The sequence below is a fragment of the Cibotium barometz genome, chromosome 13, assembly GCF_041138505.1.
Source record: "Cibotium barometz isolate CiBa-2024 chromosome 13, ASM4113850v1, whole genome shotgun sequence".
In the NCBI taxonomy this organism is placed as follows: domain Eukaryota; kingdom Viridiplantae; phylum Streptophyta; class Polypodiopsida; order Cyatheales; family Cibotiaceae; genus Cibotium; species Cibotium barometz.
In genome coordinates, this window is record NC_141058.1 from 55,702,917 (window position 1) to 55,775,005 (window position 72,089).

Here is a 72,089-nt window from a genome sequence, read left to right on the forward strand (position 1 = left end):
ATCTGTAACCCTTGCTCTCAGCACTGTAACCAACAAAAATGCATTTGACAGCCTTATCATTCAATTTTTTACGTTGTTGCACAGGCACTAAAGCATAGGCCAAGAAACCAAAGACACGTAAGTGACCAATAGAAGGCTTCCTGCCATGCCAAGCTTCGTATGGAGTAATAGACTGCAAGGCCTTAGTGGGACACCTGTTGAGTACATATGCAGCACACATGACAGCCTCAAGCCAAAACGCATGTGGCAAAGCTTGGCTCTTGACCATACATCGTGCCATCTCCATAAGTGACCTGTTTTTCCTCTCAGCAACACCATTTTGCTGAGGGGTATACGGCACTGTACATTGGTGTTTTATCCCACGACTAGCTAGAAATGCATCAAACTCTTTAGACAAGTACTCCCCCCCTCGATCAGAACGGAGGGTGCCCAAAGTACAATTGGATACATTTTCAACCATAAGAAAAAACTGTTTAAAGCACAAAAACACTTCCGACTTTGCCTTCAGTGGATATACCCATGCATGCCTCGAGTAATCATCAATGAAAGTCACGAAGTACAAGTGTTTACCAAATGACGGAGTTTGCATAGGCCCACATACATCACTATGTACAAGTTGCAATTTGCGAGTGGCCCGCACAGAACCATCCTTTGGAAATGCAGAATGCTGCATTTTGCCCAAAATACAGCCCTCACAAACATGTTTCAATGGTGCCTCAAGAGGGGGCAATGAAGCAACCATATCAAATTTCTGCAAACGCAGCAAACTAGCAAAGTTCAGATGACCAAAACGAGCATGCCATAGTTTTGCATCTGAAATTGCCTTTTCATCAGAAACTGCATTTGCCGAATCTTCCACACACTTGTCATAAGAATTGAGCCTATATAGCCCACGAAACAAGGTGCCAGATGCAATAATCGTATCACCAGAAGTCAAATCATGAACAGTACATCTGTCATCCACAAATTTGACTACAAATCCAAGTCTAGTAAGCGCAGAGACAGACAATAGATTCTTCTTTATCCCTGGCACATACAAAGCATCTGAAAGTGTGAAAGCGCTGCCATTTGCAGCAGTAAGCATAATTTTACCAACGCCCTTCACTGGGTAAGAAGTATTATTGGCACATGTGACAGTATTCCCATTAGAGACAGCCTCAAGACAAGTGAACATATCACGATGCGAGGTAATGTGCTTTGAAGCACCACTGTCAAAATACTATACATTAGAGTCAACAGAAACTGCCAAACATGCATCATGTACAGATGGGTCATACTGGCAATACACGCTAAATGCCCATTCTGTATCCTGCACAACATTTGTAGAATCTGCATTTGTAGAAGCATCCGCTATTGTGGCTGTATTTGACTCTTTCTTCTTTGCCTCTTTAGCCTTTAGCTTAGGGCAATTCTTAATGACATGATCATTTGCCTTACAATAGTTGCACCTGGTCTTTTTCTTGCCTTTATCAAGAGCCTTCTCAGACTTATTGTTGCTACCTGTGGAAGGAGAAGAAGTTGCAGACCTACTAATAGAAGAAGAAACAGTGGAAGGGACTGCCTTACCACTTCTTCTCTGCTGTGCTGGGCAGCAATAAATGCTTGATCAATTGCACGTTGCCTGGCCCTGTTTTGCCTGGACTGCGCTTCTTGCAAGAGCTTGTTGACTAAAGTATCATACTTGACAGCATCAGGTCTGTCCTCATTAAGAAGTCTCCACGTGGAAGCAAAAGTCTGATATGTCTCAGGTAAAGCATCAAGAACAGTCTACACAAGAGAATGATCGGGAATAATCTCACCTGCAGAAATCAACTGTTCTTTGAGATCTTTAATCTCAGCAAGAAAAACATTCATGTCATCATCTTCTTGCATAATCTTCAATTCTAGCTCTTTACGCAGGTAAGCGATTTTTGCCTCGTTACGACCTGCATATAAACCAGCCAGAATATCCCAAGCCTGTTTTGCTGTTTTAGCTGAACGAATATGTGGGGTGATGTTACGTTTGATAGAAAGTGCAATCAAGGCATAAGCCTGCGCATCTTTACCATCCCAACGAGCTTGTTCAGCAGTGGGTAAAACAGCAGCAACAGTAGAGCTGCTAGAACCTGCAACATCCTCAACAGATCCTACATCCACAGAACCTGGACGTGCTGTCTCCATCCAATTTGTCATCAGCAGATAACATGCGAAATACATCATTGCTGTTATCAGCCATGGCTACTGACTGAAACTGATGCAAAAGCTACCTGTAATGAAGCAAACACTGAACAGAAAACAACTTGTGCTATGTAGCACGGTCCACAATAGAGTACGTATGCCTGTTTTGCAGAAAACTGCACTGTCGAAATTTCTGCAGAAAATGACGAAAACACCTGTGCAGAACTTGAAATGCAAAAACGGAGCCCGAAACGACCTCAGATGCAATTTTTGAGAACGCTTAGCCCTACGGGCTAGTTTGCAGAGGTATAGGGATCTGGAAGCACTCGTGAAAGCTCACCTCAATCGGAGAACGTGAGTCGGAGGATGCTGGCAGCGTAGCCCTGGGAGCCGATGCCTGCTCTGATACCAATTGTTGGAATTAGGGTTACAGGAAAGCACACAAAGTTTGGAGAAGAAGAAGCAAGAATGCACACAACACAAAGTGTATTAGATTGTGTCAATGTACAAAAGATAAGTTAGCCCTAGTAGGATGGGCGTATATACAAGCCGGGGAAAAAAACCTCCTAAAGAGGGAAAAAGTACCCCGGCGGTCCTAAGTGTGTTCACACACATCACTGCCTATACATATATGGCAACAGGATGGGCGTGATGGTGTGTTGCCACCTACTCTTTTTTGCATAGTGTCTAAGGGGTCCCCTATGCAAAAAAAAGAGCAGGTTTGGGTGGGACATCATCCCCGTCCAGTGTCTGATGGGGGTACTTTGTGACTGGGTATAGGGTGATACTCCCCCCACTGCTGGCAAAGTTTTACTCCCATTAGCCTGATGGGTGTGATGGTGTGTTGCCACTCGCTCTTTTTTGTATAGTGCCCAAGGGATTCCATGTGCAAAAAATAGCAGGTTTAGGTGGCATATCACGTTTGTACATTGTCCGATAGGACTGAAACTTTTCAAGTGGGTCCATGGGGCTCCTACCCCTCCACTTACAAAGTTTCACCCTCATCGGATGCCATGTAAGCGTGACGGTGTGTTGTCACCTGCTGTTTTTTGTATAGTTCCCAAGGGGTCCCCTATGCAAAAAATAGCGGGTTTGGGTGGTACATCACACCCGTATGTTGTGTGATGCGGGTGAAACATTGTAAGTGGGTCCATGAGACTTATACTCCTGCACTTGCAAAGTTTCACCCCCATCATATGCCATGTAGGTGTGAGAGTATGTTGCCACCTGCTCTTTTTTGCATAGTGCCCAAGGGGTCCCCTAGGCAAAAAAGAGCGGGTTTGGGTAGGACATCATGCCCGTACGTTGTCCGATGGGGGTGAAACTTTACAAGTAGGTCCATGGGCTTGATACCCCTCCACTTGTAAAGTTTTATTCCCATCTCATGCCATGTAGGTGTGATGGTGTATTCCCACCCGCTCTTTTTTGCATAGTGCCCTAAGGGTCCCCTATGCAAAAAAGGGTGGGGCATCACTCTCATACATTGTTTGATAGGGGTGAAACAATGTGAGTGGTTCCATGGGGTTACTACCCCTAAACTTGCAAAGTTTCACCTACATCATCGGATGCCATGTAGGCATGACAGTGTGTTGCCACTTGCTCTTTTTGCATAGTGTCCAAAGGGGGCCCCTATGTAAATAAGAGCGGGTTTGGGTGGGATATCACGCTTGTACAGTGTCCAATGGGGGTGAGACTTTCCAACTGGGTCCATCTAGCTCTATCCCTCCATTCGCAAAGTTCCACCCCCATCGGCGGATGGGCATGATGGTGCGTTGCCACCCGCTCTTTTTTGCATAGTGCCTAGGGGTCCCCTATGCAAAAAAGTACGAGTTTGGGTGGATATCACACCCATACGATGTTTGATGGGGGTGAAACTTTGTGAGTGGGTCCATGGGGCTACTACCTCTCCACTCACAAAGTTTCACCCCCATCAAACACCGGATGGTCGTGACGGTATGTTGCCACCTACTCTTTTTTGCATAGTGCCCAAGGGGTCCCCGATGCAAAGAAGAGCGAGTTTAGGTAGGACATCACACCCATACATTGTTCGATGGGGGTGAAACTTTGCAAGTGGTTCCATGGGGCTACTACCCCTCCACTCACAAAGTTTCACCCCCATCAGATGCCAAATGTGCGTGATAGTGTATTGCCACCCGCTCTTTTTTGTAGTGCCTAAGGGGTCCCCTATTAAAAAAAAAGGAGGTTTGGGGGAAAATCACGCACATATGGTGTGTGATGGGGTAAAGCTTTGCGAGTGGGTCCATGGGCCTACTACCCCTCTACTTTTGCAAAGAATCACCCCCATCGAACGCCATGCAAGCATTGCCACCCGCTCTTTTTTGCATAGTGCCCAAGGGGTCTCCTATGCAAAAAAGAGCAAGTTTGGGTGAGACATCACGCCCGTACGATGTCTGATGGGGGTGAAAATTTGTGAGTGGATCCATGGGAGACTACTACCCCTCCAGTTGGCAAGTTTCACTCCCATCGGACGCGGGATGGGCGTGACAGTGTGTTGCCACCTGCTGCTCTTTTTTGCATAGTGCCCAAGGGCTCCCCTATGCAAAAAAGAGCAGGTTTGGGTAGGATATCACGCCCATACATTGTTAGATTGGGGTAAAACTTTACAAGTGGGTCCATGGGGCTGCTATCCCCCACTCGCAAAGTTTCACCCCCATCGGACGCCGAATGGGTGTGACAATGTGTTGCCACCCGCTCTTTTGTGCATAGTGCCGAAGGGGTCCCCTATACTCGGGGGGTGCACTACTAAGAAACCCTATGTATCACGTGTCTTCAAGGGGTATTTAAAAAACCCCTTACCTGCAAATTTTTCATGAATCAAATGACCCCTTTTTTTTATGGATTTATAGGTTTTTTTGCAAAATTGATTACAAAAAACCCCTTCTGTAAATGTATTTCTATAAATTTACCTTAAAATTTTGAATTAAAAAACCCCTTCATTTGAACTCGCGTGGTATACTTACAAATTTTTAAGTGAACCCCCCCTACTCCTATGCTGCAGAAAAGAGCATGACACCTTACATATACAAACTTTATGAAAATACAAAGTGGCAAAATAACATAGTCCAATATGTAAAACAAAATGTGATACAACTAGTGGATGTCATATATAGAAACATGATGTCACAGATACAACTATATGTAAAACTGGTTGATATAAAAACATGATGGGATATACATCTACATGATGGCTAATCCTTATTTGAGAGGACCTGGTAATCTCTAGGATGATGTGCCCGTTGCCTCCTCCTTGGCTCCTGTACAACCCATTGTGCAATGGTCCTCTAAGTGAGATGCTCCTCTGCGCCATGGCTCTCAGGAATCACCACATGTAGCAGCATCTACAACCTCGAGTCCCAACACAAACTCGGCATATAACTACTATGCAAAGTAGATCAGAATCTCATGATGATTGGGTAGAGCACCATAATACGCCACATATTGTGGTAGAATGTGGGCTACCATAGCTGCATGGGTGCACCAAGCTGCCTTAAGCGGGCCATGTAGTCACGACTTGCCCATCCTCATAATTGAACATTTGTAATGTCGTCTCTCTGATAGAGGGCAGTCGGGATACCTCTCGATGAGACAAGCCGCGATGTACCCATCCACCCTTCTTTGTCTAGCTATGTTGTCAAAGACTCTATGTTGTCGAGGGAATGTAGAGTCTCTAGCATGCTATCCAACATTGCCAACAAGATGCATGGTGGAGGGATGTGGATCTCTTTATCTGTTGAGGTGACTGCATGAAACCTCTAAGAGTGTGATGATCTCAGGGATGGTCTCTGAACATGCTCACGAGCCATGATAATAACTTTGGGGTGCCACGTAACCGAAAGGTCATCTCTCTCTCTCTCTCTCTCTCTCTCTCTCTCTCTCTCTCTCTCTCCCTCGCTAATTCTCAATAGTTTTTTTTCACCCAAGTGAGATGACTTTGTTAAATTGTTTCTATTTGATTTTGCGTTTGATGATTGATATGCTAGCCCATTCGGTCTTCGTACACGCTTAATTATATTCTCTCTCTCTCTCTCTCTCTCTCTCTCTCTCTCTCTCTCTCAAAAACCTCTCCCATTCTCTATCTTTCTCTCACCCCTCACTCCTCTCATGTTCCATGTTTCTTGGTATTCCATGGATAGTTTTGTATCACCCAAGTGAGATGACTTTGTTTTGTTTCTATTTTATCTTCTCTATCTTACTAAGATATGTCCATTGGGTATTTGGTACACGCTTAATATTCTCTCTCTCTCTCTCTCTCTCTCTCTCTCTCTCTCTCTCTCTCTCTCTCAACAACCTCTCCCATTTTCTTTCTCTCTCTCACCCCTCAGTCCTCTCATGTCCCATGTTTCTTGGTATCCCTCGCTCCTCTCATGTTCCATGTTTCTTGGTATTCCACAACGGGATTCCATGAATAGGTTCATATTACCCAAGTGAGATGACTTTATTTTGTTTCTATTTTATTTTTTTCTTTGATGATGAGATATGCCATTTCTTTCCCTCTCTCAATCTTTTTCTTTATTTTAATAGGGGCATACAACGAGTGAAAAAAGAAAATGGATTAATTAGTGAGAAGGAGATGCTTTTTTTTTTTCATGTTCTTTGTAAGGTTTTTAACATTGGTTTTGAAAGATTATCAAACATCGCTTGTAGTTTCAAATAGGGGCCAAAATAGTTTCCAATGCACAATATAGCACATACAGCTTGGCTTGGGAAATTGCTTTCTCTCTCTCTTCCCTCCTCGTCTGTGTCCATCGGTTTCACAGGCAGTCGTGTCTCTCTCTCGCAGCATTTATTTAGCCTGTGTCTAGTTGAGGTGGGTGCAGTAGGTAGGCAAGAAGGTTGAGCGATGGCAAGTAGAGTTGTAGGTAGAGGGTCTTGCAAGTGGGAAGGCCCAAGGAGTGCATCCAGTGAGGGCGAGGTGGGGAGGGAGGGGCTGGCATGTCTGTAGGGATGCATCCTTACCTTAAACAAGGTTTAAGGGTGGGTACAACTGGCACCAAAATGTTATATTAAGGTTTAAATTCCTATGGAGTTGTAATGGCATTGGTTTTTCTAATTCAATGGTATCTATGGGTTAGTGTGATCATTACTCAATGCATGGCAATGCACGCATGCTTGAGATGATATGCCCATTTGCCACATCCCCATCTAGAATCACAATGCCATTTGCAAGCAAGTAATCTGTAGCGTGTTGGCGTGTTGAGGAAAAGCTTGTCTTTATACTATGCATAATGACTCTACTTTTTGAAAAAATCTTCTCTCTCAATTAACTTAGAAAGAGAAAGACAAAAATAAAACAAGAGATGTTTTTCATTTATGATGACAAAAAATCCCATGGATTCAAAATTGAGAAAAAAATATAAGAAGTGTCATGGTCGGAAGTAAGAAGCCTAGGCTGCAGGCGAGGGAACGCACACGATCGTAGGTGGCCTTTGCTTTTCTATAGTTTGCAGATAGTTCATCGCATTAATTACCATATTCATCTCAAGCCCAGTTGTTGAAACCCTATTCATTGCGTGGAGTATAGCCGATAACCCTATTCCTACGGGGCTACCTCTTTGTAGTAGTAATTTCTGCCGTTTGGCCCAGCAGACCTACAAGTGCACAGCTTGGCGCAGAGATGCTATGAGGCTAAGCAAGGCCTGCATTAGGGGTGCGCCCAAAAGCTATTTTGATTACAGGCCTACGAGTGCACTTGCAGAGATGCTACGAGGCTGAGCGAGCGCCTTCTCAATGATGTTGTTGGCCCTCAAAAGGAGGTTCCCCAAGATAACCAGGAATTGATATGCTAGACAAAATTTTATTTGGTTTTCTCTATATTCAAATATTATCTCGCCCCAGATAAAATTTGAACATAAATCTTCTGAGGAGACATGTTCCGTTTGATTATTTGTCACATGAGTTTTTTTTTTTCATTTCTAGTTTCTTGGTCTCGAGATACATAAATTGATATTCTTTCAAGCATTTTTCATTTTTAATATCTCGCTCGAGATACATAATATTTGAATTTCGAGAAACATTTTTTATTTTTCATTTCAGTATCTCGCTTGAGATACAATATTTTGTTTTCGTATCTCACCCGAAATACAATATTTTATATTAGTATCTCGCGAGAATACATATGATTGGATGTGGATTAAGCAATGTGAATTGATGTAAAAGAATGTGGAATAACAAGAAATGATGTGGAACAATGTGGAAAGATGAGAGTTCGTTAGAAACTGTATTTATGACCTGTTTTTAAATGACTGGTTTATGTCAAGAATGCTGGGGAAGCATTTTGACCATCTTGTGAATAAGGTCATAGAGACCTAAGTGATAAAGTTGCAATAGCTGACAGAGAGTCAACGAAGGACGTCTCGCGTAGCAAGGTTGACCGAGGTCTTGACCAGCCTCGGTTTGATTTAAATGGTGAGCTTTTGGTATGTTGGATGAGGGACCAAGGAAGCCGCCTATGAGTGAAGCGCTAGGTGACCTGCGAAGAAGGTGCCTAGAGGGTGCTGACCATACGGTGCTCGGGCTCGGGGTGGCCAAAGATACCCACACGGCATCGAGGAAGAAAATGGAACAAGGAGTTAGAGTTGCTTTGTGAACTCGGCATAGATCTAGTTGATTGTCCTTGCTAGTCCTCAACGGATAAGTCCATGTGGCTCTTTTATATGGATCTGTTGGTTGATCTTGCTGATCTTCAACGGAGAGTCCATCTGGATTTTTATAAGTGAATATATTTTCGGGTACTATGAGCTAGGAACTATTGAAAAGGCCCCTGAGTGAACAGGTGGTGAGCGTTCTGGTTGCCAATGATGCCATAGGTACACCGATGAAAGAATGATTGAAAATTAGAATTCAACCGGATATTTTTGAGGATTATGATCAGTGATACTATGGTTTCATTAAAAGATTGTTTTAAAGACAGGTGAATTTGTAAAATAGCTGAATTTGTGAAACAGGCAATTTTATATTGGGTGTGTAAGTGGTGTGACTATCTTGAAGTTCGCTTGAAGCGCCAGCTAGGGGGCTTGGGAACTCTTTTCCCTGCTGGTACCCGGGACAAAACTTAACCAAATTCCTAAATGGATCCTATCACTACAATGGTTGGGTGGTTGGCTAACCCATGGGACTTAGGCTAGATTGATGGATCCCTAAAATAAGACTCAATTCTGTTATGGTACGATAGATGAAGTAAATCCCGGATAGTCCTTGTTCTATGGAAAAGAATCAACGGCTGTGTCTCTTGATGAGAAAAAAAGCGTTGGTCTCTATGATCCAAGTACAAGTCTTTTCCTTGATCTGATCATGTGACTTACGAGTTCGGTTGGATCAATTTGGTTAGTGAAGACCTTGACTACGCTAGAATAAAAATATCCTGGAGGAATCGCCCATGCTTTTTGGGCAAGGGAAGTTTTTCCGTGTGGAAGAACCGAGGGATTAGTCTCTTGTCTGAATATCCGTGGGGCAAGGCCCCGAGTGAGAGACTCTGTCCCCTGCGGCAAGAAGTGCTACTTCCGTCGCTAGCACCCCTGAATTTATTGTGCGGTGGGGGCAGGGATCTTTTAACATAAAGATAAGAGTACACACTATATGGGTTAATACTCAACTACTACAACATATAAGGGTCGGTCCATAATGTGAACTCGCTGACTAAATGAGATGGCGCTATAACTATGCCTGTCTCTAGTAATCCAAAATGGCTGACACATAGCCTATCATCCCACTGGCCGCATATCACCCATAATCTCACCAACCACGCCAGTAGTGTAGATGCGGAAGCTATCACCCAGGTGGGTCATCAATATCTGTTGTAGCGCTAGTTGAGCTCGATATCTCAACACTCCCCCTTGAGCTCAACTCCATAAAGAGAATGTGGGGGAGAGGGAGAGCTTCAAACCCTAGCAAGTAAACACACACACACACACACACACACACACACATACACACACAAGAGAGAGAGTAAGACACAAGAGAGAGATGGATAGCTGAATTTTTTTCTATCTTCTTCTTCTCTACTTAACCAACATAACATAAAGATAAGAGTACACACTATATGGGTTAGTACTCAAATACTACAACATACAAGGGTCGGTCCATAATGTGAACCCAACTAAATGAGCTGGTGCTATAACTATGCCAATCTCTAGTAATCCAAAATAGCTGTCACACAGCCTGTCATCCCACTGGCCACATATCACCCATAATTGTCATGAGAATATATTTTAAGTCCTCTTTAAGAATATTATTTTCCTCTCTTGAGTAATTTGGGGACGCCTAGGTTACCTTTGCGTCATGCCGGCTAGGTTAATATCGTGGGTGATACCACTATAAATATTAATACGTGCGGTATATGACGTATGCTTCTAAATGCATCTTATGCTTGAGTGTCCTACAAGACACTCAAGCATCAGATGGATGCATTCAGATGGATCCAATGCTATCTTGTTGGACATGAGACTGTGATGCCACATCAAGGTCAACAAAGTACTTGTTGAAGATAGCATTGGATCCATCTAAATGCATCTTATGCTTGAGTGTGACTCAAGCATAAGATGCATTTAGATGGATCCAATGCTATCTTCAACAAGTACTTTGTTGACCTTGATGTGACATCACAGTCTCGTGTCCAACAAAGAAGCGCCAAACTTAGAGGGCGTACCAAAAGGTGGAGAGGCACCAAAGATAGGAGTGTCCACCTCATTGGTGGCGCCCAAGGGTTGAGTGACAACCGCATGGGCAAGGTGTAAGGGAGGAGTGGCAAAGGGCTCAAAATAGTGTGAAAAAAGAATTGTGGGAGAATGAGGAGGAGAAGGAGGTGGAGTAGGGTCATGGGGAAGAGATAAACAATGGGTGGAGGGAGGAGATGACGCCTCATCAAAATTGAACCTGCCATGCATTACAATGCTCGAGCCCTTAATTTGTGCTCACAATCTCTTATCCTCCGATCCTCCATGCGAACCCTTGGCCTTGCTCCTCACATGAATAAGGTGGATCGAGGGATTTCGTTTGCCTATTACTTTTTCTACTTCTACGACTTTGTGAATCCATGCTAAGAGGTAGGAAAAAATAGATTAAGCATAAAATTGAAGATCATTATGATTAAAGTAATACTAGAACAAGATTAACATATGCTTGGAATGGAGCCATCCAACTCCAAAATTGGTGAAGCTCTAAGAATGAGGGTGACTCAAAAAATTGGGATGTATATACCAAGCTAGTTAGCATTTCATTGATTAAATTAGATTATGGATAAAATCTGGATTTATGTCAATTTATCTAATCTTTTTAAAGATAATGATAAATTTTAATAAAATACTTAAAAATAAGTATAACTTTTAAAAATGATAAGTTAATTAATTATTTTAAATAATAAATATTTATTCTTATTCATTTACTAGATAAAATTTATATATTTAATAGAGAGAATTTATTTATTTAATAAGTAATATTATAATTTTTCTTGACCTATTTATAATACGTATTTCAAGTTTTCTACAAAAAATATTTTATAAAATATTTATTTTTTGTTTAATAGTAAGAATTTATTTAATTATATCATAATATTTACTTGAATAAAGATTTAAAAATTATTTATTTTTTAATAATATCTTTTATTTAGTGAATTTAATAAACGAATATTTATTTTTTTGAAACAAAAACACCAAGCAAAATGACAGTGAGATAGCGGGCGCTTTGCCATGTGGTAAATTTTGGTTAACATGGAACCTCCACGTGGACATTACTTATGCTCAAAGGTGAGGTGGCAATGCCATGCATGTATATGATGTGCCATGCCATGTAGGCAAAGAAAGTCAACCAAGTTGACTGTGCTGAGGTGGCAAGATGACATGGACATTCTTGATTATGTGGGAATGACATGTATGCATGTGATGTGGCATGTCATGTAGGCTTAAGGGAGTCAACCTTGTTGACTAAGTTGAGGTGGCATGATGACAAGGCATGATGATGAGATGGCAAGATGCTTATGTGGACTCTCCTCCATATGATGTGGCATGTACATGTAGGACTAAGACTATGTTACCATAGCTCAATTGCTTGACAAATAGCATACTCTCTAGGTTTGGTGAAACACCAAGCCTAATAGGCATTCTTTGTTTTAGAATTTGGGCGGACAAAGAGGGAAAATTTGATTAAGATGGCTAGAAAATGGGCTTCCCTTACTCAAATTCACTCCAAATTTTTTGTTAAATTCATCATGACAACAAATTTGATCCACAAGAAATTGGAGTATAATGAGGGTCGTATTAAATTTATGTAATCATGACAACAAATTTGATCCACAAGAAATTTGAGTATAATGAGGGTCATATTAAATTATTAAACTTATGTAGGCCCTCTATATACTGAGTGAATTTTCTACAGAAGATCGAAATAAATTCTTGAAACCGTTAAAATTGCACATGGATATGGTCACGTTCTAGACATATTTGTCCAACTTCGCACCGTTGAGCTTCACATTTACCAAGATCTTAAATAAAAAATCAGATGTTACTTTACAATATAAAGTGGAGAAAAGATAATTATAAAAAAATAGTTAAACACCTTAAAAAATTCCCAATAAGTCTAGTTAAGCTCTATGCAATGTGTTCTTTTCATGTACTAATTGGGACGATCATTAGAATTTGGATTCAGAAGTACAAAGCATTTTATGTGTGACATATACTATAGTAAAGAAAGTTGGACAATGCAAATACCAAAACTTCAGTGCAATGAAATAATCCTTAAAATAATTTGGATTTTTGATCAACAGCGGGTGCCACTATATGTATAATGTGTCCCAAACACTATGCCACTAAATTCCAAACATAACCACCAATAAGAGATTAGACCTTTAAGTTATGGAGATGCCTGTTTTCAAGCTACCTTCAAGAAGCCCAACTATAAAAAGTGGTGCCCCTTATCTTGCAACCACCATATAATCACTTTTTTTTGTGGTGGAGCAATAAAGTATATTTTTAAATTAAGTGTATAGTTATTGAATGTACTATTTATCTTTAAAATAGTGTCATATCATTCTCATTAATTTTACATCATCTCTAATATAATTTTATAATATAGGATGAATTGGTCCACAGACTCCCAAATCTACCCTAAAAAAAGTTTAAAATGTTCATTGCTATTTTTACTGTTACTTTCATCGTTATGTTCGTTGTTAGTTTCGTTTGCTAATTCGTGTGACCTGTAGCGCAAATAGTAAAGCAATAGAAAGCATTCTAACATTTTGGATTGTTTTATGCATTATTTTTTTGCTATTGTGCTAGTTGGCCTGCCTCTTATACTGACCAATTTACTCCCTATTCCAATTAAAAATGTGAAACTCTCACGTTTTCACCTTCATCACAAGTGAAAAACACATCATCCATGGGTAGTCTTATGTGTACATTGGATATGCGTTGTGCTCTTGCATTTTCTCGATGATTGTTATCTTATGTTTATTGGATCTCCTTTACCTTCATTGAATATAATATTTAATAGATAGATCTTGATATATAGAGAGAGAGACACTATGATTAAAACCCATAGAAAGATGCTAATATTGAAACCTAGTAGATATAAATGGAAAGAGATTACACAAAAATATTTTTCTAAGTACCAAATTTACATCATGGATATTACTACGAGATTGCTTCACCTCATGGAATACATTGTCGTAATCTATGCACATAATTGATTTTTTAAAAAAAACTAAAGATTTGTAAATTTTGAAAGCCTCTTCTATACTGGAGGACAAAGAAAGAATCATAGAGAACTGGTTTCTTATCTAGATAGGAAGAATGATGTAAAGCATAGAGAAGTGGTTTCTTATCTAGATAGGAAGAATGCAAAATAACAGAGATGAGTGGAACAAAGAGACATGGTTGCATATCTAGATAAAAAAATGCAAAATAAAAAGATATAAGTGGAACAAGTCATCACTCCCTAGAAATGGATACAATTAAAACATACAATAGAAACATCAACTTATAACAAGGATTGGAATCAATTAACATTGTTCAAGTAGTATATAGTATAACACTCATTTTCTACACACGTTTAATAAACATGCAAACTTGCAATTTGTCCTCTATAGTAGATGGTTATTGATATTGATGGGAATTTAAAGACGTAGAGATTGCACATATAGAAAGATATTACGACACATATCCTAACCCACTAAACCTAGATAGAAAGATGCCACTAAGAGGTTACTCAAATTAACTACAAACCTAGGTTGTTGTATAATGCATGATCAAAATTACCTTGTTTGAATCATCAACATGAGCCATACTAGCAGGGATTTCACTGACGTAAACGAGAACATATGAACATGTTAATATCTTGTGATCACATGTTATATTCACAAAGCTTTCACAAGGGCCTAAAAAAATTATCTTTGTCGAGCATAAAAAATCTTCTTAGGTGGCCCACTGACCTGCTATTATGTGAAGATGGTAACATGAGAACATGTGAATAGCTTATTCCCATGTGTAGCCAAGCTTTTAAGGGGTTCCCAAATAGCAAGTGACCTGTTATTTTGTGAACGGTAATATAAGAACATGTGAATAACTTGTTCACATGTGTTATTATCACAAAAAATCTTGTGATCACGTGAATATTAAATCCCTGCATACTAGCATCCAAAGATATGCAAATTGAATTTGAAGTTCAAGTATTCAAAGGCAAAGAAACTAAATGCATATCGTTCGTATTTACTAAAAAAGGAAGAGAGTAGATGTTAGAAGGGCAAAGGTTACAACACTCTCATTGAATGGGTGGATTGATTTGTGTTAAAGTGGAATAGTCAGAGAGTACACATTTTATGGAAAAACTCAATATAAACAAAACTAAAAAAGTAAACAACCAAAAGAAGCATATAACGCAATGCAGTTGTACATAAGGGATATAATAAGAAGAAAAAGAAAAGGGACAGTGGATATGGTATATGTCGACTATAAAATAGGAGGGAGTTTGTACGAAGAGTGGAAACAATGTCAAGCTGACAGTGTCATTATGTTGTGTATCCTGGTTACGTATTAATACTAAAACTCCTCTCAAAGGAAAAAAACAATGGCAAGGTGGGTGGTTTGTAGCTTTGTTATGTAAGAGATTGCCATACAGGTCTATCAGTTTATTATGAAGATAAGACTGTATGGGTGTGTGTAAGTGTGTTGGGAGGGGGGGGTGTGGCTCCTTTATCTCAGCAACAAGTGCCCCATGGATTTGGATGTGTCCCAAAAATCAATGAGATTCCAGGGGTTCTCCTCTTGAAGTAGCTCGTGGACAACCTTCTCAAGCTCGGTGGTGTGATGCAGGAGCCCACTCAATGCAAAGGCGAGGGTGCCGAGGGATAGGAAAAGAGTGTTTGAGAGGGTGTCAAGGCATGGGGGAGGGTTAGGGCCACTACATGGGTTGGCAATGCCTTGGCAAAAGGAGGGTGGTGGTGGTAAGGATGCCTCTAACGCTGCCAGCTCATATGCCATGTTGAAGGCGCCTCTCTCAAAGGCGTCCATGAAGCGTCTCTCCCTTTGAGGAGCGACGTCATCAAATTGGCAGTGCTTGAAAACCCTGCTATTTCTAGCGGTTGACTCAGCCATCATGAGGCTTTCGAGCTCTACGAATCTCTGCCCGGCCTCCAAGTCAGCATTGGCTGCTGCCAAATTAGCAGCAGATAATGCTTGTGGTGTTTCGATTGGGACAGCTTGTTGTGCTCTGACGGCCATCACTTTGGCGAGGAATGCTAAAGTTGGCACCACCTTTTGCTCCATGATGGTCATGGCTGCCTTTAGCTGAGTTTGTAGTAGCCTATCCATGGGGATCTTAGTTTCTTCAGCCACTTGTTTGACCTCTTCCATTGCTGAGATAGAGAAATGCAGCATTTCCATTATTTTCCCTTGCTCCTCCATCACCTTTGAGAAGATTCTAGCAGGAAATGGTGCAAACCAGAACTGTGGCTCTTCTGCTGCCTCCTTCACTAGGTCATTTTGGTGTGAAATCACACTTCTTAGCTTTTTCTCCTTGCTTTTCAACTCATCAATGGCAGCAGACCCATTGCAGACATCACAGTGCCGGCTCGAATATGCATCAAAGATGGCAGAAACAAACTCCTGCAGCTTGCCTAGCCCCACGATGATCTTGGGCTTGACCATCGATGCTGCCCTGCGTGGAAACACAAGCATTTCCACAATGAGGAAGCTTGCCATGCCCAAAAAGGCCTCCACTATCCGGATGACAGTGAACTCCTGATCAGTTGAGTCCTTATTGGTTCTAGCAAGGATAACAATGGCACCTGTAAAAGCAGAAACAGCTCCAGCATAACCAAATATTTTGCTCTGCCTAAGAAAGCTTGTGAAAACGACCCATGGAATGAGGGCAAAAAGCCTCATTACAGGAAAATTCACTGTGGCTAGAACCACCAAAAGCCCATATATGGAGCCAGAAACAGTGCCTAATGTCCTTAGCACTGCAATTTTGAAGGAACCCCCCTTGGCAGGGCCTGTGAATCCCAAGGCCAGGGTGATGTCTGCCCAGTAACCCTTTTTGTTGTTGAACCAAAAACCCAAGAAAGCTCCTATTGCCATAGCCAGAGACATTTTGAATGCTGTTCTGAGTTGTTGCGGATGGAGTTTGAAGGAGAAATCTGTAAGACAAGATCTGCATCGCTTTTTTTGAGCCATCTCTTTGGATTGCATCACCACCGAGGCAGAGCTGGTGGTGCATTTTTCACATAGCTTTCGAAGAGGCTGATTTTGTGAAACTGCTGCATTTTGAGTTGAAGGAAGGCTAAGAGATGGAGGTTTATCATGGCTGGTAGAAAACTGTGTGTGGGCGTGGCCAGTTTGAAGAGAGTGGTGCTGAACAAAATGTTGCATGTGGGAATGAGGTTGGATCTGATGATCATGGTTGTACACTTGCACTTTAGAATGAGGAGCTGATTGGAGGTGAAGATCTTGGGCAGAAGCAGCTTCAAGCATTTGCACCTGAAAAAACTTAGATTGCTCAAGAGCCTTCTGGTTTTCTGAGCTCCAAAGAATTCCTTTTGTCCCCTCCACGAACTTCTTCACATTGAAGAGGAAGAAGAATGCTGCAGCTTGAGCTTCAAAGCTAAGAGATTGTGCCCCCAATGTGTCAGGCATCAAAGAGGAGTCAAAGGTGCCATCACTAGATTCCTGCAAGTGATGTTTCATGATAACGCCCAAGCTGCCTTGGCTGGGGTTACCGCGACCCATTGAGACCTCGCCAAGATCTGCACTTCCATCCTCTCCAACCTCGCCAGCTGCAATCCTATAGGCAAGCTCTTGCGTAGCGGCATTGCACATCATCTCCATCATTTCAGAGTCAGAGCATAAGAAGCTACCATCATCTTGATCGTTATGATGTGTGATATTCCCATCAACAGCATCATGTCTTTCATCATCCGTGTCACTATGACTTTGAGTCAAGACCTCCCCAAGGATGCTGCCCATGTTTGTATCGAGCTCCCCAGTAGCAAGGTACTCGACCTTCTGCCTTGCAGCCGAGAGTGCCTCATCGAAGCTGGACAACACCTCATTGCCTTCCTCGACGATGACCTGCCTATGGGTATGGCTGGAGGCGGACCGCTGCTTGATGTCAGTGCTTGCATGTCTTAGTGCCAAGGAAACCCAATCGGTAAGGTAGATTAATGAGTTCCTCATCATGTGGTGCAGAAGCCTCGTATGTTTATTAGATGCTGAAGAAGCCAAGTCTGCTTGCAAGGCCACCTCCAGGCCCACTAAAGTCTTCCGTAGAGAGGTTAAGCCTTTGGTCACACGCTGCAGGTTCTGAGAACTGCGGCATGGAAACCGCCGCGTTTCCCATCCCATGTCACCCTGAAAAGGCGAGGACTCAAATCACAATTAATTATTGACTATCAACTAAAATTTATAGCTTTGCATACTATATTCACATGTTATATATTGCAGGCAAAGCTGTAGTAGTATTGTGGCACTGTATAGTTATGGTAATTGGTAATAAACACTAATTGGTAAGGCCAATTACAACTATTTCTGTATTTTTTAAACGAGTATATACTCTCTTGAATTAATAAAGAATTAATAAACATCTAAACAAATTTGCGTGAAACGCTTGGTATGGTAAACACACAAATTGTGTATAATAGGAAATGCCAAGAAGAGTTAGAACTTACTAGGTTGACAAGATGGTATTAATTGATGAACTTACCTCAATGGAAGTGATTTCTGCGTGAACTGTGGAGCCGATCTTGGCTAGAGACTTGGCTTGGAGGTTGAGAGCTGAGGCTCGCGTGGTATCTTTCGCACAGAAGGCATCCACCAGCACCTTCAATCTCTCTGAGGTTATTCGCGCCGACAGTTTGGTTTGTGAATGAACCTGCGCAGAACATCACCAACTTACGCTGCATTAGTACATGGTAGTGTCAAAGAATTGAGATTAGTTACATGCACTTCGAAACTAGTTTAATTAATTAAAAAAATTTAATGATCCATGTTTATAATATTTTGCTTAGATTGATAATATTGTAATGATCCATAATTTATAATTTAATGATAGTTTCAATAAACAAGCTTGTAAAAGAAAGAGATCTCATGCATTTCGAGTTGAAATAAAGAAATAGGGTGAAACATTTGGAGAACTCGTGTTTAACGAAGTCGAAACTCGACATAGGTGTTACATTACTATCATACACTTTGTGGTATAAAATTAACAAGAACAAGTAGACCATATTGCATGCATTTTTAACCACTCCAGATGAAAATGATCACACATTTGTAATGTCATGATGGTACACGTTGTGATTAAGCAAGGGGTTAGCGTGTTTACTCCGGCCGTCCATTAATACATGTATTGTTATTAGCCCATTAATTAGTACTCGTAGTGATTTTAATCAACACGCTTAACAACACGTGGTGGTAGTTATCGACGCCTAATACACTCGATTATGATACAGGCATGCATGTCGAGGAGCCTGCAGATCAGCATGACTGATTATAGTTGTTTAGGAGATTAGGGCATGAACGATGATAAGATTAAGCAAGATAATAATATTAATTATGATTACCTGAAAGATGGCGAGGCGGGGGAGGGGGAGGAGGAGGGCGAGCATGCCACAGGTGGCGCCGACGATGGTTGTACCGGCAAGCTTGAGAGGAAAGAAAACCTCGTCCATTTTTTCGCGCTGCACTGCGGCAGTCACGTAAATTATACCGCTGTGGGCGAGGGCCACGCGCTTGTGGAGGATGTGGGTACCCTTAGGAAATGTTATGACGAAGGAGCTCACAGAGATGCAGGCGATGGCCACCCCGATGCTGCAGAAGTATTTGCCGGGCGGGAGTGCCTGCAGGACCAGCAGGCTGATGCCCACACCTTGGGCGGTGCCCGTGGCCACGGCTATCGTGTCCTGTAGGGCCTTGCCGAATGTGGACTCACCCACCACTGTGACCGCCATCACGTAGGCGAAGATGGGGAAGGTAACCCACTCTACGTGCATGCTGCCCACCTGTAGTATGAGCCCGGCCATGAAGCACGCCCACCCCGTCCTAAACGCCGCGCTCAGCCTCGACCTCCAATACACTTCCTCATGCATACTGTAATTCGACCTCACCAGCCTGCTTCCGCTACAGCTACTAGTCCACCACCCCATTGCTGCAATCTAATTATGTGGGTTTCACCAATAATCTTTCCAATTTTCAACACTTTTAATCCCGGCTCGACTGAACTTGGCAATAACGATTGGTGATATTAATATGAGTTTGTAGCACCCTTCAAACAAAGCATTTCTTGCTTTCTCCACCTGTCTTCTTAATCACCAGTATTAGCCACCATTAACCTCGTTAATGTCTCCTGCAATTTTTATCAATTTTTATCTCACCTCTTTGATAGTAATAGTATCATTCCAACCTCTATTAATACCATGTTTTCCACCTCCGGCCTTCTCCGTACTAGTGGTACTCCCACAAAGCTTTGTGCCTTTATACAGCCGTTGTTGGTATTGATGCCTTGATTGTGTGCCTATTAATATTATCACTGCTAGTGCTGATAATGCTTTCGTATCACTCCTCGCGCCTTTGCTCCAACCTCGGCAAAAGTATATTTAAGCTGTGAGTTCAAGAAATCAACAAAGAAAACTCATGAATGATCACACTTTAAAAATTCCGACAATTAAATGAGTTAAAGAAAGCAGCTAATTTAATGGCCTCTCTAATGCAGAACTTGAGTTTGGTGAGTACACGAAGCTGGGAAAACGAGACCAGTGGGATCTCCGATTATAATCAGAGGGGTGCCACAAAAGAGAGCTTTGTTGAAACAAGTTGCATGCAACAAACGGGATCTCTCTACTAGACAAATAAACCAATGGAAAAAATGGGTAAATATTTTGTAGAAGAAGAAGAAGAAGAATATGATGATTATGATGGAGAAGAAGCAGCTTTTACAAGAAAAGATTGTCCCAAATTTTATGATCAGAAACCAATTCACAAAATAAAGACCTGCGAGCTTCCCGCATAAATATATATAGAAGTGAAAGTATAACTAATAACTAGTGCCAACAAGAGAGACGTGGAACACACAAATATGAGTTGTTGAGCGTGTGCAAGAACTACCACGTGCCTTAAATTTTTTCCAGAAGTTACACAGGTGGTGGTGAAAAGGCAACCAAGCAAAATTAGCGCCTTCAGAAAAGAGACCAATAATAATCACTTGCAAGTCTTGCAGCTGCCCCTGCCTAAGAGTCGTGAACTTTCCAAACAACTCCTCTGCAAGTGTGAGTTCACATGACCATGAAACGCAACAAAAGCGTAAGAAACGTGAAGTCTCAAATTCTTGATGAAAAAGCATTAGGTTATGCAACAAAAAAGACGTGAAGTTTCATTTGTATTCTCTCACACAAAATTTGAGTGATGACAAATAATTCATTTTCTTTCCAAAGAAAAAAAGAAAAGGTGCAAACGAAAGACGTGGAAAAATAACGAGTTCGCAAAGTAGCAACATCCTTAGATTCAAAAACTACGCAACACAATAAGGTGATAATTGATTAATGATTTCTACATTATCAAAGGTCATGATTATTTCCATTAACAGAAATATTTCTACTAAATATATACCAAAAGATGCGTACAATCGTTAAAAGTTAGCGATTACCAAGAATTATATGTCATCCGCTATCAAGACGAATGGGGAGAAGAAAACGAAGACGTTAACTGCACCTGCAAGTTAACTAATAAACAGCCAAGGCCGGGGTAAGAACTACTTGCAAGTCAACTAGAATTATACCTCATGATGCTAGAGCTAGCTGCTGGCGCAGGTATATCGGTGGTGGTTTGAAGTTCTAAGAATCCAAGTGAACTACGACGTTGTTGTAGTGAATATTATGGTGTACTGCACGCGGGGCTTCCTTTATAGAAAGGCGCAGGATATTGCACTACAGAGCATCAGCCGTAATGAGGTACAAAGCTTGTAGCACGGCCTTTTAACAATGAGGTTCAATACCGTGCTTGAAAACGATCTATCGCCTTAAAAATTTTATTGCCTGCTTTGCTGTTCATTAATTATAATTTATTATATTTAACTCTTGAGTGCTTTTCATAATCAATCAATCAACAGAGCTTTGAATGGATAGAAAGCTTTGTGATATCAATAGGCACTCAAAAAAGAGGTCACGACTGATGGTGGTGGTGGTGGAGGTGGCGGAGCTCGGTCTATCTGCTATTACTGTAAAGATTTATTTGTTAGTGCCGCGTGGGGCCCCCAGCTGCTGCAATTACATTAAGCAGTAATAAGCAATTGACTTAATGTAAGAAAAAAAATTGCGCCAACTTAAGCACCGCGCGTGCCACCAAATAATATGATTTGACTTTGGATTTTATTTCCAAAACATGTTTAGAGCGGAAAGCTAACATGTGAGAAGGTAAAGCCGCCGCCTAATAAAGCTCTGTTGAATTGTTGCACTTGGGTTGGTAGACAGTTCGTGACCCCGCTAAACATAAAAACTTGTTACAATTCGCAAAGGCTCTTTCACAACATTTAAATTGGTATTTGTTGGTTGGTGACTGAACCTCCTTTAATTTTTGAAATTTTATTTTTTAAAAAATCAAATAATGCTTTTTAGGTCTTACTCACTGTTCACGGAAAACCTGCAAACAGTGACAATGAAACTACAAACATTTGGGGTTCACTTGTAATTGTAAAATTTATAATTTTTGTAAAATTGCATAAGTTGTGACCTGAAGTGAATCTACTTAATACTAGATAACTTTAAGGTTTTAGCTATTAATAAAAAAATTAGAAGGTTTTAAATGGTATCACATTTTAATTGGAATGGTTGAAGTTGTCCAATCAAATATGGACAAGTGGGTAGAGTAGGTAGGTGAAGATTTGGTGATTTTACTATAAAAAACCACACTTGGATTATCCCTCACAGTGTGCGGCCGTGCATGGTGAGAGTCTCACTCCAGGACTTGTACGTTTATAGCATTATTCCCTTGAGTTCCTCTTGTGAACATTCTAGCCTTAGGCAGTGTTTTAAGTGAATGTGTGAACGTTCTAGGGTTTTTGGGCTTTGGGTTTCCATGAACAGCGCTTTGTTGTTTAACACACGTTCTATTATTTCTCGCCTTTGTTGTTTAACACACGTTCTAGGGTTTCACTCTATGTGAACGTTGTTGAAGGGCCTGCTCTGAATCGGCTCCTTCCTCTCATGAGGGAGCCGTAGTCGAGCCCTAAATCGATGCAAACGCCTGCTTGCTATTGTTCCTCTCAATCGTTTGCTATTGTTGCATTTAATCATTTGCTATTGTTATAGGTGAGTTCGTTCGATTGTTTGCTTGCTATTGTTACGTTCAATCGTTTGCTATTGTTACAAGTGAATTTGTGAACGTTCTAGGGTTACTGTGAACAGTGCTTTGTTGTTTAACACACGTTCTAGGGTTTCTGGGCTTCCTCTCACACGAGGGAGTCGCAGCCGAGCCCTGTATCAATGCAATCGCATGCTTGCTATTGTTCCTCTCAATCATTTGCTATTGTTGCATTCAATCGTTTGCTATTGTTACAGGTGAGTTCGTCCAATTGTTTGCTATTATTACATGCTTATTCGTAGAATGCCTCTGGTTTGTACGATTTTTGTTGTTCGCTATTGTCACATGCTTATTCGTAGTATGCTTGTGGTTTGTATCATTTTTGTTGTTTAAAGCTTGGTTTGTATTAGCGTCTATTTCCTTAAGCTTTGAGGGTGCATGCATGGCCGAGAGTGAGAAAGATATTGTCTGTCTTGAGTGTTTATTTGTGTTTTTTTGTCTTATGCCCTTTTCTTTTTCCCTTGCTATGCCCTTTTCTTTTTCCCTTGCAATGGAGGCTCTTAGAGCCATAAAACAAATGTTGTACATGGCCATAAGCAGCCCTATATTTACACCTCTGAGCATGTAGCCATGCATGAGAGGGAGAGGATGTCTCCTAGCCTGCCCACACTCTTGCCTGACCACGCCCTTTCCAACATTTGTTATAGGTTTAGTATTACGCATGTTGAATTCTGTTACGATAAATATGGGGTTTCTGTAAGCAATTTTAAGTGTTTTAATCGAGGAGATATAGCTCGTTATACTTTGCTAAAGTGTTAAGGTTCCTTTTCTAGTGCCTGTCGAGAAGTGCTTCGAAGCTGCGTGCATGCGTGAGAGAGTTGCTGGCTATCTGAGTGTTTTTTTCCCTTGCAAGGGCTGCTCTTAAAGCCATGGAACAAATGTTGTCCATGGCCATGAGCAGCCCTACATGGCCACCTCTACATGCAAGCATGCCCGAGTGAGAGGATATCTCATAACATTTTGAATTCTGTTATGATAAATATGGGGTTTCTATAAGCAATTTAAGTGTTTTAATCGGAGAGAATATGGCTGGCTATACGCTGGTATAAGGGTACTAATGTTTTTGTTAGGTTTTATCAATCCTTTTGCTGCCATGCACTTATATTGATGCCATGCACTCACGTATGCTCGGTTTTGTTAGGGTTCCTTTTCTGGTGCTACTTGTCGGGAAGTGCTTCGAAGCTACATGCATGCGTGAGAGAGAGTTGTTGGCTTTCTGAGTGTTTTTTTCACTTGCAAGAAGGGAGGCTCTGAAGTCAGCTGACAAAAGGTTGCCATGGCCATGAGTAGCCCTTCCTTTGCAGCTTGCATGCATGCATTGTGAGAGAGCGAGAGAAAATATAGCATGCTATCTCAGTGTTGTTTATTTTGCAGATTCGAGCCTCCAATGTGCAAGGTGATAAATGTGCAAGATCATAATTAGTAAATAGCCACCAATTCGCAAGGTTGTAATTCCCAATTCTTTGCAAGGCCATCAATCCATAAGTCTTTTTCTGGTAGGTTAGTCCATAAATATCTCTAAATTAATTTTAAATAAAAAATATTATTATGTGCCATATAGCTATGCTTATTTATTTGGGTTTTGTGTTCATGAATTAGTTTCCTAACCTTGAAATTCTAGATGTTTTAGTTTTGTTATTGTGTTTGTGAAGCAGCTGTTTTCTCACATTGAGATCATGATGGTTAGTTTTTAATAATGTACAAGCATGCAAACAATATTAAAACTGATCGTATATTAATCTAACCATGCTTAGTTTTTTTGTGTGTTTATTTATAAGTTCTATTGTTTTTGTTCTTTGTAAGTTATTTGTTTAAACTATATACCATGTAAATTATTTTCCTAGATTTTAAGCTATTTGCTCGTTTTACATTATAGTGTTATTGATCATACCTTTTTTGATCGGATATTAACGTTGTTCCAAAAATTAGTTTTTGGGATTTATCTTAAATAAAGTTAAAATATTAGAAAAGATCATTTTGGGACTTATCTTAATAAAGTTAAAATATTAAAAAAGTTAATTAATTTAACTGTGAAAAGAGTGCTTTTGGCATATTGAATTTTTTTTAAAATAAATGTCAAATAGTTGTTAGTCAATTAAATCATGTTATAATTCGGAATGTTCATTTTTTATAGTAATGGCGCATAAGCAATCAACTTTATTAGCATTGCCTGGCTTCACACGTTCGGTTGTTGTATCCAAAAAGAAGGCTAGAAAGCAAAGAGATTTGAGTTTGCACGATTCTGAAGGTGTCTCTAGTAACACCCAAGAGTGTGAAGTAGAGAGAATTAAAAATGCTTGCAGTATGTGGAATGATGCATGGAATATACCTTTTGATTGGGCGCATTTTGATGCTAAACATGGTCGTATATTTTGCACTATATGCCAAAAAATGAGAAAATGTAGAAGTGAATTTGGCACATGTGGATCAGTGAATATATAGTTAAGTGCTATTAGAGTGCATGCCTCTTCACACCAGCATAAATGGGCTGCTTACTCTGCCAACTATGGCAAAAATGCTTTGAAAGAAGGAATAAAGCAGCAACAAGGTGATGTGGACTTGGGAGTTTTGACTTTGTTTCGATGTGCCTACTACATTGCCAAGGAGGATCTTGCTTTTAACAAGTTTTCAAACCTTGTTGAACTAATGTCTATGTGTGGTGTGCAAGCTCTTCCCAAAGAGCTTTATCAAAATGATAAGGCTGTAACTTTGTTTGCCTCATTCATGAGTGAATCGATATGCCAATCTGTCATCCAAAAAGTGAAGGCTTCTCCTTTCTTTGGACTCATGGTTGATGAATCGATAGATATTTTTGTTATGGAGCATCTTATAGTGTATGCAAGCTACATGCATGATAATGACATGCAAACTTCTTTTTTGGGTTTACTTGAGGTCATGGATCGTTTAGCAAAGAGATTAGAAACTGCCTTGGTTGGATTGTTAGATGAATATGGTCTTGATCGGTGAGTTTTGGTTCAAATGAAGCATTAGTAATGACAAGTGTAACAAATGGTCTTGCTGCCTTGATGAAAAAGAGGAGTCCTTTCATGACTGCATGGTACACATATTAATGCAATGTTAGATGATAGATGCTTAAGGAAAGAGTTTCATGTGTTCAAAATTCAAGGTGCATCAGATTGGAAAGGAAAGTCACTCAAGGAAACTTGGTGCTTGATTAGGAGGAATGATGTGTGGCGTCAAAAGTATCCTACATTGTTATTAAATTGTAATGTTGCAATATAGTAGTACTGCAGTGTGCGAAAGAGGTTTTAGTGTGCAGAACATTATCAAAAGTAAGTTGAGGAACCGGTTGGAAATGAAGTGCATGGATATATTGATGTGCATTTCTATTGAAGGACTGCCACGTGTGTCCTTTGATTTTACAGATGCTATTGGTTTATGGAGAGCTGGAGCAAAGACCTCAAGTGTAAAGTTAGAATCTTGAAAATCTTGAAAATCGAATTTGTAATTTTAAAATCTTGAAAATCGATTTTTTTTTTTTTGCAAGTGTAAAGTTAGAGGGTTTTTTGGTGCAAATCAAATATGGTTTTTAGGGAACATTGTGAAGAGTGGAAGGGAAATTGTTGCAATTAGTGGGCTTCGTCCTAACGCTTGCAGAGTGGAAGGGAAATTGTTGCGATTAGTGGGGTTCGTCCTGCAACTTCCATTACCTACAAAGCGGTATCCCCATTGTATGGAGTAGTATGGTGTGTGTGATGGGATGAAATTTTCGTGTGAATTAAGAATAGAATAAGGTCTCATGAAAAAAAAAACTTAGATTTGGTCTAGATATGTTTTGATTAGCATTTGTTGTTTGTGTAAGTATAGTTATCATTTACATTAAAAAGTTAGTTATCAAAAGACTGCTTTTGCAAATTTATTTTGAAAGGTTTTGGATTTAGTGGAAATGTATCTTAACTAGCATTTATTGTTCGTTAAAATATAGCTATTGCTTATGATAAAAACATTACTGCATAGTGGCAAGACACTCTTTTTTCAAAAGAGCATTTGCAACTTGTTTACAAACCATGAGGACATGGCCAAGTGCACTTCCGCATGCTTGGAATTTTCTTATGCCATTGTGCTCGAAAGTGGAAGTTCATCTCGAATACTCTTCCAAAAAAAAAAAAACCAATCAAGAGTTCACATGTAGCCTATTCTACTCCTTCCAAATACAATTCCACTATATATATATATATATATATATATATTACTTTCAAACATGCTTTTGTTATTTTTGGGACGAATCGATATAGATATAGATATAGATATATATATATATATATATATATACATATATATATATATTACCAAAAAGAAGCTTTACATCTTTACATCCTTCACAACATTGAGACCATGTTTAACAAATAACAAATCACAAAATCTGGAGGGTAGCCAAACAGCTCGAGAAAGTTATTGTAGACCATTACTGAAACCGACAAAAAGTTAAGAGTGGTAAATTGCTTATACCAACACCTTTAGTGCTGCCAAATATACTATTGAGTTGTCAATTTTTTATATTGTGTGGATGCCATGGCACTCACATATATTAAATTGTGTCCCGTCGTTTTTATTTAGAAAATTTTCAATTTCTAGCCTTCCTTCAACGCTACTCCACGGTAATTCGGAAGAGCCACTAAGAGTACGGTGGTGTACCCGCCCCCCTTCCGTTCAAAGCAATAGCCGTGATACGGTTAAATAAATTAAATCATCCTCATCGTTTCCATACTAAATTCCGAATCTCCAAAGTTGTGACTTCCTTTGAAAATTCGGTCCTCACTTTGTCTTCATTCATCGTACCTTCGACTTTCTTCTAATGTGGGCGCCTTATTCTAGCGAGCACTTTCGCTATTTCGTGTACTAGTAGTGTCTAACAGCTACTTACTTTCACTGTTTCTTCTTCTAGGTGTGTACTACTCTTAGAAGCACCTATATAAAACTCACTAGCCAGCCATTTGTAGAAGGACCTAAACTCACTAGCCATTTCCTTACAAATGGAAAACAACAACGTTGATCTAATTGAAGATTATCCTCATCACCTTCATAAACTAGGCACATTTATATATGTAGCTGGACAGTTTATAAATATAAATATAATTATATTCTTGAAAAAAAAAAGAAACTAGGCAAGCACATTTACAACCCCATAGAAAGCAGCGCTCACTTTCTCCCTTGAAATTCATCACGTCAAATGAAGATTAATAAGTATCCAAAGGACAACCTCCAACATAAGCTTTGGCATGAACACCCTTGATTTCCAATGTCTAAGATAAAGTTTGATACTTAAGACAAAAGCAACTCATAAAGAGGGCACTCATTCTACTTTTGTCTGATGAAAGGACTGAAATGATTGTTGTCCTTAGATACTTTAAATGTACCAACTATAATGATGTGAGGGGGCTAGTAGCTCCCTAGCCTCTCTCTCTAGCTTCAACAAGAAGGAAAATTCTAAGCAAAAAGAATAATGATAGGTCATTTAATCACGTGTGTCAAATATCATAATTTTGCCAAAAAAACTTGAGCAATTTAGTCTCTTGAAGGGTTGAGTAGTGTAGCTCTTTAGCATTGAAATTTTATTGATGTCCTTGTCTGAGTTGTCTCATATACTCTTTATGATGCTAAATTATAATATAAAATACACAAGTATAATATCCTCTTTATGATGCTAAATAAAATACACAAGTATAATATCCATTGTCCCATATTCATGGTGGTAATTGATTTCACTAAATCAAAGGGTAGACAAACTTTTTACAAGTTAAAAGAAAATTAATCTAGAACCACATGTAATACTATTAGGATGAGATTCAATTGAGTGATTATACTATGATAAGAGACCCATCATCTTCTAAAACAAAGTTAAGAAAAGTGTAAACAAAAAATATATATGCATGACCTAGCTTATATTTTAGATATTCTAGGCATTAGATTTTAAGTAGATATAATCATGTTATTTCAAGATTGAATATGAAAGGAGAATAAAGAATTCTATCGATTATGAAAAAAAATTAACTTATGCATTTTCAGTGATGACGAATGCGTATATGTATTTTTATGTGAAAAAAGCCTCAAAAACTTGAAAAAATATTTTGTAATGGTAGTAAGATGAAACCCTAAATGCTATCATGTGTTGATAAATATTTGTGAATTTAAACGATCACATTTTTAAAAAATATCAAAATGATTAATTTTAAAAAATAATATACGAGCGATTTATGTCCACAACATGGCCAACATAAATGTAAAATGTAATAAACTCATCGTGTAAGCATGATTTGAAAACTTGATTCCACACTTATGGAATGCTGCCATGTAGATTTCTTCAAAATAGTTTGATTATAAATTTTTTTGTACCTTTTAAAATTAATAAGGGATATGTTAATCAACTCTAAAAGGTTGATATGCCAGGATCAAGTGCACATCACACACTTTCAATGTATCTACTAAAAAATATAAAACTTGTGCACATATGTCAATTTTATTAAAGAAAAAAATGATCACTATAACAATTATTATTTTTTACCATAATCAAAAGGTGTAAAATTTATAAATTATAATCCACTATGGTTAATTTTATGATATAAGACATACTTTAAATGTCAATGACGTGTAAGTTGTTAACTTAATAGGGTCATATAATACTGCAACATTGATGGGCTAAGGAAATGCTCCAAGAGATACTCTTGGCCCCTCAAGTAGTTTGCATATGTAAGTGTTTCTTAGAGTGTGAGCTTGAGTACAACTTATTACATAGTTTCACTTAAAGAGTTAAATTTAGTGATAGCTTTGTGATGCTTATGTAAAACAACCAAAGTACTTCTTGGCAGTGATTTTGGAAATAACAAAATTATATGAAGCCAAGTACAAGTCTGTTCTCTATGTGCGCGTGTGTGTGTGTGCATGTGCGTGTACGTGCACGTGCACGTGCACGTGCGCATATGCATGCGTGTGCGTGTGCGTGTGCGTGTGCGTGTTACTTAAGACACACATCTAGTATGGATACAAACATAATGGTAGGAAAGATTTATTGGAGGTGAAAATCTTGCATGGAGAGTGGGCATTGCAAGATGGGAAAAGGGATGCTAAGTAATCCCAAATGCAAAGGCAATGTAGAAGATGAAAGGGTATGTATACGTTGAGATATCAAGCTCAACTAGTGCAGATGCGGATGACACCTTGACACTTATGCCACTGGCATGATTAGTGAGATTATGATTAATATGCTGCTAGTGGTTTACAAACTGTGTGATAACCACTTTGGTTTACTAGAGCTATGGCATAGTTATAACAACATCTCATATAGTCACGTTTATATTATAAACCTTGTATGTTTTAGTATTAGAGTACTTTACCTATAGTATGTACTCTTATATTCATATTGTGGCTGTAGAGAAGTTATTAAGAAGGAAGAAAATTCAGTCATCTATATCTATTGTGTACTTGCAGTCTACTTTTGTGTATGTTTTAAAGAAGTTAGCTTATAAGGAGCTCAAGGTGCTCACCCTCTCCCCCATATTCTTCTCATGGTATCAGAGAGTACTAGTCTAACGAGCTGAAAAAGGCAAGAAAGAGGCACAAAAATTAAGTGGTACTTCACCCTTTGATTCACAAAGAAAATCTTTGTGGGGTAGCTGCTAGTCAAGGACAATAGAGCGAGGGCAATGTCATATTTCATGAAGCCCTCTTGGTAAACAAAAATTATGTTACTAGAGCAATCCAGACTCAATTTAGGCCCCGTTTTGGCCTTGCTGTAGCATTATATGGTAGTGATGTGTGTGAACACACTTAGGACCGTGTCGGGATATTTTTTCCCTCACTAGAAGGTTTTTTCCCCGTGCGTATGTGCACCCTCTTATCTACTCATCTTGGGGTGTGTAATTATCTTTTGTGTTCATTCTAATCTAGTGAGCTTGTGTGCTCTCAAGCTTCTCTATCTTGTGTGTGTGCATTGTTGCGACCCTAACCCTAATTCGTATCAGCGCTAGCTTTCTTGACACTTGATCTAGTAGTCTACCTCCCTCCTCACAACCCTATTTTTCTATCTCCGATTAAGATACCCTCTTAGGAGAAGAAGGTATATACTGTAGTGTGACGTATATTAAAGTATACATAGTTTTCAGGGTCTATGATGGCGCGATTCGGGCGTGTTCATTAGGAGACATTTGAGCATAAAAAGGGTCTTGTAAGAATCCATAATTTTAAGAAATTAAAACTAATTTTATTTTAAGGAGACAAAACTCATAATGACGCCTACTTTTGGGCCTAAATTTAGGGGATCTCTTTATTTTTTAAACTAGGATTCTCTTTCTAGCTATTAAAACCCCCTACTAAGATCAATGATATCTACGCTTTCATTCTTATTTACTCCACTTTAATAGTCATATTTGAAATTCCCCCCACATTCAATCATTACTATTATTCATCATCACGTTTCCTACCAACCTTTGCAATAAGATTCTCTCTCTCTCTCTCTCTCTCTCTCTCTCTCTCTCTCTCTCTCTCCCTTTTTCCCAAGCTCTCTTCTCCTATTGTGAATACAATAGGACAGCCCTGAGTCTATCTCCCTCTCTCTCTCTCTTTATCTCTCTCCCTCTTCATAATAGAATAGCCCTATTGTGAATACAATAGGATAGCCCTGAGTCACTTCAGATTAGTCTCTTCCATTTTTCGAATGGCAGAAATTTCAGATTCAACAAGAGTGCGGAAGGTGGACTTGCATGTTCGCATATTGAATGAATATGCACCAATCAAGAAAGAACATATGAATGCACATGAGAAGCATGCAAGAAGACAACAGGGCTAGACTAATATGGATTTTTGGATTGATGGATATTTATATCCTAATGATCCTTCTTCACATTGTCCTCCACCCTTCACTGATCTCCCTTCATTTATTCAGTTTGTTGGAGAGGGTGAGAATGGGCTGCTTGGGTATTGTAGAAGGTTAAGCATGAGCAATGCATGAAGAGTCCAATTTTAAGCAATAGATTAAGGTTTTTTTGGTAATATTTATTGGTTTGTGATAGGAACGTTTTGAAAGAAGTATGTGAAGATAATGGTCCTCAAGATTTTGGAGAAATATTACGTAGTTATGTGAGGAGGCATGACATTCTTTCCATCATTCGAGACCCACGCCACAAGAAGATACGTCAGATACTTGCAAATGAGATAATGGATGATATTACCAACCTTCTAAGCATTGAGGAGGTTCAGAATGCATGCGATGAGGTGGGCATTAGCACAAAAGGATATCAAGCCCTCCATCAATTACTAAAAGATACATTCCGCAAACAAGGCATCACAAGGAATATTTTTTTTGTCCCTCCTAGAAAGATAATATTAGCAAAGAGGACATGCAATGATGATGTGCAACGCAAAATTGGAGAGTACTATTTTATCAATGACACATTAACCATTGGAGCTTGGGGAAAAAAGTGAAGTATAAATGGTAAGATTATGTAGCGCTACAATGAGTTCAACAACATATTTGTTGATCACAACGTCTTCAGAGAGCTATGATCTTATTCTATGGACTGCCTAAACAATGTAAGTAATTTTTTACATTCTTTGCGAGCTAATAAAAAAATCTTTCAAGTGCTAAAACTTATCTACTTTTGTTTGTCATGCAAGGTGACAAGGTAAGTTTTGTGTTGAAAGCATTAGGGAGAAAATGGACTATAAAATGGGCCCTTTACTAATCAAAAAATTAGTGCTAATCAAGATATCCACCAATGGGAAGGGGGGGGGTGTGCACATTCTATCCACTAGCTTTATGGTTTTATCTCAAAAAAGGTTATCTAATCATATTCTATGGTGGGAAACCCATTTTTCAAGCTCATTTCAGCTCTCTAAGCTCTTAATCTCTCTTTAATCCTCTTCCACAAGCTTCTTTAATCTTCTATTATTGTATAATCATCTCTAAAGCTACTGTACTCTCCCTAATCTCATCTTTCTCTCTCTTGCTCACCCATACCAAACTTTAATCTTCTATTTCTTTAATCATTTCTTAAGGTGTTGTGCCCTCTCTTTTCCTCACTCTTCACCCATACATCTCATTATGCCTACCTCTAGTAAGAGACCAAGTGATTCCATTTTTGAATACCTTCTCTACAACACTACAGATGATGAAGGTGAGTGGATTGGGCATCCATTTAGGGTGAAAGATTGGGTTTATATGCAACCAAGTGCCACAGGTCCACATTGAGTTCATAATCGTGATGTTTTGGAACACCATTGACAGGGAAGGATTCTTCATTTCAAGAAGGATAAGAATGGAGAAATCAAGGTAATAATACAACATGTCTACATGGCTGTAGACATGTATCTTCCTCCTTCCATGGAGAGGAATAGGCTCCCTTGCAACTGTAAGTATTTTGTTGTATTTTTTTTTTGAAAATTGCTTGTTTTGTTTTACTAATTATGGTATGTGGGTTGCAGACATTTTCCCATCAAGCTATATTGAAGAACAACCTTTGAGAAGCCTTACTGGTGTGTTTAGTGCTTTTCATAGTACAATAGGTGAGCTTATGTTTCCAGGTGAGAATCATAGAGCCCTCTTCAACAAAAATATATTCTTTTACACACACTCTTACAAAGTCCCTTCTCGGCCTACAGAATATGGTAGCCTTTCTGACATACACTCCTCCTTAAAATTCTCTAAGGCCTCTAAGTCTGTGGGGCTTGCATGGTTTGCCCCAATCCATCTATTTGTATTTATGTTCTCTAAGCTTTCTCCACAACCCACCCCAACAATGTTTGTAAGAAATTACAAATTGAACAAATTAACAATGTCTTGGGAATTGGATGGAATATTGTGGAGGGGTTTCACGAAGGGGACATCTACTTGTGTAAAGTGGTGCCTTCAAGTGTGACCTTTCGATACTTGAAGACTCGTCAGAGCTTATCCATTCGATTTTTCTATGAATGATGGATGAAGAAGAATGGGGAGTGGGTTCCCTTGCAATCAAGTGAGGGTGGGATACACTCATAGATTTATCTGTGACTCTTCCTAATGGTTCAATTGAGGTGGTGAATGCAAGCAATGAATGGAGCTTAGGAGATGTTCGGGAGCATTTTCTCATTCTGGGATTTCAAGATGTCCAAGAAGCAAGCATCAAGATTAGCCGACGAAAGGTGAGCTTTGATATTTGTAAATTTGCGTTGCTTTGTGTTTTTTAAATATGTTGTTTTACACTTGAATTTCCTTGTTTAGATTGGAAGATGCTTGGAGAAGAGCTTAAAAGTTTGCAAAGACTGGAGTAACTGTGGATGCAAATTTCAACTTTAGAATTAGTGTCGCAAGTCGTCGAGGGCTATTTGTCTTTTTTTTTTAAATTAAGATGGTTTTGTATCAAACCTATTATAAAATGATGGTTCCTTGTCAATGACCACTTGTGTCATGTCTTGTCAATTTAATATATATTTTTATATAAATTTGGGGTTATTTACTGGTCACTTATGTTATAGTATGAAATGCCCAATGATTAATTTTGAGGTCTATAAATATAGGACCTCTCTCATTTTCTAACACTTTGTTTTGAAGTTCCTCTCTCTTTTACCACTCATCTCTCCATTTCTAGCATTCGTCACTCCCTTCCCGCATGGACCCAAACATGGCATACAAGAGGTTTCTCGAGTTCTTAAAGAGGATCGAGTGGCCTGACAGAGAGGAACTTTTCTTCATCTTCTCTCGCGATGAGATTGACTTTGGAATGACCATCCTCTTGGCTGAAGAGGACTATAGAGGTACTCTTGACTACATCAAGGAGTACATGAGGCCGTGGACTATCAAGCTACCACACAGGAGGACAGTGATTGGGTGCCATGCGATCTCCTACGATATATCAACAAGAATGACACGAATGCCCTCAGGAGGTTGTAAAAATTCGAAGATATTGTGCTCCTTGATGGTCACTACAAGAAGATCACCAAGGAGGAGATGCTTTCACTTCAGAGGGGGAAGATTGGCCTTGATTTCCTCTCTTGGGTTTCCACCTTCATATACCTTTGTGGTGAGCAAAACTGTGATGAAGAGGTAGAGGTGAAGGATGTCTCAATTGGAGGCATGGTACAAGGCAAGGAGGAGGATCCTAAACCTGAGGTCCTAAACCAACTTGTTGGGGCCATTATGGCCAAAGATCTCCTCCTCCAAATTGCGGCACCTTAATCTGGTGAAGCATCCTCATCAAAGGCATTGGTGCCATACTCTGGAGAGACAAGTGCCTCAGCCACAACAGAGGGTGGAGAAAAGGTGTGGGGGAGGGTCCTATATCGAGGGTACCCTAGATGTACCAGATGTGGGCAAGGGAAAGGAGGCTACACATGAGATATCAGAGCTTGATCTTACTAAGCTTAGCTCTGTGGTGATTGAAGGGGAGAAATTCCTCTTTTCACATGACCTAGAAAAGGTCTACAAGCTCAACCAAGCTGAGTGCCTCTCCTTGTTAGCTGTGAATGATGAATTTCCCATCGACATGTCAGAGGCTTTGCAACAAGGGCTTGTTCTGGTGCAGGGTGGTGTGCATGAGACGGTGATGATCCTGAAATTGGAAATTACAGAGGCTAATCAAAGCCTTGTGAGACTGAGGAGGAGTTTAGAAAAGCTTAGGAACAAATACCGTCGACTAGAGAGTCTTAGGATGCTACAATAGTGTCGCTAGAGGAACACAAGTCCTCCATTAACATTTGCAAGCCTGAGGTGGTTAGCTCTGATTTCAAACACACGATAAGATAAATTATGTATGAATCTAATAAATATAATTAATAATAATACTACTAGAATTTCACTAATCCTCTTTCTTGTGTGCAACATATAGTCTCTGTAGATGCTTGGGCTCAACATAAAGGTGGCACACACGAGGGTTTTGGAAGAGATGTTGCATTGGCCCATTACATGGGGGGTGGTATTGCACCTCAACACCTTGTTGTGGTGCACAATGCATTTAGTCCCATGGCAAGCTTCTACATGTTAGCCCTCAAAGTACTTAGCAAGGTCCTATGCTTCAACGATTCCAAGAAACGCTGACAGGATAGTGCTCATCAACAAGACTGCAGCGTACGTTGCCTTCCAAGGGGATTACTCTTCTAAAGTTCTTGCACACACTACGTTTGCAGAGAGTATTAGGTGGTGAGAAGGACCCAGATTGTGTCATCAATGCCATACTTCCACTTAGCAAGAAGAGGCGCAAGACTATAGCTAGGCATCTCAAGAACATTATGAGTTAGCTTGAAAATTTATCGTAGATATTGTGTTCGACAATCAATGTAAATCCTTTTTATTAATACAAGTGGGTTTTTTTATACATAATATCTACATAAAGTTTGAATAATGGAAGTTTTCATGATATGAGAGAGAGAGAGAGAGAGAGAGAGAGAGAGAGAGAGAGAGAGAGAGAGAGAGAGAGAGAGAGAGTGAAAGCCATTGTGGATAACACTGGATTACATGCATGTTTAGTTTGCGGTATCAGTAGAATGATTAATTTGGGCCAACTTCCCATGATGTCCCCCCCTGTCCTCTCTGATCACAATGAGTGTTGTGTAGTTCTATCTGATTTAGCCAACATGCAGCTCTAATTGATAGCAAGGCCTATGTGTATGTGAATGTGACTACTTGTAAATGCTTGTACATGACAATTGGAGGCCACCAAATATAAAAATTTTCCCAACCTGAACAGGGTGACTTTTGCCCAGATAGGCTTGCTATCTGGGCAAAAGTCACCCTGTTGAGGTTGGGGCCCTTTTTGTGTTTTTTAGCCTTCAGTTGTTGTCATGTATAAGCATTCATATAAGATTTTTTATAAATTAGGTGCTCAAAATTAAAGATATATAGTGCCTTATAAAGTAATATTAAGATCATAAAAGATACTCTTTTATATGATGAGAGAGTTCTCACACATGGAAAGAGAGAGTTCTTACATGAGTATAGTTTTATTTAATTTAGCCAATACTCAGCTTTATTGTATATGTGAATATGAATACATATAAATGTTTGTACATGACAATTAGAGGCCACCAAATACAAAAATAGCCCCAACTTGAACAGTGCAAATTTTGTATTTTTTAGCCTCCAATTGTCATGTATAAGCATTTATATAGACCTTATTATAAATTAGAAACTTAAAATTAAAGATATATTACAAAGTAATATTAAGGTCATAAAAGATGTGGTGCCTTCACACTGGGCCTGATATCACCTAGTTATCATACATTGCAAGTTTTGCTATCACCAAGAAATTTACAACTAAATAATATTTAAAAAAATATTAATACATATGGTTGAGAGGAAGGTTTACAAAGACAGAAAGACCCCCAACCTGAACAGGGCGACTTTTGCCCAGACAGGCAAAAGTCACCCTGTTCTAGTTGGGGATTTTTTTAACTTTTTTAAGCCTTCAAACTATACATACTTAACAAGTGAAATACACAAATCACCCTTGTAAATGAAATATACAAATCAAATACATTTAAATTTTTTTGATCTACACATGCAATCAACTTGAAAAGAACTAAAAAGAGAATATATTAAGTGAAGTTTTACATTGTCCAATCATGTACATCATAAGGGAAAATATTCAGAGGTTATCACGTATAATGGTACGTGCCAGCTTCATATCTTTACACATGATTGTGACCCACTTTGCATGGATTGCACACAGGTTAGAATCTTCAAACATGGTGACCGAAAATGCCTCCGCTGGATTGCAGCCAAGGCAAGGCTTTGCATCCTCTTGTCTCGGCCCCCTAAATCGTATAGTATCTCTTTAACAAGACATGCAAAAGGAGCTCTCGGGATGAGGAGGTCGACACTCTTCTGGAACCTCCAAATCTCCTTTAGAGCTACCATGCCATTGCGTTGTTTCCTCCTGGGGGCACGAGGAGGAGGGTTTCTTGCAGGTGGTCGAGGAGGACGTGCATGAGCACTCCAATCTCATGCACTTTTACGCCAAGAGGATGATGGAGCTGCTTTGTTGCTGCTGCTTCTGTTGTTGCTACTGCTTCTGTTGTTGCTGCTCTGCTGCCACCTCTTCTCATGTTGGCAACAGACCCATGCCTCGATGCAAGCTCTTTCCCCCAATTGTGGAACGTATTGGGGGGATAGGAATATCAGCCCATGGCACTCCATCATGGTCAACATCACTCCCTGTCTCTCGATCAGGGTCAGTGGTGGTAGCCAAGTCAGTGGTGTCCGGCGGATGAGGGGAGAGGGAGGTGGAGGTGGCGGTGGCGGTGGAGGACGATGAGAGGTGATGGTGGAAGATTACATGTAGTGTTTTTCGTGCGAGCCATGGTACAAAGTGAAGTCAAAATATAGAAATGAGAATGAATGAGACTATTACACCTTTATATAAAGTCATTTATAATGTGTTCAGATAGTCTAAAACTGACCAAAAATTACAAAACCACCAAATTAGACATGTTTAACCCAATGTCTACCATGTCTTGCCATTGTGGCATGCCATGCAACATGTCCTGCTCTTGAACTTCCATTCCACTTCTCTATGTTTGCCTCCTTCCTTTTGAGTCCGTGTGGCTTTAGCAATTGCTGACATTCGAGCCTTTTCCCTAGTAACATTTCTTGCAAGATTGTTGCGACGATAGAACCAATTAAACATCTCCACAGGATAATTGCTGCGTGTCTTCCGTCCACCATGTTGAGTATTCTTGAAGTACACTCCTTTGGCTGTGTAATGTGATTTTTCCATGCCTTGGGTGATGAACATATCCAAAGACCCGTATTTTTGTAGAAAATACGGTCCATGTGCATATACAATGTGCTATGAAAAAATGTCCAAGTAAAAAATTATGAAGACAAATGTTTATGGAATTTTAATAAGCAAATGTAATGGTAATGAACGACGATAATTAAGATGAGAATATCTTACCATGTAATATGTAATGAAGGTATCTCCCCAACTCTCACTAAAAAGCTTGATGAATTCTGTCACATCTATTTTGAACACACTTTGTTCTTCTTGAGTTGTTATGCTCTCTAACATAGTTGTCATATCACAAACTTGTCAAAGTAAGCCCACACCTTCTTTCGCTTGTTTTGTAGAGTTGGATCCTTGTTGAGATCTATGCTGCACTTGTTGCAAAGATCTTTCCAATGCTCCCATCCGCAGGCTCCTCCCTCGATCGTTCATAGGATGCAAGAATCACCTCGCCTTTGCACTTCTCATTGACACTTATTGAGAAACAATATGATATGTCCCAGACTTCTTAAGATCTTTCACAATCTTTACATTTCTGCCATGCACTCCCAGAGAGTTGAGGAGCTCCTCCACTTGCTTTATTGCTTGGGCTAACTGGCTGCATAGTGAATGCATAGTCAATGTGAAGCTTAAGCAACCTATCAAAAAACCTCATCATGGCATGCAATGTGCAAAAGTGTATACTTTTTATTGGGAAAGGAATAATTGGTGCCCAATTTGGATCCTTTGTGTCCCTATTAAGCATTGCATCTAAGTCGGAAGACAAGATCCCCTCTACCCATTGGAGCTCATCCTCGCTCTTTGGCTTGAGATTTGATTGCTTCATGCACAATGGACACAGATGGAGGTATTTTGCACTATTGTCACAATTACACATGCATTTTATGGTCTTCAAATCACCACCTAGATGCCAATCCACACGAAAGGAGCCAAGATACTATGGGCTGTACGCCGTTACTAAGAAAGTAGGAGATCTAGCTTATGAACTTCTTCTACCTCCCCATCTCAAGGTACATATCCAATTCAACACCTTAGTGTTCTCCTTGGAACCTCAAAGGCTCCAAGAAGCCACCAATTATCCTTCTCAAATTGAACACTGAAAGAAGGGATTTTATCCTTGTTCTTTGCATATGTCGTTGCTTCATTCATATATGTGACTCCCATTCGCTCCAATCTTTTCCATTTTACTAGTTGAGCCTCATCCAACTTCAGTATAAGCAATAAGAATCCCTCTGATTCTACATATCACATAAACCAAGCCAAACAACACATGTAATTCATGTCATTGATAAGGTAAATTTGCAAGTTAAACGCTAAATGCTCAAACCCAACCTTGATGTGAAACCTTATAGAATCAGATTATATGTCATTTGAAGGTTCTTTAGGTCCAGAAAGTGGTTGTTGTTGTATGTGTTGTACTGTACTTCAAGCCTATCCTTGGACTTAGGATCTAAAACCATTGTTCCTTCTATACTCACCAATGATTGATTTAACATCTGCATTGCTTGCCTTTTTTTCTAATGATACTTTGTATAGAAAGGAGGAAGAAAGTTTCCTCAAATCCCCCGGGTACGAAGAGCTCCTTTAATGACTCCATAAAGTTCCTCGTAACCCTTGCGACACTGATGCCGCCTTCATCACATGCATCTTGTGCATCCCTTGCACTAATAAGCCCCTTGATGTCTTGCATAATTTTCTTTAAAACCACCTCAAGGACTCTCTTGTAATTTGGATCACGGATGATTGATGTTATCTATTTGTTCTTCATGCAGGCTTTGAAAACATGCATAGTATCTCCCACACCAGATGCATCAGCTAAGAAATTCCTGGGACATAATGAAACCACCATTAAATCTATCAAGAAAAACCTTTCAATTAACACATACATAAAAAATACTCATAAAAAATTCCATGGAAACATACCTTGTTTTGCCATGACCCTTCGTTTCCTTGCGTTGCCTTGCACACCGAAAGATTTTGAATATTAGAAAGCTTTCATTTACACTCACGTGCACTAATTGGTGTGTGCTTCAACCTCCTTATTTTTCTTTGAAACCTAGACAATTTATCTCTTTGATTATTTATGAGTGTTTCTTGTTCCTTATTTTTCATATCTAGGTCATGTGAATGTTTTTTCAAATCTTCAATACTTGATTGAAGACTTGAATTAATTGAGTGTAAGTATTGGTTATGAAGACCACCACTAACACAATAACCTAAGAGCCTATTTTTCCCATCACCTACATATCGAACAAAACTAGTCAAATCACAAAATGGTGGACTGTACAAGGTCAAAGGATCATAGGGGAAGAGATTCCCATCCACCCAAAAATCAACATTCTTCTTCCCCTCATTTCTTAGTGTGGACACGGTTGAATTAAATAATGGTTGCCTAACATATGGACGTTTTGCTAGTGCATAATCTTCATCTATACGAATGTGAATGTCTACTTTACGCTTTCTACCATTCGTAATATCATCTAAAGGCATGTCTAGTTCAAGATGACAGAAAAATAAGATTAATAGAAGATTAGAAAAGAGATTTATATTAGATAATAATATTCTAACATTTGGAATAATTCTAGAGAAATATATATTAAGAATATATCTCTCTAATAAAAACTATTTTTTATATTTCAAAAATAAAGATTTTAGTTGCATGATTAAGAGAGATGATAAGAATGAAAGGAGTGGGGTGGCATTAAATGACATTAAAAATTTACATTAAATGAAATAAGGATTTTAAAATGATATTAAAAAATAAACTTTTCAATATATATATATTTGGGAGAAAAGTTTTAAATGAAATACACTAAAATGTGAAAAGTATCAAAAAGTCATTATTTTAGTGGCCTCAAAAAATGCCCTTCTATTTTGGGATATAAAATTTTAGAATGCATCTTGTAATCATTAGATAGCATAGCAGTTACATTAGGAATTTTTTGGACCCAAAGAGGGCCTCTTGAATTAACTTTTGATTAGGAATGGACCAATAGGAAGAGGGCTGGGTGCACATTTTGACTTATTTGATCCTAGGGGGCCTAGGCATTGGTTTGCTAATGGGGCCTAATTACTACTCTTGTCCCCCTACCTCCTGGGCCCAAACTTAGAGGTCCCCCCACCTAGAATCACGCAGATTAAAAACCCTAAAAATTGTAAATTTAATTTTTTTCCCCAAAAGTGTGTTTTCCCTCTCAAACTTCCCCCCAACATACTCTAGGTTTGGAAAGCTCATTTTGAACCTCGTTCTTCCTCTTCAAAGCTCTCCATTACTGCAGAAACTCCATACCTCTCAAGCTCTCTCAGTCTCAAGCTCCCTCTCCCTCTTTCTTCCTTTTCTAAGCTCTCCATTGCTGCAGAAACTCCATCCCTCTCAAGCTCTCCCTCCTTCTCAAGCTCCCTCCCTCTCAATCTCCCTCTCTCTCTCTCTCTCTCTCTCTCTCTCTCTCTCTCTCTCTCTCTCTCTCTCAAGCTCCCTCCCTCTCCATTGCTGCAAAAACTCTATCCCTCTTTAGTCTACTCTAGGTTCAGGAAGTCTATTCTCAAACTCTAACCCTCTTTTAAGCTTTCCATTGCTGCACTGAAAACCCTGAACTTTCTCTCCTCTCCACTCCTCTGTTGTGATGTAAAACAAGTTTTTCTTTTCCCTTCTTCTCTTTTCTTACCACCATGGCCTCTTCCACCAATAACATGTGAGAAGACCTAGGGAGAAGGTGGAAGAGCTTGTGCTGCATAACATAAGAGATGAGAATGGACGAGGAAGAGGCAGGAGAGGAGGAAGGACCTTCACTTGCCACAATTGTGGAAAGCCAGGACATATGGCTAGAGACTACTATAGCAAACCAAATGAAGAAGGATTGACATTGGAAAATTTCATGGAGACTCCTAAGGAAGAGAAGTCGGGACATCTTTTCTAAGAGAGAAAGAGAGAGAAACCCCACAACCCAATGTAACCTACCCCAATAGAGTAAAACCACCTCTAAGCCATCGATGATGTAGGCCATGTGGTAGATGTATGTGTGAGTACTTTAGTCAAGGTCACGGGCACTTCTAGTAGCCTTAGACACATAGAGAAAGAGTGTCAATGACTATGAGTTAGGGACTTGAGGCATTGGTCGTGGGCTACCAAGTAAGAGGAAAACTTGGTTGTATAGGGTCCAAGTGTGTTTCTATTGCCTGAAAATAAGAAAGAAGGCACCTTTGGCTATTTATAGTTAAAATTTAAAGTTTGGCCTTTTCACACTAGACTACTAGATAAAAAAATCACAGTTTGTAAAAATATTAAGATTTCAATTAAATAAAGATTGGTTAAAAAATAGCCTGCTACAAAATTACAAGCATGTCATCTAATCTAAAATTGTTATAATGTCTTCATTTTTTACCTCTCTTCTTGTGATGATTACTTCATGTTAATTTCCATCTCCTTGTTGACTTGAAAGCTTGTCATTGCCTTCACCTCGATCCTGAAACTCTTGCCCCTCATGTGCATCAGAACAGAGGCTATTTTTCCATATACCCAGTTAATCTTCAAGCTCTTCCACATGCCTACTATGTGCTGGTAGGGCTATGCACCTTGCTTTTGAAAATTCAGGGTCCCCCATTTGCCATGATTTTGAGACCATGGTTGTCCCCTCCTTATGATTCCCAATCTGTAAAAATATAGAAAGTGGCACAATAACCAGAAAGTGTAAGGGTTAATTCCTAGACATGTAGTGGAATTAGGTATACCTTTCTTCTCATCAACTTGAAACTTGACTCTTCCACATTGTCAAAGCCCATGATGCTAAAGTGTTGATGTAGGTCTGCTAGGCTCCAATGCTTGCTTGCTGCCACTTGCTAAATCCATCCATTTTGCATCATCACAGCTACCTCAATAGGCATAATTTCTTCTTCTGAGGCTTATTTCTTCTTCTGAGGCTTGAAGTGGGATCCATGTCCCATGCTTTTGCATCCATCTTTGGTAGTGCAGATGTATGTACCTTCAAGAACCTAAAAGACAACTGTAGAATCTACTACATTGCACTTGTACACATCACCTTGATGTGACCCCACCTCCCAACCCTCTCCTAGTAATCCTTGAATGAGGTCAGACCGTACCTCCTTACAAATATATATTGTGTTTGTTTGGTTCATTGGCATGGAATTGAACATGTGCACAAAAACATGTAAAGGACAAAACCAATTTAGCCCTACTCACCTAGATGCCTTTGAAAACTTGAGTGATGTCTTGATATCACTTACCGTCTTACACTTTAAGCATAAGATGGTCCAAGCATCAGGTTTGGGTCATTTAGGATTGTTAAGAGGGGGGTTGGGGATCTCTTCTAGCTTGCCAAATAAACCTGGTTTGTTATCAAGAAAAAGATATTGTTCTATACAAGATCAATTGGGCTTTGGGATACAAACATTGCCTCTCTAATGGATGTATGCATAGCATAGAAAACTCCAGTGAGGCTTTGGAGTGGTTGTTCCTCAACATAATTAGAGGGGAAAATATCTGTAGATAGAGACATAAGAGAATGGAGAATCATAAGAAACTTTGAAACAAAAAATCCAATATTAGCATGTTGTTAAATCTATGTTTATATTACACTAATAATTTGAAGAAAACCTTGGTCGTTGGCCTTGAATGTATAGGTCTTCCCCACTTTGACAACTTCTGTGAGTTCTTCTCCAGCACCCCGTGGGCGGGCAAGAACGAGCTCTTTGCCATGTTTGCTCGTGAAGTCGACTTTGAAAAGTTGCTCGCCCTTGCGTCCCAACATTATGAGATGCAGATTGCATACATGGAGCAATACTTGGCTCCCCACTCCATCTCCTTTCCCCATTTCCCCGATGATCGATGGGTGCCTGTTGAGCTGCTTAAGTACATTCAACAATATGCCCGACCCTACATCCAGCGCCTTGAACGCTTCATCGACATCTGCATCCTCGTAAGATCTTATTGTATCTTCAATAAGCAGGAGAGGTGAAGAGGTTGGGGAAGGGCAATTTAGGAACTAGGGCAATTTAGGAACTAGGTTCCTCTCGTGGCTCGCCACTTTTGCGTTCCTCATTAGCGATGAGGATTTGGATGAGGAGCATTGCAGTTGGTAGGGTATTTGAGGGATAACAAGGAAGTGAAGGCACTAGGTACGAGTGCTGGTGTGGAAGAGCAGCTTGCATCAGAGCACTTTCCAAAGGGTGCACAATCTGTAGCTGAATAGCGCGCTGTAGTAGAAGATGCGGGGCCATCTTCCCCACACGAGGAGAGCAAGGTGCTGCCAGAGCTTAAGATCAATCTCTTGAGCACCATTGTGGTGGAAGGTGAAGAATACTTATTTCTTCATGACCTTGAAAAGGCAGCTGACTTGAGAATGGATGAATGCTTGGGCATTATATGCACACGATGTGAGGTGAACCTTGATACGTCCAACCTCGGTCCTCACCTAGATAGTGTCATATTACCCCTTGGAGAATCTATCGCAAAGACTGTTGCTTTGGTCAAGGAAACTATGGTTGAGACCACGGAGCAAGCCCTAGTTCCAGAGGAGGAATTCACAACCTTACAAGAAAAGCTAGAGGCTGAAAAGGATACCCTTTCTGCTAGAGTGATGGAGGAGACCAAAGCACCTAAAAAGGATGAGGCTAAGTCCTCGATTGATCTCTTTGTCCCCACCAGCACTTTGACAAAAGAAGACACTGAGCAAGAGGTAATAATCAACCGTTTACAACTTAGAAACATTTGTAATTATGTATAAGAAAATATTTTGATTTTTCCTTTGATTGTAGAGGGTGGTTGAAATTGACGCATTTGCTGCTGGGAGAGGCGGCGGCAGCAGCAGAGTCCAGGCCAAGGTCCATGGACATGATGCTACATTGGCACACTATCTTGGTCGACTTCCTGTGGATAGCATCACCATTATCCCCACAGGGACTACACCCCTCAAATCTGCCTTCACTCTCTTCTTTTTGAAAGCCCTCTCTAAGGTGCTATGTGTAGCCTCTATGGCGCAAAGCACCAAATGTATAGTTCTGATTAAAAAATCCCTTGCCTTCGATGTTTTTGGTTTTGGATTTAGGGGTAAGCTTCTTCCTCGTATAGGTATAACCAAAAGCATAGGCACACAGAGGATCCTTAAGAAATAGCCCAATCACTCCTTGAGCACACTCTGCCCAATAACAAGAGAAGGAAGCTCAATATTGTAAGAAAGCTTTTGTAAAGATGATGTATCACTTCTTATTATGAATACAATACAGTTTTTGCAAACTTATTTTCATCAAGTATATCATTGTTTTTTCGAGTTTGTACCATCAATTTTTTTGTAAATGCATCAGAAATGACCCTCAGGGCCCTGGGGAGAAGTTCTAGAACAGTGCAAATTTTGAGCCTGCGCCGGTGCTGTAAAGCCCAAATTCACACTATTTTGGCACAGCTTCCCCAGCCCTTCAGGAGCAATTATGATGCATTGGATGATAAATAATGTATTTTTACACATGATTAAAGGTGTTTTTATCTTATAAATTACTATTTTTCATAATCAATGTACTCAACTTCATTATGCATCAGAAATAATCCTGAGTGGCTGGAGGAGCAGTGCCAGAATAGTGCGAATTTTGAGACTACACCGCCGTGCAGAGCCTAAATTCGCACTATTCTGGCATAGCTTCCCCAATCTTCCAGGAGAAATTCTGATACATTGGATGACAAACAATGTATTTTTACACATGATTAAAGGTGTTTTTATCTTGTAAACTAATGTTTCTCACAATTAGTGTACTCAATTTCATTTTACATCAAAAATGATCCTGAGTGTGGCTAGGGGAGAAGTGCCAGAACAATGCAAATTTTTAGCCTACATTGCCGTTGCAGAGGCCAAATTCGCACTGTTCTGGCACAACTTCCTCAGTCCTCCAGGAGCATTTCTGATGCCTTGGGTAACAAACTGGCACATGATAGACACTCCATGTTAAACAAACATGATGACACAAAGACATTGTAAGAGAAACTTAAATTTTAAATTATCAAAAGGTTACAAATGAAAGCCAGATAGGCTTGTTACAAAGGGGGGTTTGAAATAAAAGAGTTACTTCAAAAAGCAGGTTAACATCATTTAAGATCTCTAGATCGTGCCTCGAATACGCTGAGCTAGTTGCATGTCCTTGGCAGAAATGGTAATCCTCTTTGCATATGTATTGCAAGGAGGTTGGTGTCTTCAAAAAGCCCAACAAGGTAAGCCTTGGTGGCTTCTTGCAATGCTTCAAGGGTCTCCTTCACTGTGCGAGCGAAAGGGGCTCTTCTTATCAGCAACTCAATGTTCCTCTGATAAAACTTGATTTCTTATAGAGCCCTATGCCCTTGGCGCATCCTTCTCCTTAGAGCTCACTATGTTGTGTTGGTGCGTTGGCGAGGTTGGGACTTCCTTGGCTTGAAGAGCTTAACCTTTCTACGCTTGCGCGCACTCGCAGGAACCTCCCCTTGGTCTCTCTCATAGTCTAAATCCTCCTCCTCCTGCTGTGGTACCTGTGTATCAAGTTCCTCCTGGGTAGGTAGGGGACCCTGTCATGGTAGTAGGGTCTTGCCACCTGTGGTGCTGTGCAATGTAGGAATGTTTTCACCAACCCAGTCGAACTGCTCATCATCGGCCTCTCTATCTTGATCTCTAGGGTGGCTACATTGTGGGGTCTTCTTCACGTGCTTGCTCCCACTAGAAGGGCATGCATGTGTGTCCGTTGGTGTTACTGTGGGAGGAGGGTTGGACTCTGGTGATCCCATTGGGCATGTCCTAGAATCCAAGGGGTCACTCTCTTCCGTGGTGTCGCCAGTATGTGGTCATTGGGTGCCTTGCACTGTGTTTTGTGAAGGCATGGTAACATGTGCGGTGTTCCTGGTGCGTGCCATATCCATGTACAACTATGCCTATTGTGCTAACGTGGTGATGTACTGTGTCCTTACGTGGGTGCCTACGTAGATCTTGAGCTCAAGCTCTCCTAAAAATGTGAAATGAAAATGAAGTGAGAGAAGGAACTATTAATAGTTTTTTTTAAGGGCAAAAAAAAACCTAATTAAACTTATTTTCTTAGCCTTATTACATCTAGATTTGTGCTGGTGCATGCACAACCCAACGCCTCTCCCTTGTCTCCTCATTCGTGCACGCCAAGCACCATGCCTATGGGGAGCATTGTTCTTCAACCATTCAAGCCGAGCATGACTTTTTGCAGCCTTGCATGCCTCTTGTGTAAGCTTTGATTGTTGGGCCCACTCCCTAACCAATACCCTTCCAAAGGTTGTGCAATAAAACCAATTGAACATCTCTTGTAGATAGTTTGTACGTGTTCCTCCTACAGAAGCTCCACCTCCATGTCTTGTATTTTTGAAATAAACCCCTCTTGCTTTATAATGTGATTTCTCCATCCCTTGGGTACTCCACATATCGAGCGATCCATACTTGTTCATGAAATATGTACCATGCGCATAAACGATGTGCTGTACACATGACAATAGAATTTAATTAGAAAAAGTCTAGGTTAAAACACCAGTTTATTTTTTTATTGTACAACTTACCATATAGTGTGTTACTTTACTCTCTCCCCAAGCACCTAGCACACTTTTGGTGAATTCTACGATATGTTGTTGGAATGATGCTCATTCTTGGGCAGTTGTACTACTTTGATTCATAATGCAAACCATGTTATTGAAATTTATCCAAAGCTGTTTGCGCATATTTACAAGAGCTGGCATTGGACAATCTACAATTGTGGTGATTGCACACAGGTCTCTCCAGAGTCCCCAAGTCTTCTTTGAATTCTCTATGTTTGCTAGCTTCTCCAAAAATCGCCTTGCTTTTGCTCCAATCATGGAGACCTTTTGAGCAACCTCGTATGACATACCAGAGGCCTGCTTTTTCACTTTAATTTTCACGTTTCCGCCATGGTAGCCCAGAGAATTCAAAAGATGCTCTAATTTACCAAGGGCTGTAACTTTCCTCTCTTGTGTAGGCATTGTGAATGCATAATCGATATGGCACTTAAGCAATCAATCGAAGATTCTCATGAATGCATGAAGTGTGCAAAAGTGAATATTCTTTAGTGAAAAATTAATGATGGGGCTCCAATTTGAATTCCTGTTTGGTTCTCCTAGCATATCAGGAGACATGACACCTTCCACCCATCTTGCATTTGGTTGTTCCTCATATTCATCATCAGTTGACTCGGTTGGATCTACTGTATCTTCCTATGGCCTTAAGCAAGCTCCTAGAGCATGGTATGAGAAGATTCATACATACTTGGTTGCAAATGATTTTTACATACGTTGATGACATGCTGCTCATGGGATCCGACATAGATCAGATTTCAGCCTTTAAGGCTGATTTACAGTCATCATTTGAGAGGTCAAATTTGGGGCCATTGCATTACTATTTGCGGATTCAGTTTATATAATGCAATGATGGCATTGTTATGCTGCAGTCTAAATATATATAGAAGCTCTTGAAGAGGTTTAATCTTGAAGACTGTAAACCTGTGGGCTACACCTATGGAGACAGGTACTCGACTTAGTCTTCAAGATGCAAGAGACTCTTTTGATGCTAGTTTGTATCAACAGGCTGTTGGATCCCTTCTTTATGTCTGCAACACAAGGCCAAATATACAATATGTGGTCTCACAATTGAGTAAATTTATGCATAGCCTAGGTACAAAGCATTGGTAGGCTGTTAAGCAAGTTTTTCGCTATTTACAGGGCACTCAATATTTTGGATTATTTTATCCAAAAGGGGTGAGTCACAACTGCATGCTTTTAGTGATTCAGATTGGGCTGGATGTTATGACGCATGAGTGTCCACTAGTGGGTTTTGCTTTCACCTTGGTGATTCATGTATATCATGGCTCAGCAAAAGAAGCAGCCTACAGTGGCCACTTTTAGCCTATGATGCTGAGTATAGGGCAGCTTTTAGTGTGTGTGGCTCAGACATCTTATGGCTGATTTGGGTGTTGGACAGTCGTCTAGCACTACAATTTTCACTGACAGCTAGAGCACATTAGCAATTGTTTTGTGAGAAACACAATGTTTTATGCTCGCACTAAGCACATTGAGGTGCATTACCACTATGTCAAGGAAAGACTCTCTGCCAGAGCAGAGATCAGCTTGGTCTATGTTCCTACACATGGATTTGTAGCATTAAATGATACTGATGTGTGTGAACACACTTAGGACCTCCGGGGTACTTTTTCTCTCACTAGGAGGTTTTTTTCCCCATGCGTATGTACACCCTCTTATCTACTCACCTTGGGGTGTGTACTTATCTTTTGTATCTGCTGGCTAGCACACATTTGTTCATTCTAATCTAGTGAGTTTGTGTTCTCTCAAGCTTCTCTCAAGTCCATGGATATTTCATTTTAGGAATTGGTAGGGAGGTAAAGAGTCCTTGGGTTTTATCTTTGTAGCTTTTAATTTTCTAACAAACAGAACATTCAGTCTGTGACTCTCTTGAGCACATGTTTTGTGAAGGGCAAAGGATAGTGATCCCATATAGTGGTGGCATTGACCTTTTTGAGGTCTATGCACACACACTTTTCCATTTTTCTTGGGCACTATCACTATGGGTGAGACGCATTCCGTGTGCTCTATATAGATGAATCCGATGTCTATGAAACTGTTAATTTTCTCTCGGACCATCTTGGAGTATTTAGGATTCATGGGGTACACTCTCCTTGATTGGTCTTGCTTCATCTACCATAGGAATGGTATGTTAAACCACTTCATGAGAGTGATGAGGTACACCCTTCATATCTGTGTACTTCTTTCTAGGCAGCAAAGAAATCCTAGAATTTTGTGAGGAGAGTAATGAGAGCTTTTTCTGCTTTGGCCAAGAGGTCATCCCCTATGTAGATAGACCTCAGGTCTTCGCCTAGGCTAGCAAGGTTAACTTCTTTAACCTTAGCTGGACCATCATAAGATGTCCCTAGTTTCCCATTGTGGGTTCTTTGGGCCGAGTCATACTGCACAAAACAACCGGCCATTTGGAAGGTTGTTAACCACTCCGATTAACATCATTTTTCAAGCGTGATCACGGTTTTGAAACCGCACAAAGTCGATTGATAAAAGAGATATGGGATGACCGAGCTTACAGCTTGTGTAATGCCCGTCATAGGAATGAGATGTACATAGAGCTAGGAATCTAGTTTTGGGCCCCTAATTGTAAATGAGCGGCCAGCCATTGTAAAAAGTGAGCTCATGTATATAAGACATTTCATGGAATATAAAAGGGGACAATCCCATTTGTCTTAATTGAGTTTTGCTCTCTCTCTCTCTCTCACTCTCACTCTCTTGAGCTTGTGGTTGCTTGCTTGTGTTGTAAATGCTTATTTGTTGTGTGTGTGCTTGTTAGGGATGGTGTTAATCTAGCTTCTCTTCTCCTCTCCCCTCTCTTGTATCTCTACCAAGATCCCTCTTGCATGCATGTTGGCATGGAGTGAAGGTAGAGCTTTCTATAGCTCCCTCCTTCTTTGCATTTCACCTAGCTTGTGAATCTCCTCTTGGGTGGACACAAGTGGTGGTGGAGTGAGCCCCTAGCGGCCTTACACAGGTGAGTTAACCCTCATTAGGGGTTGGCTAAGTTCTAATCTCCGAATCGACCCTTGTATGGTTGTTTCTCTTCTTCTCTCCCTCTCGTGTGCAAGGTTGTATGTTTAGCTTAATATCTTTGGTGCCACTGCTGGGGAGATCACTTAGCTTAGGGTGGTCCTCCACACATTTCATGTGTTGGAGTCTTCATTTTGCCCGGTTGGAGTGCAAATCCATCGGTTGATTGTATGTTGTTTGAGCTTGTTTGATTAATTGTTGTTTGAGCTTGTTTCTTGTTTCATTAATTGTGTTCAATTAAGCGATGGAGGTCAACAAAGCATTGGAGCATTGAAGTCTTCGCTAAAGGTGGGAGACACAAGTAGGTGTTTAATTTTTGCTCTTGACATTCATACAATTTTTTATTTTTTTCTCAGCTTTTGTTAAGTTTGTACAATAGTTTAATCATCAAATTAATCTTAATTTATTAGGTTTCCTTATGCATTTTAGGTATCAATAGGTAGCTAGGGACTAGCTCTCTAGCCCCCCATAAAAATAAAAATGCAAAAAAAATATTTGGGAGACATGTGAATCTACAATCATAGGAGGGAATTAGGCAAAAATTGCATTCTCGATGAACCTCTGAGAAGTGAATGCCCGTTCCATTCATAGTGAGTGGTGGCCGTGGCAAGTTTGCCACACCCGTTCCATTTCTCCTAGGCATATCTTTTGAGATCTCTGGGAATCAATTTGGCAATGGGCATTAAAAAGGGAATTAATTTCATTCATTAAGAATAAATTACATTAAACAAGGGATACAACTGCACTGTCAGGGAATATTTGTAGGTGGCATCAGACCTGCAGCATTAAAAATCTCTAAAAATTGGAAGTGAACGCATGTACCATTTACAGTGTATGCCCATACCATTTGAAGTGCATGGCCAATCCTTCCCTGAAGTGTACGCCCGTGGCAACTTGCTACGCCCATTCTCTTTTAACTTACCACGTCCACTCCATCTCTTTTGCCTCGGATACAGCAAGTGTATGTTTGTGCCATATATTTCCACGCCTATACCATCTCTCCCTTCTGAAGTGCACGCATGTGGTAACCTTGCCATGCCCGAACCATCTGCTTATCATGCCTGTGTCATTTTTGCCATGCACGTACCTTCAACATTCACAAGTGCATGTCCATTCCTTCATGAAGCCATGTCTGTGTCTTCCAAGAAGCGTACACCTGTGCCATATTCTTTTTGACAACAAGCATACGCTCGTGTCCTCAACAAAGCATATGCCCATACCATCTTAAAGCATACGGCCGTACCAATCCCAAAAAAAAAGAGGAGAGAAGATTGTTCAAGCCCAATGATTCCACACATTCATGCCCGTACCATCTTAAAGCGTATGACTGTACACCAATCCCAAAAAAAGGAGAGAAGACTATTCAAGCACAATAATTCCACACATTCAAGTACCTATGTTTGGGAAAATTGGTGCAAAACAACCCTCTCTTTGACGATATAAACTCTCCTAAAGCCCCCTCGCTCATAAGGTCAAACTCGTCGATCAATACAGCTTGAAGAAAAACGATGCTAGTCTTGATAGCAGCACCAGTGAGAGCGAAGATCATCCCAGCACGAGATGAGATACTCCTAACCTTGAAATAGGAGAACTTGAGGCTAAGTGTATGGACAGAACACATGTCTAGGAGAGCAAGAACCTACCTCTCCTACACATTCACAGAGAAGCCTTGCTTCGAGGCTCTGCAACTTTATCCTAGGAAACGCAAGTCAGAAGAGCCACATCCTAGGTTGAGAGGTATGGAACACCAACAAGAAAGAGACCCAAGCCACCTCTAAATAGGGAAAAGTGACAGCCATCAAATACAGACTCATCCACTAGTTTGGAGGGTCATGCCCATCTTAGGGGTGGTCGATTCATTCCGAATGCCCACAGATCCATACTAAACCGAGGGCCAAATCGAGCTCCCCAAGGGCCCAAAATGTCATATCAGAGAGAAAGGGCCTACCCAACTCCGTCATATTAGCCTGGGCCACCTGTATATCAAAAATACCCACCTCGGGGAGCATACCCAAGGTACCACATGGGGCCACAAGAGGCACAACCCATGAGACAAGGACCTCCAATGGTCTACTATCCACTTTGCCCAGCTCGCTCCTCTTCCCATTGTTCCCCAGTCTCACAGCACCCTGCTCCGGGTGGCATGGCAGAGCTAACACCAAAAATGTTGAGAATAGCCATAGAAATAGAGAGGGGGTGTTGTTTTGGCATCATGCCTCCAGAACCAGCTCAACCGATACCAGGACCCAGACTAGATGGAATAAACCCACAAACATCTCAAAACTAATCTCACTAATTTTGATGGGACTACAGACCCCATCCCACACTTAGATATGTTTATAACCAGATCAGCAAAGCTTTTGGCCATGTGGATGACCAAGTCAAGGTTAGTGCCTTTTGGCCTCACCTAGATGGTAAAGCCGGCCAATGGTTAGGTCCTTGAAAATAGGAGATAATGCCACCTTCAAAGCCTTGAAAGAGGCCTTCAAGGTTGGATATTCTCATCAAGGAACCAGATGGAGTCGTATTGAGTAGCTACATAATGTTAAACAAAAGGATGGTGAAACCATCCAAGATTACATCAACAGAGTCAAATATCTCCACTCCCGTTGTAGTGCTAGAGACAAGTTCTCTAATAGAAAGGCTAATAGGGAGATTTCTGGAAGGTCTAGAGAACGTACCCCTTCATAATTCTTTGTATGCCTTGGCCCATACCTCCTTCAAGCAAAATTGTAGGAGTATTATGGACTTTGAGGACAACTTCAAGTGAACACATTCCGAGAGGTCCACAAGTGTACATCAGAAACCTCATTTAAGTCCACCAGTATATGAGATCTAAAGGAAAGAGCAAGGAGTCCATCTCAGCACAATAGGTCAAGCAGTTGGCCGCTACATTAATGCAGCAAATGACCTAACATTGGAGAACATTGGCCAAGGCCAGGATTGGGTTGGCCAACCCCATCTCTATCCTAAGAGGGATCTAGTATGATGCCCGATTTGTGAGCTAACCATTCTAGCATGGAGTGTCCACATCTATGACCCCGTTCCACCCTCTATTACACATATTGCCAAAGATGGGGCAATCATGAAATCATAAAATGCTATCAGCAAAGGGCTGCTCAAGCCCATGCTCTACCTCAATCAAGCCTTGCCCACCACAAAACCCAAGGTAGTCGACTGGCAAGGTAGCCGCTGTGGCCTTGCCCCAGCACATGCGCTTCACAATGTACCTCAACCAGGCCAAGAAGTGTCCCAACAAAGAGGAATTCTTAGGATACTCGAAATGCACTTACCACCCCCAGTTCTCCCACCTCAACCCCCATTGCCACGAGTCACACCTATTTGTCAATAGCCCTGATGAAAATTTTTGAAGAAGAGGATGAGGGGGAAGTTCCTGAAGGTCCACCTAGGAACCTCGGGAGCCAACCAGTCCACCCCCCCAAATTCTAAGCCACTACAGCCCTGATGAAAATTTTTGAAGAAGAGGACGAGGGGGAAGTTCCTGAAGGTCCACCTAGGAACCTCGAGAGCCAACCAGTCCACCCCCCCAAATTCTAAGCCACTACATAATAAAGGGTGACCGACGAATGTTCCTAGTATACTTAGCTACCCCAACTCGTAGGGGCCAGGACATGAATACAATGGCTAAATGACCACCTTGCGTAGGACTTCAACAAGTGGCTGAGTGTCCAATCAAGAAAGGAATGGAAAGTAACTCTATAGGCACTTCTGCATTAACCCCTTTATGCATTGGGTGTGGAATAGACCACATGTATAAGGATTTTCTGTAGACTAGGGACAATAGGAAAAGCTCGTGAAGCTAATCCCAGCACCAGCATTAACCTGCTAAGTGTAAGAGACGGCTTCATCCATATGGTCCCCCTCAATGCCGTGGACAGATTACAGAATAGGTAAAGGGCCGCAACTCATATTGTAGTAGAGGCATTGACCTCACGAGACTAGGGACACACAAAGGTCTTATCTTCAAAGAATGTTCTTGAACAAGCACGAGCAACTAGATGCTTGAGAAAGAAAACCACAAAAATTGGCAAAGGGGATAGTCGGGTAGTTATTAAGAGTGATCGGAAGATGGCACGACCACACATGCATCAACCTCTTTGTCAGAAGAGAAACATCTACTACATTCAACCATTCGAGCTAGGGAACCAATTGACACTAACCAGCTCCCTAAAAAGCTTGCCGAATACTCGAGCTAGGGAACCAATTAACGCTAACTAGCTCCCTAAAAAGCTTGCTGAATACCCTAATCCCATCGAGGAAAAGGAAAGGCTCTTGGAAGCCCAAGAATCAGTCAGGGATTGCCAAGCTTAAATAGAAGATGAGCCTCCAACTACTTACCTAGGCCAACACAAGCAACAGCACCCACACTGCACAGCAACTACCCTCCACTAGGGAAACCAAGTCGCCGAATATCTTAAAAACCTAGGGGATGAGCATCTCAAAAGAGCAAACACAAAGGTCCCCATCCAAATACCTTATACAAATAAGAGCTTGAGAACAAGCTAAGATGACCTTCCTCAAGGAACAACCTCTGCTCCTAGAGACATTGCTCGTCTCTCTCTTCTTAGATCTAGATCCCCATTGGCACCTTGCTTCAAGGTAGACCAAGCTTATGGAAGGATCTGAAGGATTGGATGGAGGGATGCCTCGGGGGGACAGGCATACAAAAGTTTGTAGAGCTAGACAGCTCTAATGAGACCAAGGAAGATGAACTCATTAAACCCCACGAGATCAGTGGCACCCCCAGAGTTCGTGTCAATAAGCTCGGACAATATTTTTAAGGCAAAGAGCTCAATGCCACATTGCCAATAACCTTTGAGATGGCCTCCAGATCACTGTAATCCTGGATATGGGGAGCAGGAGTGAGCATTGTTACTAAACAATGCTAGGAAAAATGGGGAGCACCCGCCATGGATAACATAACATTACTGGTAAAACTCGCTGGGACGGATCCACTGCTAGACACATTGGTCTATTAAAGGATTTAAAAATAAAGATCCTTGGAACCACCTTCTGCCACACCTTTGTGTTGGTGATGAACTTCGGGCGTCAGTCAGTTTCATCTAACTATATCCTTGGGTGACCATTCATGAGAGAAACTAAAATGATCCACGACTGGGATATCGACCATATCTACATTCGAAGAAAAGATCAAACAATTAAGATTAACCTATGCACATATGGAAGGTACATCCCATGAGCGATAGACCCTTCATTCAGGAATCACTAACAACTACCAAAGATCCACTGCAGTCCACCTATGTCAAATATGCCATAGAACAATAGATGATGAAAAGGATAGCGAGGAATGTGCACCTTTTTCGGAGCCAAAAGATTCTAATAATTGGATGCATATCATTGCTACCTTGGACATACTTCCAAGACGCACGAGAACTAGGTTTGCTACTACAGCCAACGGGCAGGGCATCACATCTCTCTACATGCTTAGTAGTGCATACATGCCTAATGTCACCACCACTAATGAACCAAAACAAGCCGATATGGTGGAACCATCATGGCCATGCTCACACACAACTTGCAAGCATGATGGATTACCTGGGACAAGAATGCTATGTTGTCCCTACCAATTCAGACACCCACTGGCTAAAATATGTAGGGGCGGTTGAAGCACATGACCACTTCAACCAAATATGGCAAAAGAAGTTCACAAATAACTCCCTCCTAGTTTAGACAACCACCCCAAAGCCAATGCTTGAACCCAAAAAGCATTGTTGTGCTGCGCGCAAAGCATACAATAAGAAGTTAGTGTTGGTGGAAAAAGAAGCCAAAAAACGGATAGAAGAATAAAGCGCTAGGGAAAAAGTACCAAACAAGTTCCCAAACACTTTAAAACCTTCGAGATGGCCGAGAGATTTGTGCAATATGACTCGACCCAAAGGTCCCACAATGGACAACCAGGGACCTCATATGATGGTCCAACCAAGGTGAAGGAAATTAACTTGGCAGGCCCAAGCAAAGACCCGAGGCCAATAAACATTGGAGATGACCTCTCTATCGAGGAAGATATCAAGTTCCAGGATTTCTTCATATGGAAGTACACGGATATGAAGGGTGTACCTCCTGAAGTAGTCAAGCACACCATTCCTATTGTCGATGGAGCAAGATCGATTAAACAATGGGCTTACTCGATGAATCCAAAGAATTCTAAGATGGTCCAAGAAGAAATCAATATACTCATTGATGCCGAGTTCATCTACAAAATAGAGCACGCAAAGTGGGTACCCACAATGATAGTGCCCAAAAAGAATGGGAAGGTAAGAGTGTGCATGGACCTCAAAAAGGTCAATGCCACCACCATATGGGATCACTATCCCTTACCCTTCACGGAGCACATGCTCAAACAAGTTACAAGAAAGGAAGGCTATAGCTTCCTTGATGGATTCTCCGGTTACAACTAGGTGTTGATCGACCCCAAGGATCAACACAAAAAGCCTTTGCTATAGAATGGAAAACTTACACATACCGTGTCATGCCTTTTGGACTGACTAATGCCCTCAGTACCTTCCAGTGATTAATGTGCATGGACTACAAGGAATATCTTCAAAAATTCTTGAGGTCTTTATGGATAATCTCTGTGTCAACTCCACGTGTGGAAGGCACAACTTAGCTCTTTACATAAGGTGCTAGTAGAAAGGTGCAGGTTGTACCCCATTTCATTAAACCCACTCAAATGCCAGTTTTGGGTTAGGCATGGAGTTATTTTGGGACACATTGTATCCCAACAGGGAATCTCCATAGATGATATAGCAAGGTACGACTCATCCTTGAGCTGCCCCCACCCACCAACTTTAAGAGAGTCCAGCACTTCATGGGACATGTTGGCTATTATAGGCATTTAATTTTCATGTATGCCGATATAGCTTGACCCCTTTACGGACTCTTGATCCTCTTTGTGTGGACGGAGGAATTCCAATAGACTTATACCACCCTCAAGAAAGCCTTAGCAAGTGCTCCTATTCTAAGGTCCCCCAACTCTGACATTATCTTTCATGTCCACATCGACGCCTCCGCCTTTGCTATTGGATGTGTGCTAGCCCAACGTGGTGAGCACAAGATGGGTTTCCCCATCAGCTTTGCCAGCTATCGCTAACTAAACGAGGTCAAAAGAAATTATACCACAACTAAAAGGGAAGGGTTTTCCATGATTTACACCATTATATAAAGTTTTGCCATTCGCCTCATTAAACAGGCGGCCCCCTACCAACTCATTGCATGCCAACTCTACCAGTAAGGGAAAGACAAGATTATCAAATGCTATGTCCGTGAAGATAAATATATCTTCCTTTTAGAACAGCCTCGCTCTACCTGTGCTAGGGGGACTTTGTGGCATATATCACTACACATAAAGTCCTCACAACCGGGTTTTGTTGGCCCACCTTAATGGCTGATATAGTGGAACACGTAAAGCGGTGTGATGAATGCTAACGAGCAGTAATTCCTCGCTTTAAGGACAGTATGCCCTTAAACCATGTTGTATCCTTGCAACCATTCAAAAAGTGGGGCATTGATTTCATTGAGCCCATTAGTCACACGGCTAGATACACTCAAGCTCGATATATTATCTCTGACATTGGACTATTGCACAAAATGGGTTGAAGCTCGAGCTACCTGTGTAAAGCTAATGTGCACTCTACCTCAAAATTCCTATATTAGTCAGTCATCACACGCTTCGATTGCCTCCTTGAGATTGTGAGTGTCAATGGAAAACACTTTATTAATGAGGTAATCCAATTCCTCTTATAAGAATTTCTTGTCACTCATAGAAAATCTACCTCATACTACCCCCAAGCTAATGGCCAAACAGAAAGCACCACAACAAAATTCTATGTGCCATTCTCACCAAAGCTGTTGAAGCCAGCCACAACGATTGGGAACAAAAGTTGCTGGCAACACTTTGGGCTTATCGAACTTCCTACAAGGCTGCTATGTGACACCCTTCAATTTGACCTATGGTATTGAAGTAGTTATGCCAATGCAGTTCTTGGTCCCAAGTTTATGAATAGCTATACAAGAAAAACTCACGGGGAACGTCTTAGGCTGTCGTGTGTTTGAGCTTGAAAAGCTTGATGAAACACGCTTCCTAGCTATATATAGCATGATTGTAGAAAAGCTAAGGCATAAAAAATGGTTCAATGACTAGCTAAAGGACAAGTAAATGAACAAGGGTGACATGGTTCTCCTCTTTAGCACAAAAACACATAAAAAGAAACTCAAGCTCAGAGACTTAGGACATTTACTGGGATGCAAGGAGGCTACCCTACAACTAGGCCTCAAGCCAAGTTATAGTTCGTATGATGGATGAAGAACCCGTACCTTCTACTCCCTCATGCTAAGAAGTTACTCCACTCACCATCGTCTCCCCACCCTCCAATCCACACAGATCCATATCTCTTAAAAAGAGACTGCTCCCCACTCCAGACACACCACTATCTCGCATATCCTCTCCACTAACCCACTTGGTAGTAGCCCAATTTGAACTCTCAAAAGCCACCATCGGGTGCTGACCCCCCCACACACAACTAACCACACTAACCCTCCTAACAACACTAGCAAATGCACATAGGGCAAGCACTCTTGACAGTGGGTACCTAAAAGGCTTCTAACAAGACAAGGGTATTACAAAGGTACTTCCACTTTGTGGATCCCTTGAAAATCCACTTCTCATCCTCATATACCGGCAACCCAAGCTCCTCGTCCCTCTCACAGGAAACCAATTTGACAACCCCAAGCGCATAGGGTATGTTTGCGGTGGGGGAATATGACTACTTATTCCCGCTGCAACCTACTGAGATTCACTAGTTATGTACGCAACATACACCAAAATAATTACGAATCTAACGCAAAATAAATACCGGGCTATCCACTTAAACAGTAATGAAACATGAAACGTTAACAGATAACTTTAAATACCATAACATATAAAGTAGAACTGAAATATATAGAAATGTAACAAGAAGATGAATGTACATAATACGAGAGATAGAGAGAGAGAGAGAGAGAGAGATAGCAAAAAGGGATGGTCTTGCTTATATCAATCCAAAACAGAAGATGATACAATCAGTAGAGTTAGCCTTTGCAAGGCTCCAAACTCATCCTTTTATACTGTCTACTTATAGTATCTACCAGTACTGTGATGATAAGATGCGTCGGGTGAGTGTTTAAGGAAGTGCCATTTTGTGCAATAAAGTAGGCGGCCTTGACAGTTTTGGCAGTGCTGACATGTGGCTATCCGGCTGTGTTGCGATGTTGGTTGACGCTGGCCTATGGCTCAAGCTAGCGTACGGCTAACCCTTGGCACACCTCGTGCATCGGATTCCCAATCCAAGGACTCGAACCCACAATCATAGGGTCATGCCAGTGTCGTGCATAGATAATGTAGCTAGTGCAAGTACAATGCAACCATTTGATGGCAACAGGCTAGGAACCCATCAGATACAAGGCCATCCATCATACAAAATGAAAACATAAAACCAGGTTGTCTCATGAGTATGTGCATACTCCACTGGCACACAGAGTAGACACAGTGTAGGCATAACCCTGCCCATCAAAAAGATAGGTCGATGAAGCTCCAGTCTCTGCTACATGCTAACATACCCCAAATGGCACAACACCTCGAGCTCGACTCGATGAGCATGGCACATCATCTCCGAAGAAATATGATAAATAGCACAAGAGTGTGTGCATAAGCAGCAATTGAAGCACTTGATTCACATCTACATCATGCTGTGTAGGCTCATCAAGAACACTCAGTCCATGCTCTATTACATACGGCATACAAGCATAATTTGTATGATCCAATTCCTCTTACAGCAAGGTGTCAAACCAAGTTACATCAACTCTACAAGGCTATCACCATGGATAGGCACACTGTCATCGGCAAGCAACATGTCAAACTAGTCTATGTCATCATCTTGGCGGCCAAAACTAGAAACTATATTTTACGGACTATCTGCACCATGTAGGAAACCTGATGCAAGGTTAGAGACCTCCAAGGGAATCACTTGGCTCTTCTGGCCTTTATGATCCTTCCATGCTCTCTCAACCTTCAACATAACCAGCCCAGCATCATGGCGACAAATACCATCTAGATCATCCAAATCTCCCTTGCTCAACATCCAAGCATAAGCTGCATTCTGGGTATTCTTGGCAAGATCTCTACCATATCCACCAGGATTCTGAGCAACTTTTACTACATATTCAGATTTTGTTTGGCTCTTGTGGGTAACCTCTATTAATTTCGTTTCATTTTGTCTAGTCACCACATCTAAACCACCAAGTCAACGGAATCACCATATCATGGGCATTTACCACTTCTTCTTGCAAAACCAAGGCATCTCCGTGTTGTGAGATACCAGTGCCTACAGGTTACCATCAACCAAACTGAAAATATCCAAGTCAAGCATGCCCCACATACACCATGTGCATCTGTAGCAAGAGCCTCCTCTTCCGGATCATCCAGGAATTCCGCCATCAACTGTACATGTGATGGAGACTCATCAAAAGCTTGCTTCTCTGAATTGTTGGGCATAGGATGGGAATCCTCATAGACATGATTGTCCTATGTCACATTGGAACAATGTCCACCCAGCAACACCTACTCCAAGTCTAGGCCAAAACCCAATCCAGATTGATCATGCAGATGTCGATATGTAGGAGGGACAAAACCGAAATCTGGAAATATTTCAACCCACATGTTCATGACCTCTATTACCCCACTTGGCAAGAGCATGTGCCATACATCTGGCTCATCATGGGTATGGGTTGCTTTCGGACGTGTTACGGCATCATCCTCATCGAGAAGAGGGACGGGATGCTCATTCAGCTTATGCCATGTACCATCACTAACATGGGGGATATAATCAATGTGCTGCTGCCTGATGCCTACCTAGCTGATCACCACCATGCTCTTCAAGGACATTCCGGGGCAACCAAAATCTCCTCATTAAGATGGTCAAATCTACTGCATTATCAGGGCAACCATAGTTAGCATCCGGATCATCATCAGAAGCTTGAGAGTCACTCTCCTAACTGGTGTCCTAACTACTATGCTCATCCTCAAGGTTTGCAATTGCATGCTTAACATCAGACAAGAAGTTTTCGGTTGCAATTATCATCCACACCATATCCTGCAACAAGGAGTCTCCTCTTCGAGGGTGTTGGGAATGCCATTCCATGGCTAAGGAAACATCTTTGAGAAACTGATTTAGCTCCTTTTTACTCTTTAGAAGGCGGTTGGTATCGCATGCCTTCTTTCGCTTGAGCCATCGGTCCTGCACATCCTCAAACTATTCCAACAATGCATTTGGGCACACACGAGAGTTGTGACCTTGGAATCCGCATTGACCACATACATGGTACAAGCAGATTGGTTCTATGGCCATGTTAGCCACACTGCCTGTAGGTCACATAGTCTCACTAGACCAATGTTGCCCGTTGCCACAATGCTTGAATGCTCTCCGACCCATCAGCCAAGTCTATCTAGCTCTAGCATACTGATTGTAGCACATACTGAGTTCACAAAATGTCAGGCAGATGTCGGACTAGACTCTGAACAAATCAGCATCATCCGATAAATCGGGCAGAAACTCGGTATCATTCTTGTATCCGGATTCAATGGAATCGGGTTGTCCACCTTGGTTGCTAGTTTAGCCCCTCAGGATACTCCGGTCAGTGTCATCTTGGTGAGTTCTACATACAGAGCACAAGACATGATGGCTCCCGGAACTCTGAAAGGGTTACCCTCTACCAACCCGCTTTCTCCTTTCCCTTAGCGTAAAGTTCTGCTTGAAGACCTCCGACTCCGCTTCACTCGTGCTAAGCTTTGCCTTGTCATATGCCTGTGCAGCTGTGTATAGCTTCGTAGTCCTATATTGTAGCTCGTTTCGTACCTTCTAAGCTCTCAAAATAGCCCGTTTGAGCATTTGTCTTACTGCCTTTTCGCTGCTTTGTTTTGTTGCCTTTGTCTCATGTGTATGCAGACCATTTGTAGCTATATCAAGCAAGGCATGTACCGTGGGTGTGCCAACCTTCAAAAGATCTGCTGTGCTTGACTCCGGTGTTGGATGTCCACCTCCCTCCTAGTTGCGCCTTACAGATCAGCAAACGGAAGACATCCGCGTTTGGAAGTCGGGCTTCGGGTGTGCGGAATCGGTAATGCGGGGCTCTAGGTAGATTTCGGGGTACCACACAACGAGGCACCTTCGTGGCACGTTGGCCCGCCACCACGATCAACGTTGGCCCTTCACCAGAGCGACCGAGGACATCAGCTGGAGCCTGGATGTCGGGGCGCCAACGTTCCAGCAAAAATTATCAATTCTTTTCACCTATATTTCAACCAAACCTGGAACGTGGACCCTGCAGCCGCCAACGCCATTCCACCACCCCATCCGCCGCTATAGCTTGCATCGGCGAGTCGACGCAGTCCCTGGATTTCGTTAATGCAGTATTGCTTTTTTTTGCTACACTCGTATTTTTCAAAAATAGGCGAGGCTTGCTAATCGAAGGTTTGAGCTAAAACAAGCATAGCGCCTCACTCTGTTGCACTCCATCTGGCTCGAGGTCTGAGCGTCCGCCCACCGTTGTCGCACTTATGCATGCTTGTCGCCTACACACCCGCCGTCCTTTGACCTTCGCTCTTCGATGTCTCTGCACGCTAGTCGTCCCTGGTTGGTCCTCATGCTAATCGAGGTCTGAGCGTCCACCCGAGCTTGCTAATCAAGGTCTGAGCATCCGCCTGTAAGTGGTTAAACAAATGAGAAGCATGTCCGGTGAACACAAGCCACCTTTAACCATAGTTTTCTGCCCATAGTTTTCTATAACCATAGTTTAGAGCATTTTAAAATGCCACCACAAATCCCTCCTAGTAGTCCTTTCCTTGCATCCTCATTGCAATGGGTTTTTGTCTATCAGTGACCGAAGATCAAAATGCAAGGTCTTGCAGCAAGCTTCCATCCCATGGTCATGAGTGGATGACTTTGTGCAGCAAGGCGAGGCCAACGTGCTTGACTTTCCAACATCATTCAAGACGTACAGTCACCATCGACGACAACATGGCCAATTGAAAAGGCCACAAAAAGATGCATGGATAGAGAGAATAGTGTAAGTGCCCTCTCGTTCATATTCCATATCTAAGATTCATATTCAATATTTAACGGGGTGTAAATTATGCTCTCTCTTTTATGAATTTTTAGATTTTGGTGTGGCTTTGGGCCGAAAGATGCATGCAATCAAGACAAAATGGATGAAGAGATGGTTTATGGGAAGGAAGTATCACCCTCCATGGAAGGTGTAAGAAAAAGGCGCCCACCTACTACAAGTCAGCAACACATACGAGGATGTCAATGTCATTTCGTGGTAAATCGTTTATATGAGGATCATTCTATTACTATGATCTCATACATAAATCCATACTGTACTAACAAAGAAGATATGATTTGCCATGGTACTCCTTAAGGATGTGGACCGAAATTACCACATTATTTTCTCTCCATGAATCTCATTAGAAAAAAAAATATGGGTTTCAAATATGTTATACAGAGGGTTCTCTCCACAACAAGTATTAGATGGCCACATCCAACACTTACTAGCATGCCAAAACAGTGACGCAAAGTGTCCTATGACAAGGGATGACTTCTTGTCTATTCAAGATATCATGAATATCTCCAAGAAGCTTGCCATTGATAGATATCAATTGCATGATGATGATGTGGAGAGTACCAAGCGTTGGTGTCTAGAAAACTCTTCTATGACTTTTGTATACCAAGAACAAGATCTTGATTACAATAAGGATTTCATTCTTGGCATTCAAACTCCATGGCAAAGAGAGATGTGTGACAAGTTTGGGAATGGCAACTTATTGGCAATAGACTCAACATTTGGTACAAGCAAGTATAAGGTATAAGCTCATGTTCTTTAATCGTCTTTATAAGGTGTATACGTTACATTTTATGTTTCCTAAATCTAAATATTTTGTAGTTCTACTTGTATACCATTCTCATGTTCGATTCTCATCGAAATGGCATTCCAATTGCTTGGGTCCTTGCCTCCCATGCCACATTTGAAGTCATTAGATTGTGGTTAACAAAGTTTAGGGACCGCATGCTTGATTACAAGTCATGGGAACCAAGTGCATTCTTGGTTGATGATGCCGAGCGAGAGATTGATGCCTTGAGGTGACAACCTTTATTTGTTCTTTCTCCTACCTCTCAAATAGGTATACATGTCACTTATGATAACTCATAAATGCAGGGATGTATTCAATCAACCAATTTACTTGTGTTTATGGCATGTGCGGAGATGTTGGTTGAAACATCTCATTAGAAAGGTGAAAGAATGGCCAAAGAGAGTAGCAATATTCCGTTGTCTTGGCAACATCATGAACATGAGAGGAAAATGTGAAGCCTCAAATCAAGCTCTAAAGCAAGATGTGAAGGATATGATAAATGCATTCATGGAAGAATTTAGTGATGAGACTGCCTTTCTACAATACTTCAAAATGTATTGGGAAGACAAGCTTGGTAAGCTTCTAATAATAGCTTGCTCTTTACCTCGTATATTTTCAAATATTTGATGTGATTTCTCTTTTATAATGTTTATGCATGGATGATGATTACACACATGCAATGATCCATGGTGCTTGATGTTGCATGATAGACATGTGGGTGCAAGCAACAAGGACTCTACCTCATTCTGGTCAAGATACCAATGGTGCAATTAAGGCTTACCATGGTACTTTGAAGTACAGGTTCTTGTGTAGTTCCAAGAAGATGGCTGGGTGACGTGTAGATTGGCTTCTTCACGAATTGACCACAGTTGCTCTCCCATACTATTGGTACATTCAAATGATGAAAGATGCTGGTTTTGTTAGGAATAATGCAATTGAAAAGGTAGTGGAGAACTCATTCATGCGTGCATTGAAGATTCCAAATGAGTTCGTCACAATCGAGCCCAATGCCAATAACAAATCAAATGCACTTGTGAGAAGCATGTCCAATGAGAATTTAGAGTACAAAGTTTACAACTCTGATTGTCAATGGGCATGTTGTACATGCAAATGGGCCGAATTAGGAAATATATGTAAGCACCAAATCAAGGTCATGCTTATGACAAGTATATCTACGAGCACAATGCTATCACATTGCATGGACTTGTACAAAGGTGCTTTGAGTGGTCATTCAAAAAGCCATCTTCAAAATGTGGAACCATTTGAAGCTTTTGATCAAGAAGTTGAAATGGCAGATGTGGAACTATTTCAAACTTTGGATAAAGAAGCTGGAATGACAAACATGGAGGTTCAAAGCCCTACAATGCTATATCACCTATGCCAAGAGCTTGTTGCATTTGTAGGACAGGATGTGGAGCTCATCTTGGAAGCCTCCTCTAGCATTAAGAGGACTTTGGGTCAACTTCAAGCTTTGAAAGCAAGAAGGGAAGATTCTTGTGATGCAACAAAGGCTTTTGTTGCCACTGAGGATGGGTTTGGGAACACTTTAAAGAGAGCAAAACCATTCTTTGAGAAGGGATCAAGGAAGAAAAGACATAGCAAAGTAAATGACACAACAACTATCTCATTCACCGACCACTAGTAGTAAAAGACACACAATGCAACAAAAACTTGATGCAAGAGTAATCAAAGAATCAGAGAGGAGCAAACCATGCTAAAGCTGCTACAGCATAGCCACTATGTAACATTCATGCTTTGAAGTGTGTTATGATTTCAAATTCATCTACTGTGTCCATCTTTTGTATTGTGTTCATCTATTAAGCATAAAGAAATATTTAATTGCATTATAATCCATGAGTACATGACACAGGAGTTCTGCATACAACAGGTCTATCCACACACCATAGAGGTGAGACAATACATATCAAGTCTATCCACCAAAGACCACATGGCCAGTACAACAAAACACCCTGTACTACCTGCATTATAATCCATGAGTACATGACACAAGAGTTTTGCATACAAAAGGTTTTTTGTATGCAGAACTCCTGTGTCCATCTTTTGTATGCAGAACTCCTGTGTCCATCTTTTGTATTGTGTTCATCTATTAAGCATAAAGAAATATTTAATCGCATTATAATCCATGAGTACATGACACAAGAGTTCTGCATACAAAAGGTCTATCCACACACCATAGAGGTGAGACAATACATATCAAGTCTATCCACCAAAGACCACATGGCCAGTACAACAAAACACCATGTACCTGCGTTATAATCCATGAGTACATGACACAAGAGTTCTGCATACAAAAGGTCTATCCACACACCATAGAGGTGAGACAATACATATCAAGTCTATCCAAACCAAAGACCACATGGCCAGTACAACAAAAAACCCTGAACCTGCAATGATCATTGGACACTATGCTCTAAGCCGAGAGGATCGTCTTGGTGGTGAGCTCATGGAGACCTTCCGCACCTGTGCACGACCAGCCAATGCCTTTCCACGCTTTCTACCCTTTCCAACAGATGGCTGTTCACAACATTGCCCCTCAACTTTATGGCTTGCTCTAGAAGTTGGTCCACCTCAATCTCCTCCATATGTTTGTCCTCCGCTTGGACCTTCGGCACCCGTGATACTCTTGCATGACCAGCCATAGCCTTTCCACCCTGTCTACGTTTTCCAACAGATGGTTGTCCCTCACCTACATATACTGGCTCCACAGCATTGTCCACTTTCTGCATATGATCATGGCTGTCCCTCAGCTCGTGGGCTTGCTCTAGATGCTGGTTCACCTCAATCTCCTCCATATGCTTGTCCTACGCTTGGACCTTCGGCACCCGTGATACTCTTGCACGACCAGCCATAGCCTTTCCACCCTGTCTATGTTTTCCAACAGATGGTTGTCCCTCAGCTGCATATACTGGCTCCGCAGCATTGTCTACATTCAGCTCGTGGGCTTGCTCTAGAAGTTGGTTCACCTCTTTCTCAAGCTCCATAGACTTTCGTTTCTGCAAACAATGGGCCTGATCCAAAAATTCATCTACATGGTGCTCAATCTCCTCCATATGCTTCTCCTGCATATATAGTGCATCTTTAATGAGCTCATCAACCACATGGTCAAGACGGGTTGAGAGTGGCTGTTGTTGCACATCTACCAGCCCTGTCATACCATGCTCATCCAATGCCTCATCAAATGAAGCTTGTGGGCCATTGTCATCCTCATCATTATTGTCATCCTGATCATCAACAAATGAAGCTAGTGGGTCATTGTCATCCTCATCACCATTGTCAAATGTAGTGTGTACTACAATGTCATCCTCATCATCAAATGTAGTGTCTACTACAATGTCATCCTCATCACCATCTATTGTAATATTGTCATCCTCATGACCACAGTTGTCATCATCACCACCTGCAGCACTCCTCGTACTGTCTGCAAAAACAAATAAGTAAGTACATATGCATATACACATACTTACAAATGCTACTAACATAGACACATACACTCATATGCATGCACAATCACATGCATGGACACACACATGCACAAACACATGTATGGACACACACACACATGCACAAACACATGCATCGAGACATGTTGAGATATCGAGCTCATGTTGAGATATCGAGCTCATTTAGTGAGGCGGTGGACACTGATGACCCGCCTGGGGGATAGGCCCCACACTTACACCACTGGCATGGTTGGTGAGATCATGGGTGATATGCGGCCAGTGGGATGACAGGCTATGTGACAGCCATTCTAGAGACTGGCATAGTTATAGCGCTAGCTCATTTAGTTGGGTTCACACTATAGAGAACCCTAGTATGTATTTGGTTGAGTACCTTTTCATATTGTGTGTACTCTTATCTTTGTATATGGTGTGTTGAGTGTTGTGTGAAGAAGAAGAAGATTTTCAGCCTCTCACCTTGTGTGTTCTCTTTTAGGGTTTTGTGAGTATGTGAGTGCTTGCAAGAGCTCAAGCTCTCTTCTCCCCTGCATCTTTTCATGGTATCAGAGCCTAGTTCATGCTAAGGGCTGAGGTGCAAGTAAGAGAAGCACAGGAAGCGGTACGAGCATAAGAGCTTCATCTACTCTTCCCTATTTGTGTTGGCAACTACACCCTTGTCGGGAGCTCTACGGGAGGCATCGGCAAACGATCTCTGGTTGAGGAGCTTTCTTCGCAGGAGTAAAGCTATAGGGAAATTGAATTGTCCTATCGGATTGAATTTTTTAGGCCGAAAACACGTTTCGAGCATGTTAGGACCTCCGTTTTTCAGAAAGCAAGCGATTTCGAGCACTGCGGGTAAGTCATCGATTCTCTGCAAAACTCTGTTTTAATAACTGCAGGAAGACAGATTCGTTGTGCAAACATTGTGTGCTGCAAGGAGGTCAACAATTGCCATTGGGTGTATGTATGCACATTGAGGTCACTGGTTTTGTGACATTTGAGTGTGTTACAGTACCGCTGCATAAAATACAGCAGTTTGTGCAGGACAAACTAGAGTGTTGTTTCTGGTAAATTTGTGTGTCTGGCAAGATGTCAAATGATGGCATAAACCAAATTGTTGCTGAGAAGCTTGATAAGAACAACTTCTATGCTTGGAGGTTCATGCTAGCAAATTTCCTGATGGAAAAGGGTTACTGGGACTACATAGAAGGTGAGCATGAAGAGGCACTGGAGATATCGGAGATCAATCCGACTGCTGCAGATGTGAAAGAGTTCAAGGATTAGAACCAAAGAGCTAGAAAAGTAATGTATTGGCTCTCTATCAGTATACAGGACGCCATGATTGGGCACATACAGGATGCCAAGTCCCCCAAGGAGGCATGGGACACCTTGGTAAAACTCTATGAAACGAATACCAAGGCACGAAAGATACAGTTGAAGAATGAACTTCATACTGTGGAGAAAAAGAGTATGTCTGTGAATTACTATGCATTGAAGATAAAGGGTATTGTGGAATCCCTTGCATCTATTGGCGTTTCAGTAGATGATGATAAGTCTATCTACATGCTCTTGGGCCACAATACAAGGCGTTCAAGACGTCTATTCAAACTCAAGAAAACATTCCCAATTTCACAGATTTGGTGTCTATGTTGATTATAGAAGAGAAGAGCTTGGGTGATGACCGTCAGCCTTCACAAAACAAAAACAATTCATAGCAACAGGCCTTCTACACAAGTTCAGGGAGAGGACGAGGTAGAGGAGGCCGTGGACGTGGCCAAGGAGGTGGCCGGACAGGCAATCAGAATTATGGCCACTAGCAACAACAGCAACAATCCCAGAATTCACAACAACAACAACACGCAGGTGGAAGAGGCCAATTCGGAGGCAGGGGGAGTCAAAGAGGTCGTGGAAATTGGCAAAGGCAGTATAATGATGCAAGTGGATGCTTTTATTGTGGTAAGCCTGGACATGTGCAGGGGCAGATTGTTATAAGAAGAAGACTGACATGCAAAATGGAAAATTGCAGCAAAACAACTATGCATCCTCAAGTAGAAATAATGAGGATAATGAAAGGTTGTTTGTTATGCAGCATGATGTCTGAAAATGTTGAAGCAACACATAAAGATGATGTATGGTACGTTGATTCAGGTGCTTCGAACCACATGACAAGTCATGGGGAGTGGTTCAAGGAGATAAAAAACCTTGAAAGACCAGGTTTTGTGGAAACAAGGGATGACACTGCTCATTTAATTTCCCATGTTGGAGATGTGCCATTGTCTATGTGCAGGATGGCAAAGTGAAGTACCTTGCAGATGTACTTCCTGTTCCGAACATAACAAAGAATCTGGTTTTAGTTAGCCAAATGATTGAGCACGAATTGCAGGTTCGGTTTAATCCTGATGGTTGTTATGTTGAAGACTTTAAAGACAAGTGCAGGTTGGTTGCAAAAGGCAACAGAGTGGGCAGAATGTTTACATTGAATGTAAACATGCCTGAAGTGAGTGCTGCGATGTTTGCAAATGGTTCAGGAATTGTTGCAAACACAAACATTTGGTATAAAAGAATTGGACATGTGAATGTGCAAAGAATGAAGTCTATGCAGACTAAAGGAATTGTGATAGGGCTGCCAAAGTTTAAAGTTGAAGGTATGCAGAAAATATGTGGAGCATGCCAATTTGGAAAGCAAACAAAGCATGTATTTCCATGTGACACAAATGTGAGCAGAAATGCACTAGATGTTGTGCATTTAGATGTATGGGATCCTACGAAGACCATGTCTATGGGAGGCTACAAGTATTATGTGACATTTATTGATGACCACACAAGGAAAGTGTGGGTATACTTCATGAAGGAGAAGGGTGAGGTGTTCACTCATTTTCAAAATTTCAGAGTTATGGTTGAAAATCAAACAAGGAAATATGTAAAGTGCCTAAGGTCAGATGGAGGGGGAGAGTACTTCTCCAATAAGTTCTCTCAATTTTTGAAGAAGAATGGTATTCAGAGATAGTTTACATGCGCATACATTCCGCAACAAAATACACTTGCTGAGCGGAAAAACAAGCACATTGCTGAGATTATTGCTGAGATTGTGCGAGCATTGATGGGAGAGAAGAATATGGCACATAGCTATTGGGCTGAGGCTGTTTCTACAACAGTTTATATCATGAACAGGACTCCAACTGCAACCATACATGATGTAACTCCAGAGGAGAGGTTTACTGGTAGAAAACCTAATTTGTCTCATCTGAAAGTCTTTGGATGCATTGCATATGTGCATGTGCCAGATGAGCTGAGAACTAAGCTGGATCC

General features: G+C 41.0%; 1 protein-coding gene across 9 annotated transcripts; it reads right to left on the minus strand.

The window, feature by feature from the left end:
* Window positions 1-14,979: 14,979 nt before the first annotated feature.
* On the minus strand, window positions 14,980-21,652 carry LOC147632869 (uncharacterized). 9 transcript variants are annotated; one of them, XM_086807767.1, is made up of 6 exons: window positions 21,430-21,598; window positions 20,767-20,912; window positions 20,030-20,256; window positions 19,220-19,951; window positions 18,364-18,531; window positions 14,980-18,011 (listed from the first exon to the last, which is right to left on the minus strand). In XM_086807767.1, exons 4-6 carry the CDS (start codon window positions 19,799-19,801, stop codon window positions 15,357-15,359), a joined length of 3,405 nt encoding a protein of 1,134 aa, XP_086663893.1. In that variant the 5' UTR covers window positions 19,802-19,951; window positions 20,030-20,256; window positions 20,767-20,912; window positions 21,430-21,598; the 3' UTR covers window positions 14,980-15,356. The 9 variants fall into 9 exon arrangements, with proteins under 9 accessions (XP_086663893.1, XP_086663895.1, XP_086663889.1 ...); XM_086807769.1 differs by lacking the exon at window positions 20,767-20,912 and adding an exon at window positions 21,298-21,362; XM_086807763.1 differs by adding an exon at window positions 21,298-21,362 and having other exon boundaries at window positions 19,220-20,256.
* Between the last annotated feature and the right edge of the window lie 50,437 nt (window positions 21,653-72,089).

Excerpts from the sequence above, each read along its gene's own strand:
- LOC147632869 (XM_086807760.1), bottom strand. The coding sequence starts at position 19,801 with ATGGGGTGGTGGACTAGTAGCTGTAGCGGAAGCAGGCTGGTGAGGTCG. Across the intron at positions 18,532-19,219 it reads CCCGCCTCGCCATCTTTCAG|GTTCATTCACAAACCAAACT; the intron begins GTAATCATAATT and ends TGTTCTGCGCAG. Across the intron at positions 18,012-18,363 it reads CAGAAATCACTTCCATTGAG|GGTGACATGGGATGGGAAAC; the intron begins GTAAGTTCATCA and ends TCGCCTTTTCAG.